Here is a 72,089-nt window from a genome sequence, read left to right as displayed (position 1 = left end):
TATAATTTCCATAGTAGGTGTAGGTTATTTTATTGCAGATTGACTGTACCCTCGCAGGCTCGCTTCACTCACCACGCTCCAGGCATGGTGGTTGGCTTCACTCGCCACACTATTATATTCCCCCTCCAGGCATATGTGGACCCAGTGCACGATGGGAAATGTCAAAAGACAGAAGTGGTTGTAGCCGTGAACTTTGGCTAATTGTGCCATCTGTAGCCCATCGGCTACAACAGGCTAATGGGCTAACAACATCTTCATGGCAGTAGCTACAGGGATCAAGCTTGGGAATGCTGTGGGTGTGGCAGCCCAGTCATAATGTGATCCCTTATTGATGCATTATGGATATTAAATTAAATATATATGGCTACACACAAATGGTAATTTTAAGGGAATAAGCGGCAAATATTACTGATATATGGGCCTCTGAATAACAGCTAGTCTGGCCCACCAGTGACCACCTATTTCCTGAGGTGACAAGGCACAGGCGAACAGATGCTAGTATATCCCTTACTTTTTTGCTATTTACCTCAAACGCTTTGACACTTAGCATATTTTATTTTAAACATGAAAAAAATGATTTGCCAATGAGAACTTGACTTCTTTCTGGCCCTTTCTTCTACAGGGGTCAGGTGTTAGTCAATGCAGCATCTATCTGTTTGCCACCTGACCCCACATCTATCTCCTCCTCCTCCTCCCATGGGCTGCTCCACCTGATAAGAACCTCTCTTCCCTGTATATGGAAAAAATAACAAAATCCAGCCCCATGTGAAATCCAGAGACTCCATCAGAGTTTGGCCTCCAATGTGAGCTATTTAGTATTTTGAGTTCATAATCACTTTAGCAACACGCCTACGACACTCCCATAAAATGCCCACAAGAAAGAGGTGGATGCAGTTGCCCCGGCAACATTGCTACTGCCCTATGGAGGTGAAAAATCGACATCAGAACACGGCTGCCGATATCAGTGCAGCTGTGTCTTTAGATTTAGTTACTGCCTAATTACCTCCCTGTTACCACCAGGAATTGCCCACTGAAATTGAATGTATGTGCATATAAGTTTGATCTTTGTCTTTGAGCGGTAACCATCAGGACAAATGTGCAGTGCACATTTTTAACTCTTTAGATTATTATTATCAGTTATTTCATTCCGCTGCGCTTTACAGAGAATATTTGAACATTCACATCTGTCCCTGCCCCAGTGGAGCTTACACTCTATATTCCCTACCACATGTACACACACACAAACACACATTCTAGGATTAATTTTGTTGGGAGCCAATTAGCCTACCAGTATATTTTTGGAATGTGGGAGGAAACCGGAGTACCCGTAAGAAACCCACGCAAGCACAGAGAAAAAATACAAACTCCACACAGTGGTGTAAATTGAACCTATGACCTCAGTGCTATGAGGCAGTAATACTAACCATTACACCATCTTGAGCACTTATACGTTTTGCAAACAATAAAATATGCATGCAATAGTTTCAGATTTGTTTAAAATAAAAAACAAAATAAATGTCATATTTAAAATAATATATACACTTTACCGAGACAACTTTTTACAGTGTCTCAGTGGGGAAGAGTTCAGCATGTGACTAATCAGTACAAGTTCTCTTGCTATTATATATCGTGGGTTGTGTCTGCCCTCTTGTGGCTAAAAAAGACTGGAAACTTAGCAGAACCCATACATTTCCTATTCAAAGTATTTCTTGTTTTGAATTAACCCTTTATCCACTAAAAATGCCAGGGCCATAGTCGAGGAATATGAATCACTTTAGTTATTGCCGGCAAATGATCTGAAGTCAATTATTGAAGTTTAAGTTCAATATTGCGCCCAAAGAAAACAGTTGCTGTGAGCGACGCTGGCATTTTAAGCAGATATTTTGCACATCTCTGATAGCAACGTTGGCACTCAAAGGGTCAATGTACACAAACTAGTAACTGCCTTATGCTAAGCATATAAATGTAAATAAGTAAGAAAAATAATGTCCCCATGAAAGAAAACATTTAACATGACAGCACCAAAATGTCGACATATAATTGTTTGGGTTGTATTTCGGCTTACCATACTATCCCTTTAAACCTGAACACTAAAGAATTAAACCGGTTCTGTGGCTGGCAGACTTCAAGCCTGAATTTCAGCTGGTTTTAATCAGCCACAGAACCTGTGTAATTAATTTGCATCCCGGTTTAAAGGCTAGTTGTATCAGTCTAACCTTAAACTTAACCCTAGCCTGTAACCCTAATCCTAGTGCCGCCCATACATGGTGCAACAGACAGGTGCGATGAGATGCGTGCTCCCCTGCACATCCCATCGCACAGCACATAAAGTATGTGCTGCTCTGACTTTTTTAACTAGATTGCATTGCATCTAGGTGCTTTATAGTTTTTCGCTCCGTGTATAGGCGACAATACCCTAGTGCTAGACATAACCCTAACATTAAATCTAACCCAGATACCAACCAAAAAACATATGTTGTAATTCTGCCATGTCGACATTCTGAATGTGTTGACATTTATTGTCTATGCAATGTACATGTCAATATTCTAAATGTTGACATACAAAACATGTGAACATTCAAATTGATCAGATAATGGGCCAGATTCTCTAAGCTTCAAAAGTGATAAAATGGGGACAGCCAGCCAATCAGCTCATGTCTGACATTTTTCAAACACAGTCTGTGACATGGCAGGTAGGAGCTGATTGGCTGGCTGTTTATCACTCTCCATTTTAGCACTTTTGAAGCTTAGAGAATCTGTCCCAGGATCAGGCCAAAAATGAAGGTACCGGCAAATGTTGGAGCAGGTGACACAGATTGAGAGTACTCTAAAGCATTTGTCCTGAATGGGCGCAGCTGACAAAGTAGTGTAGTGGCTGTGTGTCAACATGGAACACTTGCAATCACATGACATCCTCTTTATAGATTAATGCTAGTCCAGTCATTTAGCAAAATGTTGCTCAACTCTAAATATAACTTACCACAAATTACTATGAAGAACACAGAGCATCATCTGCACACAAATCCAGCTTTTGTTATAACCAGGTCCTCTTAATGTGATTTCATTGGAATTATGCAATTTTGGGACTTGGTATTTAGTCATCACAATTACATAAAGAAAACATGTATGACATTTAATTATAGGGTTTAAACAGCAAGTACAGACTGGAGTAAGAAGGTGCAGCTAGAACATGTGCTTGCACAAAACAGGTGTATTATGAACAGATAACATGTAGAACAAACATAAGGGGTGAAATGTAATAGGATGAGAGTTTCAGAAAGTGAGAGATTTGGTAAGAAATATCCAGGTTTTTTAAAGAGGCAATTATTTACACTGCAAAACCAGTTTGATTTTACAGTGTAAATGATTGCCGCTTTAAAAAAACCTGGAGATTTCTTACCTAATCTCTCACTTTCTGAATCTCTCATCCTATTACATTTCCCCCATGGTGTACATAGATTATGACTAGAGGTTAGTATAGTGTTAGACTTGGGCAATGAAGGGCCCACCGAAGGTTTCAAGTGGTTGGGGGCCATGTTTAGGGGTGTGGCCAGCTGCCATTGAGGTTTGGTTTGAGCCATAATGAACAGGAGCGCTCCATATTGCAAAACGGCAAATTTTTATTTTTTAAAAAGGTTTCCAAAGCAAGGACAAGTACAAGGTAATGTATCACAACAGACAGTTCTCACAACCGTGGTGTACAACAGTGTGATTCTCTGCGTCCCGCACAGTGTCGGTGTGGTTGCACTCTTTCGTTTGCAGACAGATGAAGCCAGGCCACGCCCCTACACATTTTGTCAATGCGGACTTCGTCAGAGGGTATATATATATATATGTATATATATATATATATATATATATATTTGTAGATTCGGGTTAATGAGCATCACTCAGACTTTTCAAATAGAATAACGTGGTGCATTTAAAGCATCACATCAGCAAAGACCTACGTTTCAAAGCCCCCCTGCTCCGTTTCAAGGTGTGATAACCACACCGTGAAAATGGAGCCGGGGGCTTCGAAACGTCGGTCTTTGCTGATGTGATGCTTTAAATGCAGCACGTTATTCTATTTGAAAAGTCTCTGAGTGCCGCTCATTAACCCGAATCTACAAGTGTCCTAATGCAGGAGAGGGCACCAGAGCCCTTGTCAACAGACACAGGACACAGGAGTGCCGGACCGATTCTAAGTATATATGAAATGTAATTTAAGTGCACAGTCTTGAACCTGATCCTTAGAGGAGGAGGTCGGTCCTTCCTCATTCAGTGGGGCCCACCTGGGGGCCCCCCTGTGGGCCAGTCCAACAATGGGTTAGTTCAATATTAGTAGATTAATGTATGGTATGTCTGCAATAATATCCGTCTACACAAAAGGAAGAGAAAAGCTGTACATACAGTCATGGGGTACGGGTAGTTGGCAGTTGTACATAGAAATAAACATTTTGCAGATATATTAGATTAGCAAATATGACAATACATACAGATTTACGCACAATGCATGTACACCAAATATATGTATGTATATGTTATATATAGAATTTTGGGGAAAATAGTCAAAATGTCAACAAAACCTCATTCATAATGCCATCAACATTTTTAAATTGTCAACAGGCAACTTGTCAACATTGAAATAATGCTGACAATAGCCTTATGAACTAGAGGATGGGTTAGAGATAGCAGAGAAATACCGGAATGATGAAGGACTGGTTTTGTGACCCAGATGAAGGTCACATGATTCCTGGAACCCAGAAGACACAGCTGGAGCCACTGAAATCATCACTGACTTCAAGATGAATGTTGGAAGGGTCACTGTATTATTTTTTATTATCCTCAATACACCTGCGAAGCTTTATGCTGCTTTCCCACTGCAGACCCGTTTTAAGTACTGGTATTTTTAAACGGTATTTAAAATGGTATTAGCATTCCCACTGCAGCAAATTACCGTTTTAAATACTGTTTAAGTGCTATTCCCATCGCAGTGAACCGTTTAAAAAAGAGTGCCTGTCTTTCATAACCCAAATATGCGCATATGTAATGAGTGGCTCATTTATATGCACGGCGCTCGATACACATGCGCATAGTGGGAACTACTAGTTACCATCAGCCCCAGGGACTGCCCGGATCCCAAATGGACCCCACCCCGCTGCCCTGCATCCATCACCAGCCACAGGGAGGAACCTGAAGTGCTATGCCCATGCCATGATGCCGGACCCCGCTGCCCGGATCCCCCACGCAGGTAAGTGCCAGGGGAGGGGGTGGGTGCGGTGCAGGTACCCTTCCAGGAAAGGTACCAGGGGAGGGGGAATTAGTGTGGGATTTTTAAATACCGTTTAAGAGGCATTCCCACTGCCTTAAAAACGGTATTTAAACGTGTAGGACTCTGCTTTTAAAACGGGTTGAAATACCGGTTAACTTTAACCGGTATTTCATCTCTGGCACTTTCCCACTGCAGCCTTAAAAGGTAAATTGTGGGGAAAAAACGGCAATATACCGTTTAAGAGCTGCAGTGGGAAAGGGGCATTATATAGTGCACACAAAGATACAGCACAAACATAACAAGAAGTGTAAAAACATAGCTTAAAATAATGCAGAATACAGGAGGATATAAACATTATAGTATCTATAGTCATCATACCCATAAAGGTAGTGCAGAAGCATCAGGGCTGCAGTTGGTAATGGTGAGATTACGGTATAAGTGCAAGTACAAGAGGGAAGGGTGGGGGGAAGTATATTAGGTATTATTGCAGGAATAATGTCTAAGCCCCCCGCAGTTCCACTGCCTAGGCACCCTGGGGTGCCTTGAGATGTTTGCAATGGTTGGGGACCACGACCAAAACAAATGACTTATGCTCAAAGTCAGTGGCGGTTTTTACCTATGGGATGTGGGGCTGCAGCCCCCCCAGGTAAAATCTGCCACTGTGTGAAGCCAGATGCAGTCTGTGAGACTGCAATTGCTTCACTGTGACTGGCAGTGACTTCCTATTGGAAGTCCCACCTGCCAGTCACTCAAGGCAGTCCTATTGGGAGGCAGCCCCTAAAAACGGGTTATGCGCATGCACAGTACCGCAGACGATACTGCGCATGCGCAGGACCATCAATAAAATTCTATGGGTCTGCTCCCGAAGCAGCCCCATAGAGGCTGGGGCCAGCACATGCGCGATACCAAAGAGGATACTGCGCATGTGCCGGTCCCGCAACAGTGATCGGGATAAGAAGATGGAGGCGGTGGGGACCAGCAGCAGCGGCACCGGAGGGGGCGGCATCTCAGCAGCCCTCTCCTCCGACAAAGTAAGAGCTGCTTACCAGTGCTGGGCCAATCATAAAAGTTATGGACAATTAGATCCACAGCTATGTTCCCCACCACATAAATGAACCTGAGGGTGAAAGTTAAGCACAATTTACAGTACTTATATGTTAGTTGGGCGCCCACTATAGTTAGTACGCTCATACCCCCACTATCCATGTCAGCAAGGAGTTGATTTTATATAGTGTGGCGAGCGCAGCGAGCCACCGAGCCAGAAGCGTGGCGAGTGGACGCGGAAAACTAAGCAAATAGCTTAGTGGGTGCTATTTTTTTTTATTTATCCATAAGAAACTTTTTTACTAGGAGTGCCTTGAACTAATGCTGATATTCTAGGGAGCCCTGGTCAAGAAAGTTTGGGAACCAATCGTCTAATGTCTAAAACTTGCTAACTTTGTAGAGATGATTTTAAACCTGGGACTCAAGCTGAATATGGGGAATATGGGGAAAGAGGAGGCACATGGATGAGTTGTTAAAAGGCTGTGAGGGACCATGAGGACCCACCAAAAAGTGGAGACCCTCTCCTGAGGAAACCCAGGTCTGGGCTTAAAGCCTGGGACTCTTCACCTCTAGTGCCAGTGGATGTTGAGTTAATGGTGTCAAAAAGAGAAAATAAAATAGGTCTTTACAATGGGACTATAGTTCCCAGCCAGCCTATCTTGGCATGCTGGCACTTATGGAACAATTGCCAGTGTGCCCAGACATTAAGGGCCCACTGGAACCTGTAGTCGGTCTATAAAGAATATATTAAATTATAATTAGTACTCATACCTGTAGGAGAAAATCCTTTATTAAAAAAAAAAAAAAAAAATCCATCCTCTGTACGTCTTCAGATAATAAGGTTTTCCTATTCATTCTTATAAGAGTGTCTGGCAGTAACCTACCATTATTTCCAAGTTAATGTGGCGTCTGTCAAGTTTACTAACACGATGCTAAGCAAATCCGTGATTTGTATTTACTGTCTAAATAAACATTTCAGTGTATGCTCCAAAAGTCTAATCTATTGCTATTTAAAGTCGGATTTTTCATGCGATTCACCATCAGTTTTGCCTTCATTAGAGCTCATACTGCATGTGAAAATCCAGAGGAAATCAGTGAAAAATTAAAAATCAACACACAGTAAATTTACCCCCAGGAGTATCATTGCAGAAATTTGAAATTGGTACAGGCAGCTAATAACACCCACTACCTCCTGCATAAGATACAGGCAGCTAATAACACCCACTACCTCCTGCATAAGATACAGGCAGCTAATAACACCCACTACCTCCTGCATAAGATACAGGCAGCTAATAACACCCACTACCTCCTGCATAAGATACAGGCAGCTAATAACACCCACTACCTCCTGCATAAGATACAGGCAGCTAATAACACCCACTACCTCCTGCATAAGATACAGGCAGCTAATAACACCCACTACCTCCTGCATAAGATACAGGCAGCTAATAACACCAACTACCTCCTGCATAAGATACAGGCAGCTAATAACACCCACTACCTCCTGCATAAGATACAGGCAGCTAATAACACCCACTACCTCCTGCATAAGATACAGGCAGCTAATAACACCCACTACCTCCTGCATAAGATACAGGCAGCTAATAATACCCACTACCTCCTGCATAAGATACAGGCAGCTAATAACACCCACTACCTCCTGCATAAGATACAGGCAGCTAATAATACCCACTACCTCCTGCATAAGATACAGGCAGCTAATAACACCCACTACCTCCTGCATAAGATACAGGCAGCTAATAATACCCACTACCTCCTGCATAAGATACAGGCAGCTAATAACACCCACTACCTCCTGCATAAAGACTTAAACATCTCTCTCTCTATCTCTCTCTCTCTCCCTCTAGCTCTCTCTATATATATACACACTATATGTATTTATGTTAAGAATAAGGCTTAATTTCCAATACATATGGGTAACCAGTGCTTGCGATGCCAGCATTCACAATACCAACGCTAGCATCCCGAAGGAGGGAATCCCAAAGTAATTATACTTACCCTGCCCGTGCCCTCAACCCTCCCTTCCCACAGCCTATCGAAACAACACCCTCCCCCTGTAGCCTGACCCTAACCCACCCCAGTAGTGCCTAATACAGCCGTAAACCTAACACTCATACCCACAGCCTAGCCCTAACCTCCCCTTCTGTTTGCCTAAACTTAAGCCCCCCACCCCCCATACAGTCTAAACCTGTCACCTCATAGTGCTTAAACCTATCACACACACACACACACACACACACACCCCTTCCTGGCCTAACCCTGACATAGCCTGGCATACTTATATTCAGAATCCCAGCAGTCGGGATTCCGGAACGAGGAGTCTCCTGGCCATGGTCAGGATGCCAACAACGTTATTGTGGATGCCTGCTTCCTGTTTAGGTACTAGCAGGGGCTTAGGGTTAGACTAGTGGGGAAGGTTAGGTTTAGGCTGTGGGAAGGGAGGTTAGGGTAGGCACTAACAGTATAATTCTATTAGTGAGTGGAACGTGGGTGCCTGTAAGCATATAAACTCAGATAAGAGGGTCATAAGGGGGAGATAGATAGATAGATAGATAGGAATTACAAAAAGGATATAGTTGGAGTATAGAATACAGAGAAAGCAAAGTTGGTATATTTAATATGATTACATATTGGGTATACATAGAGGGTGAGCTAGGATGACAGCTGGCAGGTTTTAATAAACAAATGGTATTGGGGGGCCTGTTTGAACCCTTGGGGAGAGGTGGAGAATCTTGTACGTAGAGGGAGAGAGTTCAGTGGTGAGGAGCAACACATGAAAAAATCTTGAGGTAATCAGTTGGGAAGATAGGTGGAAGTTATTGGCACTAATATGGTAATGCAGCTGGGGGCTACACACCTACTGCTGAGTTAATGATCCAAACTGTGTCCTACTGTAAGTCTCAGTATGGGATCATCTCTGACACCGCTAGCTGCTATATGATCCATGGGGTCATGTAAGCCGTCAGCAGCAGATGTCACCTAGAGACCAGGAAATCTCTGTCATCTGATGGAGAACCTGGCCACTCACCCTTCCCTGCAACGGTGGCAACACGCATGTTTGGTAAAACGGAGGCCATCATCACCCCTCCTACAGAGCAGCCGCAACAAGAGGACTAGACTCAGCAGCAGTCAGAGCTAGCATAGTGTTCGCCACTGCAGAAATCAGATGATTGGTCTATGTCCCGGGAGTGTGGGGATGAGTGGGTGGATTATGTTCCATTGCTGCAAATAAGGAGACAAATATTTTCAATGTATGCGGTCATCTGAAATCATGGCTACGTAAACTGTAAATAAGGAATTGGATTACCATTGTCTAATGGCATGTGCTATATAGAAAGTAGTACCCTGGCTATAGACGTCCACCATAGAGAAGCTAACTCATCTACCAAGATTTCAATTTGTGAATCTGCAGAGCTTCATAATAAAAATGAGAGACCATTATTCACATAGCAACAAGACTTTTGTTGCCAGGGGATCCACCTGTGCAACTATTCAGCTTCACATCCGAGAACTGTGTAGTGGCAGTTACCAGCCCAATGTACATTCCTCCCTGATAGTCTGTCTGCCATCGTAACATTCCATTTCACTTGTACAGTATCCAGTCTAACAGATATTTCGCAAAAGCTGGCAATACCCATATATGCCTATGGGCTTCTTACTGCATCCCATGACTTCTGCTGCCCCACACCTCTCCCCTAGAGCCTAGTGTTGTGCTGCTTGGACTAATGACCTCCTCCTTAGCCCCCTACTTCCCCTTTAGGATGCAGAAAGGAGGAGGAGAGCCCTGCAGCAGCAGCCGGAAACAGCGGGAGGGGGAGAGCTGCCAGGGACCCGTTTACCTCCCACCAGGCAGCTACCCTCTGAGATACTAATCGCTTATATGTTAGAGAATATGCAATAAGTATTGATGCGGTAACCGGCGAAGTCGGCAGATGATAGAGCATCCCGTCCTATGTCTCTAGTCTCTAGCCTCATACACGAGGTGAGATATTGGCTATTGGCCAATTTTGACTAAGCACAAGAGATTTTGGCCAGATGCACTGGAGATTTTGACTGAGCGATTTTGTCTAACTAATGATAGTCTATGATCAAGTCAAAATTGCCTTGTCTGCACAGTCTATCTATGCTAGGAGATACTGTTTCAGCATAGGTATCTAACTGGGGAAAGACTGGGAGATTTTGTCTTAACTTCTAGGAGATTTTGACTGAGATAGTTCCATATAATATTTCCCCAGTCAGATCTAGAACTCTATCTGTGGAATCCTTGGTATCTTAAATAAAAACTTGCACACAGGTATTCCGTTGTCATCAAAACATGCTAAGCCACATATCAGCCAAAGGTCTGCTGTAGTTCTGTCATTTTGCCTTATTTACCCCATTGCTAACATAAGACTGAAGGGGTGTACATACGGGGAGATTTTGTCTAATGGACAATTTTGACTAAGCAATTTTGACTAAGCAATTTTGAGGCAATCAGGGCTTTGGAGGCATTGGGGCTGATTGACATAAAGTAGGTGGAGCTGGCAGCGGCATAATGGGCCAGATTCAGACCTATTCGGATGGCTGTGAATTTGCAGCCAGTCTGATAATCAAAAGACCCCTGGGTCCCCCTGCGTAAGGACCATGCAAACTTAGGCCTCTTCTCCCTATTAATAAGGTGATTGACAGGCACCGGGTGTTTGGGGATGAAACACAGGTATTACCCGTCAGCCACAGCCTCCTTCGCAGCGCTGTGTAAGTCTAGACTTAGATGGTGAGTGATTTCCCCGCGTGCATGGCTGCAAACTCATTGCGTTTGCAAACAATGGCGTTAAAAATCGGGTCTGGGGGGTCATTTAACATGGGAATAAGCCCAAATCGGGCACGATCGCGTCGCATCGCATGCCATTATAATGGCATGCGATGCGACGCGATATTAAAATTGTATGCTTACGCCCGGGGAAAGGCTCAAATCGGGTCCCATCGCATGCCATCGCATACCTTAATTAGTGGCATGCGATGCGATGGGCGCCGTGATAATACACAAGTACTTAAAATATATATTTTTAAATTTGCTTGCTGTTTATATGGAGGGAGTCAGTGTGGGGTAGATTTATGAAGCTCGGTGAAGTGATAAAGTGTCTGGTCTTTATCACTGGCCAATCAGCTCATACCTGTCATTTTTCAAACCAAGCCTATAACTTCACAGTTAGGAGATGATTGGCTGGTGATAAAGGCCCTTATTCTGATCGGTGCGGATATTCCCGCATGCGGACGGACCGCCGATGTTGATCGTCTGCGCATGTGCAGAGGTCACTCTGCGCATGTGCAGGCGATTTCGCCGCACAGATTCTTTATATGCCGCACAGGGGGCGTAGAGGGGCGTGAGGGGCTACTTAGCCTCATTACCCTATGCATACGCCCCGCGTTTCATGGGCGTTCCCATGCAAACGCGGGGCGTATGCATGGTAATGAGGCCGTGACGCGTGGGTACGGGGCGGGCATCTGACATCGCCGGATGTCAGCTGCCCGCCCCCATACATGATTTCACACGGACAAGTGTCCGTGTGGTCTTGTGTTGCGGGACCTGGTGGAGCGTGCGGCCCTGCATTCGATGTTCGGCGACCATCGAATGCAGGGGCTGCTCCCAAGACGGAGGAGGCGTATCCCCGTCCAATTTCATGCGGATCGCCACATATCCGCGTACGGACGGCAGGTGGCGATCCGTATGGAAGGCGGGGATTCGCCTGCACGGTTGCGGCCGCATATTCTGATCGGGCCGCACCGATCAGAATAAGGCCCAAAGTATCAGCCACATTATCACTTCACTAAGCTTAATAAATCTGCCCCTCAAAGTTCTGTAATGAGTCATAATCGGGTCTATACTGATGACTGACTGAGAACAGGAAAATGGAAACTTCTAAGTAGCTGACATAAAAATTAATGAACCCATATCTTTAATGAATCATTGTAACTGCGGTACATAATTAAAATTAAACATAATTGTAAGATTTATTGTAAAAGACATTTAACAACTGCAGGTAAATTATAGCACACACACACACACACACACACACACACACACACACACACACACAGCAGAGGGCTGTGTCCAGTGGCGGAACTTGTGGGTTATGGGCCCAGATGCAAAAATATAATTTGGGCCAGACTTGCCTACTTTTAAAGACTCCTCTCTGGGAGATCTGTGCCATTAGCCCCTCAAAAAAACACGAATCATGGGATTTACATGCTGCAACGGGGAGATGTAGAAGGTTCTGGGGGGTAAAGTGGAATTTTTGTTATTCCACTATTTAAAGTTCAACAGCACTTACAGTACACAATAGATTTCTATATAATGAGACACAGAAGCTTATTTTTAATACTTATTCAAATCTATGGTAAACTTTTTAGTGCAGCCATGTATGATGTTGCAATGCAAAAATCATTTGTGCGATATAAGATGATAGAACCCAGCTACATGGTGGCCTGAGGCTCCGTTCTATGATTCACTTTGACAGCTCTGCAGTATGTCACATGAACATGATCTGCTCTCACCGAGACCTCGCCCTTGTGAAGCAGTTGTGTCAGAACTGGCTTGGCTGGCCTGATGGCAACAAATAGATTTGCAGTACAGCTGTAATAGTAGCTTGTGGGTGTAACTGTGCCTGAATGCAGTATTCACTATGCATCCAGTAGTTACACAAAGGGGCCGATTCAGACACGTTCATATGGGTCCAAATTCAGAGCCTTTTTCAATAGTGGAGGATTTGCGCATGCCAATATAGGTGCATGTACAGACCCCCTGTACACACACCTTCAGCGAGTATCACACTCACTGAGGCGTATTCATGGGCAGGGGAGGGAGGGGGGGGTGGGGGTGGGCAGGGGGCACCATCAAGAAAACGCCCAGTGTTCTATGAGCACGCAGACATGACGTTGCCTTTTCAGGGCGGCGGCTCACGTCACATCGTGGCAACCATCAAATTATTTTTCTCCCCTTCGGCCGCATGCAAGGGGATGTGGGCAGTGGGGGGAGGGGGTAGGGGGGATGGAAATCGGTGGGCAGCACTGACCTGTTCACTGGGCTGAAAGTATCTGAATCAGACTTAAAGTTAAAATGTTGGTCCAATTTATCAACACAACATTTCTCGTAAAGCTGTGAAGAATACGTTCAATAGATCTTGTGTACATGAGCATTATACTGAGAACAACCTTTTTAAACATAAATATCCTACTATGGTCAGATGTTACCATTGTCCGACTACATTTTCCAAAAGTCCAAATCATCTTAAATACCTTGTTCATATGTTGATGAGGGTCTTCTCGGGTGTAGTATGCAATCAGTAAGCAATCAGCTGCATTACTTTACCTTTGCTAAAGGCAGCAAAAATATACTTTTTGTACAGCCAACAGTCATCAGCAGCTGGTATTTTGGTGTATCCTCACATGCGGCAGTTGTCAGTGTTGATGGTATACTGCTGTTGTTTATGGGCCTAATTAAGGTTGAATTGTAGACGTGTTGCACCGATCTGCAGGCCAGGTCCCTCTCAGCAAAGCAATTGCAAGGTGTAGCAGTTGCATCCCTATTATGCTTGCATCTAAAGGGTAGCCAAGCTGCTAAGTCAGTTGCCGGTACCCCTGCCAGTGCCTTTACCACCCCTTGCTGATCCCCCCCGCAGCAGCGCAGAGTGGGAAAGCTAAGAGGCTGCCTCTTCTTCCCACCGAGCTTCTTCTCCCCCACTCCTCCACTTTGCTGTCCCCTCCTGCCAGCACCTGTGCTGAGCTGGCAAGATGCCTCTTCTACCTATCAACAAGCAACAAAAAACCCTGGTAATGGGCATAAAACCCCTAGCAACGAGCAGGTGATTTTTAACCATACAGTGTGGCATAATGTGTAATAGTGAGAACACACGGTGAGATATGCACTATATTTTGTTTATAGAGTTTCACATCAAATGCTTTCATTAGAATTGGATGCAGATTTGATAACAATGCGCGCTCCCGTGTAGTGAAAATCGAGTAGAAAAAAGTCTTGGCAGGCAAAACTATCTAGTGGAAATCTAATATAGTAGAAATAGTAGATAGTGAAAATCTAATGTGTTCACTGCTGCATTCGATTCGATTTCAATCTCCTGCCTGAAGGATCAGGAACACTGGGGCAGATGTATTATCCGTCGTTATGGGGGAGAAGGGTATCAGCGCACGTTATGTGCACTGATACCGCTTCTCCCCCATGTATGATAGAGCCGGGATGCGGTAATGGACAGGGGCGCTATGCTCCCTTGTCCATATCGCCGCTGCTATCAAAATGATAGCAGGCCGAATGTATGAACGGTCAGCATCGCTGACCGTTCCGCACGAAGCCTGCTTTGGCTTCGCCAGCATCAGGCTGGCAAAGCCCTATTTAAACAGCAGGGACAGCGCTGTCCCTGCTGTTAGGTCTGGGCTGCGCTGGGGATCTCGCGTGAACAGCGAGATCCCGCGCATGCCCAGTGCGGCCGGCCGGGGGACAGGAGATAGCGCATCAGTATTAACTGATGCGCTATCTCCAGAAAGGGACATCGCCGGAGGGGGGAGTTAACACTCCCCCGCTTCGGCAGATAAGATGTTAATACATCTTGTCGATGTCCCTTCCTGCTTCGCCTCGCTATTGAGGCGAAGCAGGAAGTATTATAGCGGCGCTTATCGCGCCGCTATGATACATCTGCCCCATAGTGAGATCAAATAGGAAAAACATAATTGAAAACGAAATTGAACCGGCTGTACAAATTATATAAGGGGCATTATGGTGTATGACATAATGTGTAAGGGGCATTATGGTTTGTGGCATATTGTGTAATGGACATTGCAGTGTGGCAGATTTTGTAAGGGGCATTACGGTGTGTGGCAAAATGTGTAATGGGTTTTATGGTGTGGCATATTTTGTAAAGGGCATTATGGTGTGTGTGGCATATTATGTAAGGGGCATTATGGTGTGCAGCATAATGTGTAAAGAGCATTACGGGGTGTGGCATAATGTGTAAGGGGCATTACAGTGTGTGACATTTTGTGTAATGGGCATTAAGGTGTATGGCATAATGTATTAGTGATATTTTTATAATGAAGAAAAATGACAAATAATGGGCATGAATCAGAACTGGGTGTAAAATAGTATTTTTCTGCAAGGGCACACCCCTTTTCACAAGGCCACACCTACTTCCTGAAATATGCAAAGGGAAGAACGCAATTTTAATGGTTTCCACCTAATAGTCTAAAATGACTCTGTGAAGCGGCTGCCGCAGCCCAACCTGTTATTGGTACAGATATATCAATGCACCCACAGCAATGTGGAGCCACTGCCCGTTAGACTGCTGCTGCATTTTTATGAATTGCAGCTGCAGTTTCAGTGCTCACGCATGCGCAGACTACTGCATAGATTACGGAAAATCAACATCTTTTACTGAATTAGGACCTATAGCTGCTACTCGTACAGTTAATACAAATCCATAGTTTGTGAAAAGGCAAATCCCAAATTTACATATAAGACCCTTTCTTTTTTAAAGAAGAATTTCTGGCTCAACTAATAATTTGTTCATTGAAATTGTCTAAAATAATACCAACTGTGCCAGAATCACATTATGGGGCTGATTCAGACCCATTAATAGCGGGTTAAATTCGTTCATGATGGTCGGGTTTGCACTTGAGCAATTATGCGCATGTGCACTGCAAACCATGGGAGCTGGGATGTTCGTTCCAGGAGGGGTGGGAAGGGAAATGAAGCAGGGGGATTCCCAGCTTTTTATGGGCGTACCCATAAAAACGCTGGGCGTACACCTGCAGATACAGGCGTGTCGATGCCTGCTTGCAACCATTTAGAGTTTTTTTTCCTTTGTGCAGCCGCATGAGAGTGAATGTGTAAGCGTATACATCCAACGCAGGTGTTGCCAGGCCTTTGGGAGGGAGGGGCGCTGACGTCAGCAGCATCCTCCTCCCCAAATCCATAGCTTCGCCAAGTAAGTCTAGACTTCCTCGGCGCTGTGATCAGGAGAAAAAACATTCGATGGTGAGTGATTGCGAATGGTTTTCCCTGTGTTAACAGCTGTAAACATATTTGCAGCCCTGCACAGGGGCAGGGGAACTCTGGTAGGGAGGTGTTTACCTGAATCTTCGCAGCCATATCCGAAAGGTCCGCATGCCATATATCGCATGCGCAGGGCTGTTTCTAGACAATTTGTCTCCCAGTGTGAAGAAATACAAATGTGCCGCCCCCCCCCCCCCCTATACGTAATTTGCTAGTGAATAAATTGTGCTGCAAAAAGGGTGTGGTTTAATATAATGGGCATGGCCTAGTTATAAGTCTAGCAGGAAAACAATTACCTTACACCTCACATTTGCAACCTGCATGACCAGAGATTGCTTAAGTTGGGTGGCTGAAGGCCACACAGTGACATATAAACATAAAGGCCCACACAATGACCTGGTATGACTCACAAATCAAGCCCAAACAATGACAGGCTGCTTAAATCAATATGCACTGCTTATCCGTAATGCCAATTATGCCATACACTGTGATGCCCATTACACATTATGGCACATACCATGAAGCCCATTAACATTCCGCAGCACACCATGATGCCCATTCCACAATACACCTCACATACTAATGCCCATTACACATTGCGCCCCACACTGTGATGCGCATTAGACTTACGCTGCACACTGTGATGTACATTACACATATGCCCCACCGCATAATGCCCATTACATATTATGCACCACAACATAATGTCAATTACACAATACGACACGCACGTGATGCCAATTACACATTATGGCCAACACTGTGATGACAATTACACACTATGTCTCACACCCAGATACCCATTACGTCCCACACTGCCATGTCCATTGCACATTACGCCACACACTGTGATGCCCATTACACATTATGCCCCACACCATAATGCCCATGACACATTATGCCCCACACCGTGATGCCCATTACATATTATACCCCATATCATAATGCCAATTACACATTATGCCCCACACTGTGATGCCCATTACACATTATGCCCCACAGCGTAATGCCCATTACACAATATGCCCCACACCATAATGGCAATTATACATTATGTCACATAAGTGACACTTACCTACATGGCAGTTGCCAGGAGTTGATTACATGCTAGTTGCCCTGGGGGATTTCCTGTGTTGTCATGGGGTGATTACATGCTCGTTACCTAGGGGGGATTTCATTGCCCAGGTGGTTACTGGCACACTGCACACCCGCAGATCAAATTTAAAAAAAGCTAGTCGAGGTTCGCAGCTATCAGAGTACCCAGAAACTAAAGGTGCCCACACACTAAAAAGATCTGCGATCTTAAGATGTGGCATAAATTAGCCTTAAAATCTTTTGTCTGTCCTGGACAAAAGATTTCTGGCAAGCGCACATCTTCACCAAAGATTTATCTTAAGATTTGATGTGTGTTCCTGTTGATCTTTTGCTAAATCTTCTGATCTTTCATGCAGCATGTAACATCAGAAGATATATAAAAAAAAACACTTTAGTGTGTGCCCCCATACACTTTAGTGTGTGCCCCCTCAAAGGCCCCCATACACTGGGACAATTTCAGCTGATTCCACCAATTTGGGCCGTCAGATCAGCCCAAATCAGATCAGTTTAAAGTCCCCTCAGGTCCGGTGCACGAGTCGGTGGTCAGACTTTCTGGCCGTTTGACCACCTGACCTGAGACCTCCCTCCCGGTGGCAGGCCGGGCAGGGGAGCAGGATCGAATGCAATCCAAATTGTGATGGATCACACGTGCGAAGGTCTTGGGCGGCTTGCAGGGTGTTGGCTGGCCGTACACTGCTGCGAGACATCGCAACATTTTATGGTCACCTTAACTCCATGCACAATAGAGGGATAAGCAGTGACTGAAAAAGAACTCAAAAGCCTTTTGGATTGACTTTACACATATAATAATAAAATACTAACAAAACATTTAATAAACCATTTGACCATGGGTAAATTACTGGACATAAAAGTTAATAGTATAAAAGCAGTTACAACAATAAAGAACACTATGATAAGAACAAAAGCGTTGTCCTCACTGTCCGTTACTGTTGGAACCTGGAAACATAAGCGCCATCTCAAGGATCTGTATAATTACCATCCGCCTGTTTCGATTGATCGATCAAAGTTCTTTGTAAGCAGATGAAAGCGCCTCTTAGTAAACAGGGGAGTGGTTCAGAGTCCCTTTGTACATCCAAATGGTAAAGGCTTGGAGAAAACCACTAATTGTGGGCTTGAGAACAGATTCAGGTCCATCCAGGCTGGTTTGGGCAGTGTTCAGAACTTGAGGGTCATGTTGAGCAGCTTTCCCCCTGCCCGGTGCAGTCAGCAGGGGGGGGGCTTTGTATAGCGCAGCGCTATGCAATGTTGTCCTCAAAGCCGCTCATCTGCTGGTAATACCAGCAGATGAGTGTCTTTCTGGCAATGATGCATGAGTGTGCATCACCGCTCTCCGTTCATTGCCGGGCCATACACACTGGGCTTGAGCTGAAAGCCGCTCAAACTTGCTGTTTTTAGCGGCTTTCAGCTCAAAGTCACCCAGTGTGTATGGGCCTTTAGACATACTCGGATTAATAAGACACACACAATGGATTTATTTTAGTTCAATTTAAAATATAATGCACATTATTTCTAGAGATGTGCAGGCTCTGATTTACTCTGATTTCAAACCAGGATCTTATTGGCTATCAACAACTGTCATGTGATTTGGGATAGCCAATAAGATCCTGCTTTGAAATCAGAGTAAATCAAAGTAAATCAGAACCTGCACATCTCTACTTATTTCACATTTATCACTCATGTGTGACACGCCAACGGCAGGGGTGTATGTTTTACCTTGAGTTGCTGGATACTCGTGGTTCCGCACCGATTCTTCTCCTCGTCGACTGCAGGGACCGCGCCGCCCTAAAAACTCAAGCAAGGCGTTCAGCAGGTACAACTGTTTGCGTTTTATTAAATGCAGATATAACATTCAAGTTTAGCGTATACTAAGTTGGCAACGGTTCGGTAACAACTTATTTAGTTAATAACACTTCACAGCCGCCTAGCGGGTTAATACTCTACTAGTGTTGATAGACTCTAGAAACCAGTACATACATTCACAGGGTGTTCACCGTTACAGGCAATAGACAAATTAGAACCTACCGCATAACATTCTACCAAACACATTTAATGTAATATAGAGGGAATATCAGAAAAGGGTTTCTGATGAGAAAGGGTAATCCAGCAATGAAAGTCAAAGGAAAGGCAAGTCACAGTAGTAATCCTTATTTACCACAAAGTGGAAGTATGTCCAAAGCTGACAGCGTAATGCAGGACTTGTGAAGTTTTCCTGCTTGTCAGCTGAATGTCCCAATTAAGTGCACTTGGTACCCGCTCCATGGAGCGGCAGGCAGGCCGACGGTGACGTGGCAAAGAGGGTCTTTCAGGGGGTCCCTAAGGCTTCAGCCACAAATCAGGTTGGGGACAGGGTTTTGAAAGTGGGCTCCTAGCACATAACACAGCGCGCCGTTGGTGGCAGGGAGTGAAGCGTGGGGAACCAGCCTGGGGCCCTTGTAAAGAAAAGTACCTGTATCCTGGACCAAGGTGCAGGCTCCTGCCCGTCTCGACTGGTCCTCCGGCCGTCTGTCAGGCTGGTTGCTGGTTTCCTCTCTTGTGCAGGGGCACTCTAGTGTGGGCGCTGCTATTGCAGCGTTGCCACACTCAGATGCGCCGCTCCTGCTCTGGTGCCGTCCTCAGCACGGCGGCGTCTCTCCCCGTCCTCCGCTGCATGCACGCGCTCCAGTCTTCTCCGCGCTGTCCTTGGTTCTTGCCGGTGTGTGCCGCGGGGTCGGCGGGGGTCACTCAGCTCATGCGTTGCGTCTCTGCGGCGAGTGTTCCCGGGTCGGCGGGGGTCGCACGCTTCATGCGTTGCGTCTCTGCTCCCGGCATGTCTCGGGGTCGGCGGGGGTCACGCGGTCATCACCGCGCCGCCGCTCAATCTCCGTCTCTCTTCTGCAGCTCCTTCCTCCACGCTGCTCTCTCTTCTCCGCCCGTCCTTCTCCAGGAACTTCCCTCCTACTTCCTGTCTGTCCCTATACGTCCCCCAGAGCTGTCAGTCAGCCTGGGGATGCTCCTTCGCGCTCTTACTGAACGGGGGTTTTAACCCCTAAGGTCCCGCTGCTGGGACTCTATGAAAAAGTCCGGGGTGCCACACATCCACCCACTTAAAGGATGCTCGTCCTCGGGCATCGAACTGGTTAAGATAAATGTTCCCCAAAAAGCAATATATACATATACAGTACACAACCGTTAAGCAAGCCATTATGAGCGGCAGACCTACTCTCTGTACCGCAGAGGCAACACGCCTCTCGTGCTCCTAACTGAACGCCTCGCTCCAGTCCCCGGGGGCGCGATCTCAACGAGCTTCGGAGCAGGTTCATTGGTCCTCAGATTGAAATGCGGAGGTACATCCGGAGTGAACGGCAGGGACCATCCCACACTCAGCATCAGTTCCATCGGGTCTTGGGGCCATCTTGCGACAGGATAATCGTTATTCAGGCTTCCTTTGCTGCTCGACTTGAAAAGGACGGGGGTTGACATTTATAGATAGGGTTTGGTGTCTACTGTATGTACCTTCAGTCTAGGCAGCTGTGTGATCATTTCAGTCCATAAATTGCTAAGCATGCATACAGGGTTTGAACATACCCAACTGATTCTACCTTTTTTGTTCTATTTCCCACATTTGTGGTCCAGTCCAGTGTGTGGACCGTCCTGTTCTGCCACAACACCTTTCAGCTGTCTCCATATATTGCTGCAAGTTGGAGCTCAAGTGGGCGGTTTCCTACTTCCTGGTGTTGCTTCGTCTGAGGTTAGAGTAACCTGCAGCCGAATGACAGGTTTCTTCTGTTGGGTATATACAGTATAATAGTGAAGAATTTTGGTCCCTTGACCAACAGGCTGCAAACTTAAATGTTTTGATCAAAATATAAACAAAATTTGCTTACCTTTTTTTGCCATATACACTGATTCGCAATATATTATTGTTAAGGCCCCCATCCACTAGGACGAGGTATAACATTTGGTACCTTGCATGCGGTACCCCGCCATCTCCCCCGCTGGCCAGGATCACATACAAACAATACATTGTATGCGATCCTTTTGCATACGATGTATCGTGTGCGAACCTAGCAGGGGCTATGGACTGTGACAAATATTCATGGCAGCCCATAGGATCTGCGACTGCGATGAGAGGCACACGGAAATGTGCCTCATTGCAATCGCAGGTAAATGACATGCTATGTGTCACTTTGTATGTGATCCATCGCAGCAATGCATCGGAATTGCATAAAAAGCGGCCATATTGCAGGAGTGGATGGCTGCCTTTAGTGCAAGATGCATATCGCGAAGGAAGTTCCCTGCTACAGGAGACAATTCCCATACTTTTCTAGTATTTCCTGAAATGTATTTGTATTGTAGCCACATACTGAATTGCCCAGTGTATAAAGCACACTAGTGTATTAGTTACAAAGTAATTGGTATTGTTAGGGACACGGAAGATCTCGCCAACCCTAACTCCGTTGTCTCCTATTGTAATTGGCGGATGCGTGCTAAGCTAACCTTCACCAATAATAGCCGCGTTCGTGGGAGCCCGTTAGTCAGGCTCCCACCCCGATGCCACCTGGTCTTACTAGTGACAACGCAGCCGCCAAGGCCAGAGGTAAACAAGGGGAAAGCTAACTAACAAACAAGAGGCGAGAACTACCCTGCCCTACGGAGGAGGGTGCCAGTGGATAACACTCTAAGGTGGAACCCCCTAGGCAAATGCTGTTGCCAACGGGTGTAACAATACACAATAGCTGATCCAACAACCAAAACTGACAGGTGTAACAATACACAAGATGGACCCAATAAGAAATGCTGACAGGTGTAACAATACACAGTAAACTGACACAATACTGAGAAACTGACAGGTGTAACAATACACAAGATGGATCCAATAAGTAATGCTGACAGGTGTAACAATACACAGTATGCTGACACAATAATGAAATAATAAGCAGGGAGACAGAGAGTGGGAATCTCCCAACTTATCTGAAAACGGAGGGATCTGCAACCAGGAGAAGACAAGGATCCTGGAGGCAGCTAGGACAAGGCCACTGGGAACAGGAACAAACGCTGTGCAGGAGCCTGGAACCGGGAACACTCGAGACACCAAATCAAGAACTATAGCCGGCGTCTGAGTGCACCGGTCATGCAGTTTAAATAGCGCGCCAGAGCGCTACCCTGACGCTACGTGCGGCGTCATGCACACCCCTTCCTCCCTGCGGCCGCCAGGCATCCCCCGTCGCCTTGGCAACCGCTGCGGCAGGGGAGGAAGGGGTTGTCTCCAAGTTGCCGGGCGCCCGTCTCCGTCCGCCGGAAGTATCCGGCTGATGACGCGACGGCGTCCCGGTAACCTGGCAACCGCCGGGACCTCAGTGGAGACTGCAGGGCGAGCGCAGGCGCTGCCCGTGCAGCTCCTAACAGGTATAAAGTCATAGCTTAAGCAAAGGACACATGGGCCCTTATTCTGGTTCACTAGCAAAGACAAATTCCTTCTCAAATGGACAAAGCCATGTGTACTGCAGGAGGGGGGGGCAGATGTAACTTGTGCAGAGAGATTTAGATTTAGGTGAGTTATTTTGTTTCTGTGCAGAAAGATACTGACTGATTTATTTTTACACTGCAATATAGATCTCACTTTGCAGTAAAACCCCACCCAAATCATCTGCTCCCCCCCTGCAGTGCACATGGTTTTGTCCATTTGAAAAGGAATTTGCCTTTGCGAGTGAACCATGGTGTGAAGCTTCCATATTGTATCACATCTCTGCTGTTTGCTTTCTACCCAGAATAGTGACTGAATTGCACACAAAACCTACTGTAGATGAAATGTCGGTGCCAGTAGTCACCAGAGCCGGCCCTAGCCTAAATGACGCCCTAGGCAAGATTTTGGCTGGTGCCCCCTAGCACCACCATTAGTTCCGCCTCTGACCCTGCTCCCCTTTCCCAGCACCATCAACCCTCATCATAGCAGTCATCATTTTGGTGCCCCTACCCGAAATATTTTAAATAGAAACAGTGGGTACTTCTTTACTTTCACGGCGCCACTAGATTAGGACAGATAGAAAATCGCGGTCATCGCGGGCATTGAATGCACTAAAAAATCGGGTGCGACGCGATGCCCGCGATGCCCGCGATTTCCCATAGGGACCAATGTTAAATTTCTCAATGGACACGATTTTCTGTTCAATGCCTCAATTGACACGATTTTTCCATAGGAAACAATGTTAAATGGCCCACAGAGGCCAAATAGGCACCCTCAAGTTGTTAACGCCACCCCACGATCAACGTCAACCCGAAGCGTGGCGAGCGCAGCGAGCCCGCGAGGGGCGGCGGTACGCGTCCTCCGACCTTTTCATGCCCTACTATCCACTAGGGCGTGGAGTGAGAATAGAATAGTGTGGCGAGCGCAGCGAGCCACCGAGCCCGAAGCGCGGCGAGCGCAGCGAGCCCCGCGAGGGGACGCGGATACCTGTGAAGCCCGCGAAGGGACGCGTTTACCTGTGAAGGTATCCGCGTCCCCTCGCCACGCTTCGGGCTCGGTGGCTCGCTGCGCTCGCCACACTATTCTATTCTCACTCCACGCCCTAGTGGATAGTAGGGCATGAAAAGGTCGGAGGACACGTACCGCCGCCCCTCGCGGGCTCGCTGCGCTCGCCACGCTTCGGGTTGACGTTGATCGTGGGGTGGCGTTAACAATTGTGGGGGCCATTTCACACTTGAGGGTGCCTATTTGGCCTCTGTGGGCCATTTAACATTGTTTCCTATGGAAAAATCGTGTCAATTGAGGCATTGAACAGAAAATCGTGTCCATTGAGAAATTTAACATTGGTCCCTATGGGAAATCGCGGGCATCGCGGGCATCGCGTCGCACCCGATTTTTTAGTGCATTCAATGCCCGCGATGACCGCGATTTCTAGTGGCGCCGTGAAAGTAAAGAAGTACCAAACAGTGCACCCATTCGGTGTGCAGCCCAAACAGGGGTGTGTTCTTGCTGGGAAGGGGCATGGCCACCCAATAGTACACCCAATTCAAATTATGCCACACAGTAGTGCAACTTTATTCACATTATATCATGCGATGATGTCCCTTTTTCATGTTACATCACACAGTAGTACCACTTTACCTTATATACATTATTCACATTATACCCTTAGAAAAAAGGGCTAACACTGTGACCTCTGCCTCTGACTGGATACAGATGTTTCCTCATACATCTTGCCTCAATAGGCCATGCAGCTCCTAGCCAGTTCTGCTAACATTGGGTGCCTTTTTTGCTGAAAATTCGTCTTATTTGCATTGTTATGACCAGCACACACAAGGAGCTTCCGATGATTAAAATGATATGCGGCATGCCTATATTCTGTGTGATTTTCATGAATACACTATTTCATATGCAGATACAGCCTCACTCACACACAGAATATAGACATGCTGCATATCATTTTAATCAGCAGAAGCTGCTGGTGCCCCTAGGCATTCCAAATGCCCTAGGCAATTGCCTAGTTTGCCTATGCCTAAGGCCGGCTCTGGTAGTCACATTACTTTTGTCGCATTAGGGATTTGAATAGGATGCATACTGTATTTTTTTTCTCTTGTTGGAGTCTTGGCATGGCAAGTCACAAATTCTGTGGTACACCAAACGGTACTTGTTTCCTTGCACGGCGGCCATCGCATACCATATTTAGTGGTATGTAATGCGATATTCATGTTAAATTAACAGGAGTGCTTGTACAATGAAATATCGCATAGCATTGAATGCCAGCAAATGGCATGCAATGCGATGCAATGCGATTTTTAAATGGACAAGCACCCTGATGGGTGCTTACAATGTTAAATGCACCCCCATTGTCAACGCCAACCCGAAGCGTGGCGAGCGCAGCAAGCCCGTGCGGCGGTACGCGTCCTCCGACCTTTTCATACCCCTACTATCCACGTCAGCTTGGAGTTGATCCTAGATAGTGTGGCGAGCGTGGCGAGCGCAGCGAGCCCCGTGAGGGGATGCGGAATGCGAGCCCGAAGCATAGCGAGGAGAAGCGGAATACATGTAAGGTAATCCGTGTCCGCTCGCCACGCTTCGGGCTCGGTGGCTCACTGCGCTCGCCACGCTATCTAAAATCAACTCCACGCCAACGTGGATAGTGGGGGAATGAAAAGGTCAGAGGACGCGTACCGCTGCGCTCGCCACGCTTCGGGTTGGCGTTGATAGTGGGGGTGGCGTTGCCAATGGGGGTGCATTTAACATTGAAAGCACCCATCAGGGTACTTGTACAATAAAAAATCGCATCGCATGCCGCTACATTGCATGCGATGCGATTGTATAAGATGTTCTACGATCAAAATCGGGGGCGCCGTGCTAGGAAACAAGTACCCACCAAACATATCTATTCTGCGCTCTTTGTACTTTGAAATATTTATTTCTAGGAAGATCACTTGCATCTGCTTGTTATGAGCGACTATGTATAGAGACCCCATGCTCATGGGAGTTTCCACTTTGTAAATTCCCCATACAATTACTGTCATAGCAGTAACCAGTAGGAGGGAGGTGGAACAGACCATAAATGAATCAGTGGAAGGTGGCTTATTATACCAAGGATGACAAGTCTGCTCTCATTGTTATGCATGTCTCATTACTATGCACCTTGGTCTACAACAGGAATGCTACAGGACTACAGGAGGAGCATGTGATACACATGATTTATATGTTAATCTATAATCTGTATCATATACACCTGTAGCAGATGTCACTAGAAGTGTTATATTGCCTTGTATAGTGCACAAAGATAACGCTTAGTCTAAACATGTACAGTAGTGGTTCTCGACTCCAGGAAAGGTCATGTTTTCGGGATTTGTGCAGGCAGAAGCAGATGAAATATTTACTGACCGAGAAAAAGATATCCAGAAAACATGACCTGCTGGTACTTAAGGACTGAATTTGAGAACCACAGATGTGTATTAGCTTGTGCATGATGCCTGCCTAAAGAAAATAGGGATAAACATCCCTCCCTATTACCTAACCATATACCCATTTGAACGTGCACACAGCACAATGCGGCCCTACAATAATCACAGCGTGTAGGTGAACTCTACTGACTGACGGAGCAAGTAGCAGTCAGGCGTGTGGGTGGGAACACCTCCACTCAACACACTGCTTCCTCCTGAGACAGGCAGCCAGCGCCCACCCACCTGCCCGGGACACAGAAGCAGCAGACAGGAGCTCGCCTATTGCCCAGTACACATCTATTATCATCACAGAGGAGTAAGCACACATGCTGCTTCTTGCTGCGCTTCCCCTGGACGCGGATTGCAGGATATGACCGGAGTGCTGCACCCCAACACCGGCTACTAGTACGGGCACTTAGCACGGAGCCCAGGCGCTGCAGCCTACACTGTACAGTAAGTTGTCTTTGTTTCTTGACCTACACTGTATGTATCGTGGTGGTGATACATACACACATACATGTGATCAGGCAATCTGCCCCACATGGAGAATACATTGGTTACTTGCAGGGAGTATCTATAGCACGAGGCTGAAGTTAGCTTCTTATTCAAGCTCCAGTTTATTCAAAACATTCAGTTTTGCAAGGGTTAATGAGTCTTGGGACACAAATTTGACACCTGAATCGACAGAGGCGAGTCACTTGCATTTGGCCCACTTGGAATTTGTTTGGCCCAACACTAATTTGGGTACAAAATACGCTTGCAATGTGGGCACATGCACCATATTTAAACATTTTGAATAAGTAGTTGTACTTTTTCAAGGGTTAATGAGCTTGGCTTGTCAAAGTAGGCACATAGGTTAAAACAACTCACAATATGTTGTATTCTTATAGTGTGTAAACACAGTAGGCGGGATGCACTAACATCCGCCGCCCCTTACTGCCGGCTACCACAATGCAATTAGTATCACAAATGGCAGCTCTTGCAATAAGAGCTGTCCTTTGCGAAGCAGCCAGTAGGGTGTGAGCAGGTCCCCAGTAGCTCTCTCTCCACACCCCCCCCCCCCTCCTGCTGCCCCCCGGCCGCTGCTGCGGCACTCCACCTCCTCCCTGCACCCGGAAGGTGTTAGGGAGGAGGAGGTCATTGGTATGGGCAACATAGCAGGAGGTTGCCTGGAAACAGGTGAGGGGGGAGCAGCAGGGGTCCATGCGGGGAGAAGGGGGTCTCGATAAGAAGCCCATAGGCCAGGGGTTCCCAATCTTTTTTGAATCACGGCACCCTAGAGTATCAGAATTTTTTTACGGCACCCCTAGACCAAAAAAATAAAATTTAGATTGGGTTTATATGCAATTCTTAGGGTCAGTTATGTGGTAAAGGGAAGGATTTGCTTCTGTTTGTACACATTTTATGATTGGCAGGCACCAGCACTGGTTTTGCTCATTAATAACTAACCATTAATAATTTGAGTTGGTCCTGGACCACCAACCAAGGGCACCCCTGCATGTGTCCCGAGGCACCCCAGGGAGCCACGGCACACAGTTTGGGAACCACTGCCATAGGCGATACATCCCCCCCATTTTGGTAACCCTGCGTGCAGGTTTTAGTTAATACCGAAATGCGGTAAAAACCTAGATAACAGGGTTTTTACTGCATTTTTGCTTTAGTGCATCCCAAGCAGTATCTGCTCTCTCGCATCGTCCATGTCGGGATCCCAATTTACAGGGCCTGTTTTTCCTTGTGGGGGTCCATGACCCCCATAGAAGGAAAATAGAATAGCTGGGGAGCCGCCGAGCCCGCAAGGGGCTTGAATGCGCTCACCCGCCTGTCAGGCTCCTGACAGTCAGGATTCTGATGTTGGAGAAATGACTGTAAGCGGGTTATACCATACCCTGAGCTTATAGTCCTCAGCAGGTCTGTATTGTTGGCCAGGGAATAGCAGCAGAAGAAGCTGCCAGCTTAACAGTGGGAATGCCACTGCCTGCTCAGACCATGGGGCAGATGTATCATAGCAGCGCTTATCGCGCCGCTATGATACTTCCTGCTTCGCCTCAATAGCGAGGCGAAGCAGGAAGGGACATCGACAAGATGTATTAACATCTTGTCTGCCGAAGCGGGGGAGCGTTAACTCCCCCCTTCAGCGATGTCCCTTTCTGGAGATAGCGCATCAGTTAATACTGATGCGCTATCTCCTGTCCCCCGGCCGGCCGCACTGGGCATGCGCGGGATCTCGCTGTTCACGCGAGATCCCCAGCGCAGCCCACAGCTGACAGCAGGGACAGCGCTGTCCCTGCTGTTTAGATAGGGCTTCGCCAGCCTGATGCTGGCGAAGCCAAAGCCGGCTTCGTGCGGAACGGTCAGCGATGCTGACCGTTCATACATTCGGCCTGCTATCATTTTGATAGCAGCGCCGATATGGACAGGGGCGCATAGCGCCCCTGTCCATTACCGCACGCTGGCTGCTTCATACATGGGGGAGAAGCGGTATCAGCGCACATAACGTGCGCTAATACCCCTTCTCCCCCATACCGACCGTTGATACATCTGTCCCCATGTGCTGTATCAGGTCACTTTTAGGCATACAGGAAAATATTATGTTTTTCATTGGTTGACTTGTAAGGTATTGCAGTGCAAGCCGGTGGGGAAACCAGACAAGCCAGATGTATCAAGCTTCAAAAAGTGATAAAATGGAGAGTGACAAACAGACAGCCAATCAGCTCCTACCTGTCATGTTACAAGCTGGGTTTGAAAAATGACAGGTAGGAGCTGATTGGCTGGCTGTTTATCACTCTCCATTTTATCACTTTTTGGAGCTTGATACATCTGGCCTATAAAGACATTCAAGGTATACAAGATAAGTGTTGGGTCCCTGGCAAATAACTACTACTGCATTCATTCTATTGTAATTGGGGCAGATGTACTAAAGAATATTGAGATAAAGTCAACTCCATGTTACAGGCTGTGTTTAAAAAGGACAGGAGCTGATTTATTTGGTAGTTTATCTCCACTTTATTACATGCCAAGACTTAGTACATCTGTCCCAAATAGTGTTGAACATATAATGTAATTGTTTTTAGTATTCCCTTTACTTGAACTTAGCATGGGATACTTTCTGGTGCTGGTGCTGGGTGACAGTCTGTAGTTAATGCCATCAGTGCTCTGACAATACAGCATGCAGTTGACCTGCATATATATCTAGAAACAGATCGGGCAGTGTGTCCTCCATACATGGTGCCTGATCCGCCTCAACTGAGTGGACACATGCAAATGAACTGCCAATTAATGGGGCAGATGTATTAAGCCTTAAGAAGAGATAAATGCAAGGGTGATAAAGAGAGATAAATATCCAGCCAATCACCTGCTAACTGCCATGTTACAGGCTGTGTTTGAAAAAAGTCAGTTAGCAGGTGATTGGCTGGGCGTTTAACTCTCCTTATCGCCCATGCATTTATCTCTTGTTAAGGCTTAATACATCTGCCCCAATGCCGGCTGTGGTGTGGGTGTATGCATGGTCGGCGTATGGCCCGTTCACGCAGAACAATACACCATTATATCTTTAGATATGTCGGCTATTGGCTTGCACAGCCGACACAATTTTTTCTGGCGCCCCTAGGGTATAGGTTTCTCGTTGATAAAATCAGAAAAAAAAATATTACTTTAAGAAAATTGTGTTTATATCTCCTTATCAGTTACGTAATAATGGACAGAATTCACTTTTGTTTGTCCGCAATTTAAATTGGTCATGGACCACCAATCCAGTGCTCCCCAGCAAGTCCCACTGGACTACACTGATCTTCCTCCACATTAAAAGTCATGCCAGGGCTGGGCTTAATGTTAGGCTGCATCAAACAGACACCCACCACTAGCAAATTCGGAACCCTTAACGTGGATGTTAAACTACAGAGGCTCAGTGAAAGGGGTATTAAGGTCGACGCCAGAAAAAAAAAACGACCATATACCCAGTGAAAGGCTTTTCTTTTTTTTTTTTTATTGCTGATGTGTATGTAGCAGCTGTCCATGTCCATCCTTGTTCTCCGTTAACGTAACGGTTCAGGGGCAGATTTATTAAGCTTGGAGAAGAGATAAACTGGAGAAAAGGTAAAAGGAGATAAAGCACCAGCCAATCAGCTGTGTTTGAAAAAGGCAGTTGGGAGTTGATTGGCTGGTGCTTTATCTCCTTTTACCTTTTCTCCGCTTTATCTCCAGTTTATCTCTTCTCCAAGCTTAATAAATCTGCCCCTGAGGCGTGTATGAGCAGCAATAGATCTACAGTGTCTACATAGACAATAGGTCTACCCCAAAATGTTAACAGGGTCAAAATGTCAAGATCAAAAAGGTAGACACATATCAAGGTCAACATGAGTTTTTCCTGTTTTTTTTTTCTTCTTAAACCGGCATGTTCATACTCCAACATCAGCAGAGCGGGAGAATATAATAGTGTAGCGAGGCGCAGAGGCCAAAGCATGGCGAGCAAAGCACGTCATGCGGGGATATGCGTTACACCAGTCGTGGTCCATGTTGACAATTGTCAACATTGACCCCAAAATATTTGTGAAAAACTCACGTCAACCTTTTCATGTTTCTACCTTTTTAATGGCGACCTTTTGACCATGTCTACCTTTTGGGGTAGACCTATTGTCTGTGTGTCTAGATCAGTGTTTTTCAACCACCGTGCCATGGCACACTAGTGTGCCTTGAGCTGTTCTCAAGTGTGCCCCCAGATCTAGAGATGCCCAAACCAGTTTACAGCCACCAGTTCCACTTTTATATACTGGTCACTTCTTTTCATGTAAAGGGCCAATGTGTTTTATTTTTGTTTCCTGTGGGAACCAGTGTGATTGTTTTTTTCCTGTGGGGGCCAATGTGTTTTGCCCTGTGGGGATCTCATGGTGTGCCTTGGCAATTTTAAAATCTTATTTAGTGTGCCGCAAGGTAAAAAGGTTGAAAATCACTGGTCTAGATACTGTCTATCTAATAATCAACACCCAGTGGAGACCTGTATAACTTCTTTAGTTTTGTAGTTAGGGAAAAATAATCTTTGTGTTTATAATCCCTTATAAACACTAATAAAAAGCATGCATTAGATTATCATAATTATCATAATTCATTATCTGCATTTTTTATGTATTCTGTAACATCCCTGGAAACAGAGGGGGAATTTTCCTAAATTATTATAATGGTGGCAGTCCCTTCTACCCTCAGCATTATTAATACTAAGCAGGGTCATGGTGTCTTGGGTATAAAAGCTGCACCGATGGTTCTCTTGTGAACATCACAACATACTTGCATTTAAATATGATTCAGCAAACGGTTTAATGAGCTAATTTCACTCTGTGGTACATGTGTGAGCTTGTCTCAAGGTGTTTCTGTGAAGAAACACACCTAAATAACATCTTCACAAACCTGCATTGTACTCTGTATATTTGATTGGATTTGAGAAATTCTTTGTACAGTATGTCAGGCTGGGTACACACCAGATTGAGATACTGCAGACTCACTGCCATCACACTGAAAGTGGCCGATCTAGGTAAGCAGATACACTTACCTAGTGTTCATTCTAGCACCCGCCATATTTGAAAACCCATGCAGTTCCTCCTCCCTGCCTGGGGTGTCGCTGTCTGCTGTAGTGTTTCTAGCACAGTGTGGTCTGTATATCAGCACTGATGTGCTAACCAGACCGGTGCTAGAAACACCAAAGCAGACAGCGACACCCCAGGAAGGGGGGGGAAGTGCATGGGTTTTCAAATATGGTGGGGGTACTTGTGTATTTTGACGGCGCCCACGAAATCGGCCGCAAATCGCATGGAAAAATCGGATGCGATTTTGCGGCCGATTTTCGGCCGATTTTTTACTTTTTCCGGCCAATTTGCATGCTGTTCCATTATTGCACACCTTGCACACCCCCGAATACCATTGTAGTGCATCGCATGCAATATAGTGGCATGTGATGCATGCTATGCGATGCATGTGAAGCGATTCGATTTGTAATTGTACAATCACCCTGATGGGTGCTTACAATGTTAAATGCACCGCCATTGTTAACGCCACCCCCACTATCAACGCCAACCCGAAGCGTGGCGAGCGGCGGCGGTACGCGTCCTCCGACTTTTTCATACCCCCACTATCCACGTCGGCGTGGAGTTGATTTTAGATAGTGTGGCGAGCGCAGCGAGCCACCGAGCCCGAGCCCGAAGCATGTAAAGTAATCTGCATGCGCTCGCCACGCTTCGGGCTCGGTGGCTCGCTGCGCTCGCCACACTATCTAAATTCAACTCCACGCCGTCGTGGATAGTGGGGGTATGAAAAGGTCGGAGGACGCGTACCGCCGCCCCTCGCGGGCTCGCTGCGCTCGCCACGCTTCGGGTTGCCGTTGATAGTGGGGGTGGCGTTAACAATGGGGGTGCATTTAACATTGCGAATCACATCGCATCGCATGCCACTTGCTGGCATGCGTTGCTATGCGATATTTAATTGTACAATCAGGGGCATTTTCCCGAAAATCACATCGCATACCATCGCATAGTACCTGGGGGTGTGCAAGGATGGAATAACATGCAAATCATCAGGAAATGGCCGAAAATCGGCAAAAAATCGGCCGAAAATCGGGCGCAAAATCGCATCGCAGATCAAATCGGCCAAAAATCGGATGCGATATCGGATGCGATTTGGATGAAATCGGGCGCCGTTATAATACACAAGTACCATGGTGGGTGCTAGAATGAACACTATTACCGTTTGGATGCTCAATGTGTTTAGGCCCCCATACACTAGGGCGACTTGTCCTTAGGACAAGTCGCCCCCGACTTCCCCCTGAGCTTCCCCGGCTGCTCCCCGGGGGAGCTTGATTAGATTGGCACTTGATGTGCCATTTTTTACATGTGATAAATCGTCTCGATTTATCACATGTAAAAAACCCGGGGAGCAGGGGGGGGGGGGCTAAGAGGTGAGAGCTGGTCCGAGCAGGGGGGCTGGGGACGCTGCGGGGGACACATCTGTGTCCCCCGCTGCTGGGGACGCTGCGGGGGACAGCGTCTTTGCGGCGAGAAGGTAGAGGGAGCAGGGGGGGCTGGAGACGCTGCGGGGGACACGTCTGTGTCCCCCGCTGCTGGGGACAGCGTCTGTGCGGCGAGAAGGTAGAGGGAGCAGGGGGGGCTGGAGACGCTGCGGGGGACACAGGCTGCATAGAGCCGGGCAGGGGGAGCCGGCCGGGAGCTGTCAGTAATGAATAAAAAAAAAAGCCCATACAATGAATGGGCAGCCTGTGATTGGCTGCTGAGCGCTCTCTCAGCCAATTGCTGACTGGCTGAGAGAGCGCTCAGCCAATCACAGGCCGCCCATTCATTGTATGGGCTTTTTTTTTTATTCATTACTGACAGCTCCCGGCCGGCTCCCCCTGCCCGGCTCTATGCAGCCTGTGTCCCCCGCAGCGTCTCCAGCCCCCCCTGCTCCCTCTACCTTCTCGCCGCACAGACGCTGTCCCCAGCAGCGGGGGACACAGACGTGTCCCCCGCAGCGTCCCCAGCCCCCCCTGCTCCCTCCACCGCCCCACTAGGTCCCAAGTCGGGTGGTCGGACGTGCAGCAGGTCCGACCACCCGACGCAGATCCGATGCGCACGGGACCGCGCATCGGATCTGAGGGGACATCAAAACTAGCCGATTTTGGTCCGATTTCGGCCAGATCCGACTGATCTGGCTGAAATCTGACCAAAATCGGCTAGTGTATGGGGGCCTTAAGTCCTGCCATACAATTGGGTGGGCATTTGAATTTGGGTGCTCGGCTGTGATGTCAGTCCCTGCAGCAAGTGGAGGGGCAGTTGGCAGTCCATCCATACACACAGCCAGATGCACCAAAATCGAGCCCTGTCCATGGTGCATATTGCTGTAGAGATATTGGCCGTCTGCTGTGCTGCACAGCCAACAGGTCTGTGGATGACATGTTTATATACACCTGCCGACATGCTAGTGATATATGGTTGTAGGTGAAAGCTTAGATTATTGTGTGCTCTATTGGCCTCAGTTCGAATGCTCCTGGCAAAGAATAAATCTGACACCTGTGAGAATAAATTAGCACTTGCGAGAGAGTGTGTAACGTAAGCATTAGAAATATGCATTAAACACAAATGGGGATTGAATTAGCTAAAAGTTCCATTAATACATTACAGGTTGAATGCACATTAAATTAGGTGAGGAAAAAAAATAGCTTTAAAAATGTGTTTTACTTTAGAAATGATGAAGTTGTCCATTAACCTTCTACCTATCATTTAATAGATAAATCGTTTAAATCGGTCCCAGCAGCAAACCTCCTTTCAAATGGCTTTAGCCATCTGTATGATCCCACCCCAGCAATAGCTGTTTGCATATTGTGCAGCCATCGGACCACACATAGGTAGTAGTGCAGCCACCTTCAAAGGGATCACCATGGAGTAGAAATAGCAATGTTTCTGTCACAAAGCCTTCACCAGTGACTTTCTGGTCATTGCTGATGGTTGAAAATTCACCTAAGCGCCACATTGTAACTGCAGCACCACCAGGAATTACATAATTCTGGCCCCACCCCCTGCCACTCAATGCTATGATTGTGCCATAACAGCGGCTGAGTCCTACAATCCTACGGTAGCATCATCAAACACCTATACTACCCACATGGCTATAGAAGTTGGTGGGATATGGGAGGCTGGTCTACAATTCAGGGAGTTCAGGACAACTGGAAATTAGGGAGTATCGAAGACATTCCAGAAGATTAGGGAAGTATGACATAAATACTGAGTTATGATATATGTACAAAACACCCTATGTTTCATGTTCAAATCATCAACATTCAAAGGTAATGTCTGGGATGTTTTGGTTAATGGGTTGTTTGTATTGTATTGCTTTGTTTCAATATGTCTCATATTCTGCTTAAATATTAGTACGCTATGGAATTTGTAGTTGACTTAATGACTACTTTAAAAAAGTGGGGAGGTGATAAATAACCATTGACCTATCTAAACTTCACTAAAATACCTCTGACACACACAAATAGAATATGTAAAATTGATTTAACATTCATTAATGATTCAAGTTGCTGTTGATATGCACCTAGGAATATTTATTTACTTGCAGCAGGGCCCTCCTACCTCCAAGTCTGTCTGTTGTTACCCAGTTTGTTTTATCACTGTCTACTATTGCAAAGAGCAACGGAATCTGCTGCGCTATATAAGAAACTGGAAATAATAAATATACAGTATACACCTATGTATTACATTTATCCCAGCGTTACAGTAAAGGCACTGTGAGTTGTCAATCTCTGCTGCAGCTATTACTCTAAAGGTGCCTATACACGTTACAATAATTGTATACAATATCGCATCTTGGTTTTGCGATGAGATACTCTATGTGCTGCACATACTTTTTGTACTCGATCTCATCGCAAACCTGAGATGCGATATTGTATACAATAATTGTAACAAGTATGGGCACCTTTACTTTAATGGTGTGTACACACGGGTACAATCAGCATGAGATTTTGAATATATAGTGAAAATCGCATCGGGATCGTATGCAGGTCGCACAGGTTTTTTACCTTGCGATCCGGATGCGCGCTCCCTTGACAGCACAAATCGAAACCCAGATAGACGGGGCTGCAATGACTATATTGTGCAAATCGAATGTAGATAGTATGAATTGTATGCAAATAGTACAGAGATAGCAAAGATTGTATAGCACTCGAATCTTAAGGAATAGCAAGGGAATCTCATCGTGTGTACACAGCATTAGAGGCCAGGGGCAGAAATTATGAGCTAGAAAATTGCAATTGCTGATCTTGGAGCATACCAAAAGCAACCTGTATAACTGTTCTGACACTTATTTTAGCGCAAATGAGAGCCATACATTTTTTTTTTTTTTTTAAAGCGTCTGTCGGAGCAATTCGGTTGCTGCTCCAATCAGGCACCCATTACTTCTGATACCCCCAAAAGTTCATTAAAATACTGCCTGCAATTCAAAAGGTCACTTGTGCTCCACCACTTCAGGAGGCTGTGAGCAGAAATGCTGGTGTCCGCTGAATTAACACAAAAGCAGTACAATAATTGAGTTTCTGTTGGTGGGCGCTCGAGTTTCTGTTGGTGGGCGCTCAGGTAACAGTTGAATCACACTCAGGGCGAGATGTACTAAGCCTTTAAAAGTGATAAAATGGAGAGTGAAAAACCTCCAACCAATCAGCGCCTACCTATTATTTTTCAAATCGAGCCTGTGACATGGCAGGTAGGATCTGATTGGCTGGTGGCTTATCACTCTTTATTTTATCACTTTTCAAGCTTAATACATCTGGCCTTCTGGGAGGAAATTTACTAAGATGTGAGTTTTATTTCACATTGGATGTTGCTATAGGCAACCAATCAGATAATATCTATTATCTTCTAGAAGTATATGAGAAGTAGTTTCTGATTGGTTGCCCATAGCAACATCCCATATGAAATACAACTGACATCTTATTAAATGGCTCCCATATACTACTAGGTTGCAGCCTACTCTGTTCCCTTCTCCACAATATAGCCATCAATAATGACCTTCAACCATGTATTAGGGCCCAGCAGAGCATCCCCCGGAGAAATGCAGGTTGTATTGATGGCATCTCTTCCCACATTTTAGACTTTATAGTTGTGAAGTCAGTGTGACTGCAAAACGTGCCACATGTGCTAAAAAACAACAACAAAAAAAGAACGTTAAGTTGTATAGATAGGTGTAATATTCAGTCAGTTTAATGAATTTTATCAACAGCAGTCAAATGACTAGAGTGTTACAGTACAATGTACATTTCATAGCAAAATGGTGAAAGGGGGGGGGGGGGGTCAGGGAGAGTAGTGAGCAGTAATGAGATCATGGTAAGCAGTGGTTCTCAAACTCTGTCCTCAGGACCCCACACAGTTCACATTTTCCAGGTCACCCGACAGGTGCACTCATTACTGATTGACACATTTTAAAAGATCCACAGGTGGAGCGAATAATTTCACTTGATTCTGTGAGACCTGCAAAACAAACACTGTGTGGGGTCATGAGGACCGACTTTGAGAACTTGTGGTGTTAAGGTAAGGGAGAGAGCAAGAGAGAGAGGGGGAGCAAGCAGTGAAGACACTACCTGACTACAAAACTACAGTACAGATGGAAAGGGGAGGCATTAATGGGTGATTGCATGGATGGACAGACAGAGACCAACAGCACCATATGGGGCATAGTTAGATTGACAGATGGGCAGTGGCATAGGTGAAAAGATTTATGTATAGGGTGCCATCTGGGGCATAGTATCTTGGGCGGGTATCGGCGGATGGACCAAGCACCATATGGGGTCACAGAATGATGGGAGCGGGGCATAGATGGACAGACGGTTTGGGGGTGGGCATAGATAGAAAAAGCATATGGGGGTCTAAGATAGATGGACAGATGAAGGGACAAAGACGTGCATTGCAGCATGTGGATGCATAGACTGACAGAGGACTGGGGGAGACCGGATGCAGACCATTAGCAATACTGTTTGACACTCTCCGAGCGTGATCAGTCAGTCCGCAGAACACCAACGCTACACTTCCAGGTCTTTCCCTGTAGTCTCTGACAAGCAGCTCCAGGCTGTGGCACTAGTAATTTCATTTAAAACAAGCGGTTGCATCCTTTGTAAGCTCTATAGTTTTTTTTTTTATACTAGGCAAACCTACTATAGGTAGTGTTTGCTGGTTTAATAGTTGTACAGTATCTGGGTAGCCACAACTTCCCTAGCTCTGTGTTAGATTATATTGGATAATAAAAACAAATCAATTTAAGCACACCTTTGTGAACTTTGCTCTAAGGCAATGAAGCAATTTGATTGCGAACTATACTGATTTATGTGTCTACACAGGCCTTCAGCTGTTTTAGCCACCAGACTTGTTTTGTAATTAGCAGTACTCCCTGTATCACTGGTCTGTAATTCGTTGGTCAAAGAGTATACCCCTCCCCTGGGGCCTACTTCCACCACAATGGTAATGGGTCTCTATCATTAATGCACTAGGGACTTTGTGGAAGTGGTGCATCACAGCATAATGATAGAGGGTGGGATGCTCAATGCAAAAAATGTGGTAAAAACCCCATTATCGTGTTTTTTTTTACCGCATTTTGAAACGCAGGATATATGGGTTTTTCGCTGCGGGCGGTAATGCCAAAAGAAGTTGGTGATACACCATAGAAGCCTAAGGGCTTCTTACCGCAACCCACCCCGCACTGATGCACAAAGCCGCCCGCTCCCCCCACTTACCTGAGTCCAGGCAACACACTGCTGTGCTGCCCGGACCTGTGACCTCCTCCTCCCTAGCCCCTACATCCCCTTTTGGATGCAGGGTGGAGGAGGCGGTTAGTGGAGCCCGCAGCAGCTGCAAGATCATAATCGGCTGGGCAAGTGGGAGCCGCCGGGGACCCGCTGCACATCGCAAATGACAGCTCTTAATGCAAGAGCTGTCCTTTGCAATAATTATCTCATTTGTTCGGGCATATGCGATAATTATCTATGCGGTAGCCGACGATGTGCGACAGAGAGGGGCTGCGGATGCCCGACCATTATGAGGGGTCTAAAGAGTGTACTGTAGGTTCCTACAGTTATAAAGTAAAGAGTGTGATGCTCCCCCCCACCCCACAAAAAATATATATATTATTCTATATTAGGCATGTGAAATTCCTGTTTTTCTCCTTCATCCTTGGGGACACTGAAGTCTACGCTAGGGAATAGAGTGGTGTATTGGAGGAGTCGGCACTTTAAGAACTTTGAAGTGTGGCTTGGCTCCTCCCCCTCTATTCCCCCCTCAGACCTCAGTCTTAGTTTAGTGCCCGGAGGAGTCGGATCCCTGGGCAAGGGGCTCCGTTTGGGGCTCTTTGTTTTGTCTTTAATAAAGAGAAAGAAAAAGCGTGTCCTTAACGGGTGCACCTGAAAGGTCCTTAACAATAAAATTTAACTTTTAATAATGTTTATTAAAACTCAAGCGAAATATGACAAACACACAAGTAACATAGACATGTGGATACAAGGGAAAGGATAGGTGTGTTTATTTAAAATCGGTGGCCTACTCGTGTCGCACTGTTCTATATAACAGGTTTTAATAACCACGTTTGTATCTGCACCTTAGAGGTTAATAAAGATAATGCCGCGTCAGTGTTTTATGTCGTGTCTTAAGTCGTAAAATCTTAGGTAGTGTCTATATCTATCCCCAAATCAAGTAATAATTCTCTTAACTGAGATGAGAGAGAAACACACACCTAGGGAGTCAGTGCCTTTATTAGTATAGGCAAAATCCCTTCTGTTGATTTTGTGTCGTCTCACAAACTGTATGTTAAATCTTTAGGCCCCTTTTAGATAGTGCCGTATTTTACATCATCAGGGTGCCAATACATACAGTCCGACAATTTTCTGCAACACCTTTATTTAATTCAGATGTCGAAAAAAATATGTGGTATGTCCACTACTACCTGTCGACACCAGGTTTTACGTGTGAATGCAGCAGAAGATGTTGTTATATTTCTAAGCCACAAAATCTGTGTGTAGGATAAAATCTCCTTCCTGCAGCCCAATTTTTAATCTGACAAATAAAGATTTTAAGTCAGATTTATATGGGGTGTGTCAATCGTCGTATGTCGACACAAAATATATGAATCAGTAAGGTGTGTGCTGTCTACATCACACGGTAGATATCTACACAGGCTTGCAGGAGGGGATAGTTATTTGTTCAAAAAAGACACTTTATTTAGACATGTTGCAACATTGTGTTATACGTAAGATCATGAACTCATGTAGTTTGATTGTGATAATTATTTAACACATAGTAGTTATATGTTGCATTTGACAACGGATAGTTACAATATCACTGCTGCCTGCACATTTAAATGGGGTAGGCTGCGATAGTGTCTCCCATTATGTATGCAGACAAAGGAGAGTGCAGGAATAATAATGAAAATTCCCTACAGCATATACTGTACACATGTACCGTGGAGGTAGAGGGTTTAGTTGGCATATCTCTCAGCTCTATGGCTGTGTGGCCAACCCCCTATCTCGCCAGTAATATGCGGGGTTACGTGATGTGAGCTATGTAAATGACACAATCTCATTAAAGTGCCAGGTATTAAAGCTAAAGTCAGGCTACCGCCGTTGCCCGTCTGATCGATTGCGGGAACAACAGCCGGTACTAGAAATTAGCCAAGCTCAAATATAACCTGTGGGTGAAAAATGCATAAATCAAAATACAGTGCTAAGTATAGGCGAACGAGTAGGCACCACCGCTAGCCGGCGCGCGCTTCGCCTCCAGCTTTTTCAAGGCCTTTAATGAGATTGTGTCATTTACATAGCTCACCACGTAACCCCGCATATTACTGGCGAGATAGGGGGTTGGCCACACAGCCATAGAGCTGAGAGATATGCCAACTAAACCCTCTACCTCCACCGTACATGTGTACAGTATATGCTGTAGGGAATTTTCATTATTATTCCTGCACTCTCCTCTGTCTGCATACATAATGGGAGACACTATCGCAGCCTACCCCATTTAAATGTGCAGGCAGCAGTGATATTGTAACTATCCGTTGTCAAATGCAACATATAACTACTATGTGTTAAATAATTATCACAATCAAACTACATGAGTTCATGATCTTACGTATAACACAATGTTGCAACATGTCTAAATAAAGTGTCTTTTTTGAACAAATAACTATCCCCTCCTGCAAGCCTGTGTAGATATCTACCGTGTGATGTAGACAGCACACACCTTACTGATTCATATATTTTGTGTCGACATACGACGATTGACACACCCCATATAAATCTGACTTAAAATCTTTATTTGTCAGATTAAAAATTGGGCTGCAGGAAGGAGATTTTATCCTACACACAGATTTTGTGGCTTAGAAATATAACAACATCTTCTGCTGCATTCACACGTAAAACCTGGTGTCGACAGGTAGTAGTGGACATACCACATATTTTTTTCGACATCTGAATTAAATAAAGGTGTTGCAGAAAATTGTCGGACTGTATGTATTGGCACCCTGATGATGTAAAATACGGCACTATCTAAAAGGGGCCTAAAGATTCAACATACAGTTTGTGAGACGACACAAAATCAACAGAAGGGATTTTGCCTATACTAATAAAGGCACTGACTCCCTAGGTGTGTGTTTCTCTCTCATCTCAGTTAAGAGAATTATTACTTGATTTGGGGATAGATATAGACACTACCTAAGATTTTACGACTTAAGACACGACATAAACACTGACGCGGCATTATCTTTATTAACCTCTAAGGTGCAGATACAAACGTGGTTATTAAAACCTGTTATATAGAACAGTGCGACCACCGATTTTAAATAAACACACCTATCCTTTCCCTTGTATCCACATGTCTATGTTACTTGTGTGTTTGTCATATTTCGCTTGAGTTTTAATAAACATTATTAAAAGTTAAATTTTATTGTTAAGGACCTTTCAGGTGCACCCGTTAAGGACACGCTTTTTCTTTCTCTTTATTAAAGTTGTTCCTTAAGTGTCCAGTGGTCGCACACCTCCCACAAATGAGATTCTGTTGACTACACGCTAGTTATTACAAAACCTTGGGGGGTCCATAATTTCCTCCTACCACAAGGAGGATCCTGTGCAGGTGACCACCCCCTCCTTTTCTTGCTCTTTGTTTTGTGTTTTTACTTTTAAATTTTTTTTTTTTATATGAGTGAACAGGCAGCCAGGGATAACCAGTGCTGGCTGCCTGCTACGTGGATAGCTCCCCGGGGGGTCAGAGCGGCACCACTTGCGGCGCACGCTGCTGATCCTGGCCACTGGTGCATCAGCACTGGGGTCCCGCCACAGCCGCCTGCGGCTTGTGTTACGGGACCATGGCTAGTCGCCCACCGGGGGGAGCAGGGCGTACGGGCGCAAGATGCCGGGCGACGGCTGTACCAGTATGACGCGCTGGTCCAGCCAGGGAAGCAGTCTGCCAATCAGCGCCGCTGTCTACAGCGCGCGCTGTGACGTTGGTCGGAAGGGGCAGGTCTGAGCTGTCTCTTCCTGGCTGCCTCGGCGTGGACGGACGCCGTTTTGCCCACGCTGCTTCCCAGACTTGCTGTGCCTCTACGGTCCGCCGGAACAGGACAGCGAGGATTGTATCTCCTTCACTTCAAGCTGCGCTCCTACAAGTCTGCGCTGGGTGAGTGAAAGGGGTTTCTCCTGCTGGGAGTCCCCTGTTGGAGAGCTTGTCAAGTGGGCCTGATTCGGGGAAGGCGCGCTCCTCTCCCCCTAATGTACCTTATATTCTGCCCTACACTTTCGGTTACTGTTAGTGTGTAAGGGTGGTGGGTGTGTGTGTGGGACTGTGTGTTCTACTACTATGGCAGCCAAGTCGCAGTCAAAGGCTTCTCAGAAGCTGTTTGCCTGCACTAAGTGTAATAAACAATTTACACAGCATGTTAAAGGGGTATCCCTGTGTAAAGAGTGTTTTCAGGGGGATTCTTGTCAGAGTCAGTCTGCCTCCCTCCTGAACATTGAGGGGGTTACCTCTGTCTTAGCCACTCTGGCGTCAGAGTTGGCTGCGTCCCGTAGGGATAGAGAAATCTTGCATTCACAGCTGGCCTCCGTGTCCTCAGCGGAGCCCTCCTGGGCTAGAGATTTGATTAAGTCTGTGGATGCTTTAGTCCAGGCTACTGTGGTGCCTGGGAGCTCTGTCGGTGCTCCTCCTCCTAGGAAACGGGGGGTCCCTTTGCTATTGCGGGTGGACTTTTTGGATGAGGAGCCGGAGGATCCTCAGGAAGAGGGTGAGGTTCAGGAGGACCCGCTTGCTCCAGCGGAGGAGGTGCCTCAGGAGGAGGGCCAGGGCATAGAGGCCCTGATTCAGGCAATTAAGTCTACGCTCAATGTGGGTGAGCAGGAGCCGCCGGCTCAGGTCTCTATTTTTGGACGTTCTACCAAGGCGGTGGTAACGTTTCCCGAGTCGGTAGAATTGGAGAAACCTCTCTTGGACATTTGGAGGTCTCCACTGAAAAAATTTCAGTTGTCCAGGCGCTTTAAGGCGTCCTATCCATTTGCTCCAGAGGCTAGGGCTAAATGGGAGAATCCGCCATTAGCAGACGCTTCAGTGTCCAAGCTTTCGAAGAAAGCAGCGCTTCCCATTCCGGGGGCAGTGGCTCTCAAGGAGGCGCCGGACAGACGTCTGGAGGCAGGGTTAAAGCAGATTTTTTCGACAGCAGGTTTATCCCTTCGTCCGATTTTTGTTATTTCCTGGGTCAGTAGAGCCATGGAGAAGTGGGCGGAGGATTTATCCAAGGGTCTGGATGATCAGGGTTCACCTGAGGAGTTTGTACAGTTGGCAGAGCAGATGCGTGAATCTGCTATGTACATAGGAGAGGCAGCAAGGGACTCTGCGGCCCTGGTAGCAAGGATTTCTGCGCAGTCTATTACGGCCAGAAGGTCCTTGTGGCTTAAGTCCTGGCAAGCGGAGGCTGACAATAAGAAAGCCGTAGAGGCCCTGCCCTTTACAGGGTATGTTCTCTTTGGGCCGGAATTAGATAAACTGATTGCTCAGGCCACGGGGGAGAAGTCTACTTTCCTTCCCTCCGCAGCTCCTCCTCCTAAAAGGCCTTATCAGGGGCCGGCTTTTCGTTCCTTTCGAGGTGCGCCCGTTCAGAGGAAAATCCAGAGGTTCCTTCAGCGCTTCTCGTGGTAGAGGCAGAGGATTTGGTGGCGCAACCACTTCCTCGACCCCAGGTTCCCGTCGTCCTGACTCCAAACAACCAGATAAACCCGCAGCATGACTCCATCCCTTCCTACCTGGGGGATCCCAGAGTAGGAGCTCGGCTGCTGGATTTCCGGCAAGCCTGGGAAGAGTCTTGCAAAGACAAATGGGTTTTCGCCGTCATTGCTCAGGGGTACAGACTGGAGTTTGCATGTTCTCCTCCTCTCCAGTTTTTTTCCTATGGGCTTGCCTCACGCTGAGAAGGACCGCCGGTTGCTTTTTCAAGCGATTCAGCGGTTGTTGTCCGCAGGGGTAATAATGCCTGTTCCTACCGAGCAACGCACGGAGGGCTTCTACTCTCCTCTTTTTCTGGTACCGAAGCCGGACGGTTCGACCAATCTTAAATTTGAAGGCTTTAAACGGGTACATCGCGTACCACAAATTCAAGATGGAGTCACTCCGTTCAGTGGTGGCGGGGCTGGAACCGGGGGAATACCTAGCACTGGACGTCAAGGATGCTTATTTGCATGTCCCCATTTACGAGCTTTATCAGCGGTTTCTTCGCTTTGCAATCAAAGACCAACATTTTCAGTTTCGGGCTCTGCCCTTTGGCCTCTCTTCAGCGCCACGTCTTTTTACCAAGATAATGGCAGTCATGATCGCTTTACTGCATTCTCTGGGGGTCAAGATTGTTCCGTACTTGGACGATTTACTGATCAAGGCCGGGTCCAAGGATCAGTTGAATCAGGCGATTCAGGTATCTTGCCAGACGCTAACTCACCATGGCTGGATCTTAAACTTCAAAAAATCACAGTTGACTCCGTCTCAGAGGATTGTGTTTCTGGGGTTGATCTTGGATACGAGGGTTCAAAGGATCTTCCTACCCCGGGAAAAGATTTTGTCTCTGCAGGATTTGGTTCGGCAGGTTCTCCGGCCGCGGAGAGTATCTGTTCACCTATGCATTCGGTTGCTGGGCAAAATGGTGGCCTCTTTCGAGGCCCTCCCCTTCGGTCGGTTTCATTCGAGGACCTTTCAATTAGATCTCCTCAAGCAGTGGTCGGGCTCCCATGTGCACATGCACAAGTTGGTGAGATTGTCTCCCTGCAGTCGGCTGTCTCTCCAGTGGTGGCTCCTGACAGCCAATCTGTTGGAAGGGCGCCGGTTTGGAATCTGGGATTGGACAATAGTCACGACCGATGCCAGTCTCCGAGGTTGGGGGGCTGTAGTGTTGGGACATCACTTTCAGGGACGTTGGTCTCTTCAGGAAGCGAAGCTTTCCATAAACATCTTGGAGCTTCGGGCAATTCGTCTGGCCTTGTCCAATGCGGACTGGCTCCTCCGGTGGAAGTCGGTTCGTATTCAGTCAGACAATGCCACGGCTGTGGCTTATGTAAACCGTCAGGGGGGAACACGCAGTCGTGGGGCCATGCAAGAGGTGCGACCAATTCTTCAATGGGCAGAGCGGCATGCTCTAGCCTTGTCAGCGGTCTTCATTCCCGGGGTGGACAACTGGGAGGCGGATTATCTGAGTCGCCAGGACATCCACCCCGGGGAGTGGGCGCTTCATCCGGAGGTATTTGCCCAGATTGTCCATCGTTGGGGAATGCCTCAGGTGGACATGATGGCCTCCAGGCACAATCGGAAGGTGCAGCTGTACTGTTCCAGGTCTCGGGATCCAGAAGCGGTGGTGACGGATGCGCTGACCATGGATTGGGACTATTCCCTCATATATCTGTTCCCTCCGTTGCCTTTGATTCAGTTGGTACTCAAACGGATCAAGCGGGAGAGTTCTACGGTCATTCTGGTGGCTCCAAATTGGCCTCGTCGTCCTTGGTATGCCGAGATTCAGGGGCTCCTGATAGATCATCCATGGCAGCTTCCTCTAAGGGACGATCTTCTACAGCAGGGGCCGTTCGCCTACCAAGGCTTACGGCAACTTCGTTTGACGGCGTGGCTGTTGAAGCCGCGCTGTTGAGCAGACGGGGAATCCCTAAGGCGGTGATTCCCACGATGATGAGAGCCAGGAAGGAGGTTACTTCCCTACATTATTACAGCATTTGGAAGGCCTATGTGGCGTGGTGCGAGTGCCATAACTTGCCCACGGCAGTTTTTTCTTCGTCTCGATTGCTGCGGTTTCTGCAGTCAGGGTTTAAGGCGGGTCTGCGCCTAGGGTCCCTGAAGGTGCAAGTATCCGCCTTATCCATATTTTTTCATAGGCGGCTTGCCGTTATTCCAGAGGTGCAGACCTTCCTGAGCGGGGTTCTCCGGCTTCAACCCCCAGTGCGGGCTCCGGAAGAACCTTGGGACCTTTCTTTAGTTCTGGATTATCTTAAGTCAAGTGTTTTTGAACCCTTAGACACGGTTGATTTGCGTTTATTAACGTGGAAAACTGTTTTACTGTTGGCTTTAGCGTCGGCACGCCGGGTGTCCGACCTTAGCGCTCTCTCCTGCCGGTCTCCCTACCTGGTTTTTCATCCGGACAGGGCTGAACTTCGGACCCGGTTGGATTATTTACCAAAGGTGGTGTCTTCCTATCATCTGAATCAGCCAATTGTGGTTCCAGCTCTTACGGGAGATTCCGCTTCGCTGAATGTGGTCCGAGCCTTGCAGGTGTATGTGAATAGGACCAAGGATCTCAGAAAATCGGATTCGCTTTTTGTTCTTTATTCCTCGGCGAAGCGTGGTTGGCCAGCGTCGAAACAGACGTTGGCTAGGTGGATTTGTCTCACCATTAAACAAGCTTACTTTCATGCTTCTCAGTCGCCGCCAGCGAGGATTTCGGCCCATTCCACCCGTTCGGTGGGGCCTTCCTGGGCCGCAGCCAGGGGGGTTTCCCTGGCACAGTTATGTAGGGCGGCCACCTGGTCGGGCCCTAATACCTTCGTTAAGTTTTATAGGTTTGACACCTTTGCGGCATCTGCCTCCAGTTTTGGCCGTGCGGTGCTTCAGGATGCCCAGTGCCTTCCCACCCGTGGGGATGGCTTTGGGACGTCCCCAGCGTAGACTTCAGTGTCCCCAAGGATGAAGGAGAAAATAGGAATTTGGTACTCACCGTTAATTCCCTTTCTCCGAATCCGTAGGGGACACTGAACGCCCTCCCGGCGCTGTTCATGCCTGAAGGGGGGGTTCTATTTTGGTTTTTTGTTTTTCGCATGCAGTTATGTTTGGTTGTGCATGCGTTTGTCTGTGGGTGATTTGCTGGTTGTCAGCTATGCTCCTTGGTTTTGGTATCTCTCTCTCTATCGGGGATTCCCTGGTCTCTTTTCTCCTCTCGGGCACAGTTAACTAAGACTGAGGTCTGAGGGGGGAATAGAGGGGGAGGAGCCAAGCCACACTTCATAGTTCTTAAAGATCCGACTCCTCCAATACACCACTCTATTCCCCAGCGTAGACTTCAGTGTCCCCTACGGATTCGGAGAAAGGGAATTAACGGTGAGTACCAAATTCCTATTTTTTTATTTTAAGTTATTCTATTCAAAAGCCATTAACCCCTTGAGTGGTGGGTTTTGCTGGGGCAGGACAAACCTCACCTCTGCTCCGGCGTTAGTACGCTGGAGCTTCCCTGCTGCCTTAGCCGCCTGTCACATTCAGCAGTGACATCAGTGGCAGGTTGGGGGATGTTTTGCGGCAGCTCAGGAGTCCATCCGTGCCTGACGCCGAAGTCACTGTAAAATGAGTGACGGCTGGCGGGCGGGTCAGGGGCGCACCGGAGCTGGGGGGACTGGAGGGATATGACGGTTGGGGGGGGGGGGGGGGCGGGGGGCTATAGAGGTGCTGCACCAGTGGTGCACACCTGGACACCACTGGAGCGCACCTATTCTATATTAGTGGTATGCCCGGAAATTTGCAGCAGCGCAGCTGAGCCCGGAAAATTTCCCGGCATGCCACTCAAGGGGTTCATTTCCCTGCATTTTGTATATTTGTGGCTACATCTATTTGAATGTTTACAGCAAGTATTTATAATAAGTCTAGTGTCCGTGTGTCTAGGAAACACTGCCATCTGTTGGCAGTAAGTGCAACTAAATCCACTAGCTTTGGAAGCATTTGCTTTGAGCGGGCTAACTAGTCGCTTCATATTTGGTCTATTTCTGGAATAACTGATCCTGGTGAAAATAAATAAAGCGATTTAACACAGAGTTGTTTTAAAAAGGACAGAGCTGTACTAACAGGGCGGCAAGGGGCGTTCGTTCAGGGGTCCCAACAAATAACTACATCACCAGTGTGTGGGGCACTGTGGCATCATGTGAACTAGGGCCACTACAGTGTATTTAATATATTTGTGGAGTATTTACTCATTATACTATAATAACCTCGTCAGTATGTCATATTGACAAATGTATTGGTAGGGGCCCCAGCAATCCTTAATTTGGCCATGTGAAAAAAATTTGTTTGGGGAAATTAACGCAATCTGTTAATATTGATAGCATAGTCCTAATTATTTTTTGTTCTGCAACATTGAATGGTCATAGGGCCCGATTCAGACCTGATTGCTGCTGTGAATTTGCAATTCAGGTAATTATCAAACAATTGTGCATGCATGAGCCCAAACAGAAAAAATCCGAAGTCCAGCATCTATTCTGATCACTGACCGTTTACAAGTTCATTGACAGGAGGCGGCCGCTTTGCGTGTCACCTGGCTGTTTTCTGGGGGTGTCAGGGAAAATGCAAGTGTTCCAAGTATTTTCTGGGAGGGTCTGTGACATCGTCTTCAGCCTCGATCAACCTGGTTCTATTGCCCAGTTAGAGTAGGTTCTGGGTTACGCACAGATTGGGAATTGATTTGATGGTGAGTGAGATGCATATGGATTTACAGCTAGCCGCCAATCGCTGTGATTTTCGCAAGCCATGTGCAGACTTCCACGGGGGTGGGATTTTCCTCTGCGCGGCAGCTATGTATCTGATCGCAGGGCTATGCTAAATTTTCTGACAGTGACCAGGTCTGATTCCATAGAAATCATACAAAATACAATCTCTAATACCCCTTTCACACTGCACTTGTTAAACGGTATATTGCCGTTTTTTTTCCCACTTCAAAACGGTTAAGGCTGCAGTGGAAAAGCGCCAGAGTTGATTTACCGGTTAAAGATAACCGGTATTTAAAAACGTTTAAAAAGCAGAGTCCTACACGTTTTAGAGCCGTTTTTATGCAGTGAGAATGGCTCTGAAACGGTATTTAGTAAAAACAACAGATTACAGACATGTGATAGGCTGTCCCCTGCATTCTGCCTTGAAACGTGTTCAGGGGATTACACGGGTTGACTGATGTGAATGGTACTTAAACGGTAATCTACTGCAATGCGAAGGCTCAGACCCATTTTAAATACAGTTTAAAAATGCCAGTTTTTAAAACGTTTTGGCAGTGTGAAAGCGGTATTACTTAGGTTCAGGTGTAAAAAATTTCAAAAAGTTATAAAGTGGAGACTGATAGACAATCAGCTTCTAACTGTCATGTTACAGTCTGGGTTTGAAAAATAACCCATAGGAGCTGATTGTTTCTCACTCTTTACTTTTTGATACATGTGGCCCTGAAAGAGAGCAAGGGGCAGATGTACTAAGCTTCAAAAGTGATAAAATGGAGAGTGATAAACAACTAACCAATCAGTACTAAGCTTCAAAAGTGATAAAATGGAGAGTGATAAACAACTAACCAATCAGCTCCTATCTGCCATGTCACAGGCTGTGTCTGAAAAAAATGTCAGGCAAGAGCTGATTGGTTGGTTGTTTATCACTCTCCATTTTATCATTTGAAGCTTAGTGCTTCAAATGATAAAATGGTGGTAAATTGGGTGGAGGATGATTGTGTAGATGGAAGAAAAAGTAGAGAAGACCCCCTGCTCAATCTAAAGTATAGTCAGCTACTGCGCCGAGCCAAGTAGTATTGCACATCTAGTCCTCTTCAGTAGAGCTCTATGGATGCATAAACTATGGAGGGTGGTTTCTGGGAGCACTCACTATAAACTATGGTGGATGGCTTCTGGGTACACTCGCACTATGGAGTAGGGTGGCTTTTGGCTGCAGATAAAGGCAGTGGTTCCCAAACTGTGCGACTAGGCTCCCTGGGGTGCCTTGGAGCACTTGCAGGGGTGCCTCAGGTTGGTGGTCCAGAACCAATTCAAGTTATTTATGGCCAATGAAATAGGGAATATCAGTGCTTGTGGCTTCCAATTAAGAATATTTGGGTAAACCGAAGTGAATCATGTTTCTCACCTCATAAGTGGACCTAAGGAAAACATTTAAATCACAACTAATTTAATATTTTTCCTGAAATTAGTAACCAACTTTTGACCTAGGGGTGCCGTGAAAAATATTCTGATACTTTAGGGTGCTGTGATTCAAAAAGTTTGGGAACCACTGGATAAAGGGAAGGAATGCTTTCTATATCCCAGATGAAAAGTTAAAGCATTATGGGCAAGTTTTATTAAAAAACAAACAAACCATAATGGTGTTTTTGTACCATTGCTTCACCCTTTACCAAGTTTCCCCTTTTCTAATATATTATGCAGCTGTACTTTTAGATCGCAAGTTTCGCTGTTGCTTTCTATGAATATCTTCTCAACAAAACATTGTTTTAAACAGGATATGAAAGTATTGGATGTGAAATGTTTTAGGTTCATGAGGTTTAAGGAAAGCGTATTACAAAAGTTGCCAAATGAGATCCTCCAGGCACCCTAATGGTCTAGGTAAGGCATGTCTAAACTATGGCCCTCCAGCTGTTGTGAAACTACACATCCCAGCATGCCTTGCCATCGTTTCTGCATTCCCTAATAGCAAAATTGTGGCAAGGCATGATGGGACTTGTAGTTTCACAACAGCTGGAGGGCCAAAGTTTGGACATGCCTGGTCTAGGTATTAAAGATATCCATAAGTTGGCACAGGTGCGTAAATCAAATTGTCTGAGGTACCACTTGTCACCTACTCGTGGATATACACAAAACCTGGACTGTTAACCTATAGAATCTGTGGTAAATTCCCTGAGCTATATGTTAACAGCTTTGCGGCACCTTCAGGCCCCCTTACATTTGTCCGACTTTTCATAAGGACAAGTCGGACCCGATTGTCCCAGCAGCTCCCCGGGAGGTATCACATGCGATGGCACTTCATGTGCCAAGTTTTGCATGTGATAAATCGCATCCCGGGGAGCTGCAGGGACAATGGGAGCGGGGGACAGCAGCGGCGATATGCCCATGACCAAAGAGCGGGCGGGGGTGCAGAGTACCAGGGAGCCGGGCAGGAGAAGACGATGCAGCAGCAGCAGCAGCGTGAGTGGCGCGAGCAGCAGAGCACTTCCAAAAAAAGAAAAAACCCATACAAACTCATAGGAAGCCATTGATTGGCTGAGACCTCTCAGCCAATGAGCGATTGGCTGAGACCTCTCAGCCAATGAGCGATTGGCTGAGACCTCTCAGCCAATGAGCGATTGGCTGAGACCTCTCAGCCAATGAGCGATTGGCTGAGACCTCTCAGCCAATGAGCGATTGGCTGAGACCTCTCAGCCAATGAGCGATTGGCTGAGAGAGGTCTCAGCCAATGAGCGATTGGCTGAGAGAGGTCTCAGCCAATGAATGGCTTCCTATGCGTTTGTATGGGCTTTTTTTTTTTTGGAAGTGCTCTGCTGCTGCTCTAGCCACTCGCGCTGCTGCTGCAGCGTCTTCTCCTGCCCGGCTCCCTGGTACTCTGCGCCCCCCCTTGCTCCCGCTGATGGCAGCGGCTTCCTCCTCTGCCCGGCTCCCTGCGCCTGATCCCTCCGCCCGGCTCTGGTAGGTCCCCCGTTGCGGGGGGAGCACGGCTCCGGGCAGCACATAAGATTTAGCAAACCTTATGTGCAGCCCGTCCGACCTCCCGACTCCGATCCGATGCGCACGGGGCCACGCATCGGGTCAGAGGGGATGTCTCCATATGCGATTTGGGACGATTTCACGGCCCGATTCATCCGAATCGGGCAAAATCGTGCCCAAATCGCATAATGTAAGGGGGCCTTAAGATCACCTGGGCTGCCACAGGCTTTAATTGAATAGCCACAGTAGGTCAATGGGCTGTGGTTTTCTAGTCCATATTTTCGTACGTTCTATCACATAATAGCTGAAAGAAATTTGGCACCTGAAGCTAGTGAGTAAATATGTTTGTAATGGTGAATGTAATAATCCTTTATACGTTTATTGTATAGCAGGTCCTATATGGTACATTCAAAAGCAAGGTGCAGTTATGTACAGTCCTGTCAGACAATCTCTCCTGGGATTAACTTTTACAATGAAATTTTCATTACAGAATTTTAGTATTGTTCCCCATAGTGGAGGTTCATTTTCATCTATGATGAAGAACATGTGCACCTGGCTTATTTCCATTTATAACATTCTCTGCATAATTTGTATTTCTTATTCTGGTGTCATTCATACGTGTGTATATTAGCTAAGCAGGTGAAGTAAGCTGCATCCCCTTGTGGCTTTATATTTCTCACCTGGTGCTGAGACTTCTTTCGGCACTTGTTTAGTTTCACGGCTGTAGATAAATCGCATGCGATTTGATGCAATTTTGTACCTGTTCATAACCCCACTATCCACTACGCATGGAGTTGATTTTATATAGTGTGGCGAGAGCAGCGGATTACTTTACATGTATTCCGAGTCCCCTTGCGGGGCTCGGCACGTATTCCGCCTCCCCTCGCGGTGCTTGCTACGATCGCCATGCTTCGGGCTCGCTGCGCTCGCCACACTATAGGATCAACTCCATGCTTAGTGGGGTTATGAACAGGTACAAAATCGCATCCGATCGCATGGCATGCGATATATCTGCCGCCGTGAAACTAAAAAAGTGCCCTTCTTTCTTTAGTAAGCAAAAATATTTCAGGTATTTGTAACTACTTTTTGTTTTTGGTGGGTGGATTCCTTTGCTATTCGACTAATAGAGGGTACACACGGTGAAATATGCACTATTTTTCTATACGTTTTTTTGCTTATAGAAGCAGATTCGATCCCAATGTGCGCTCCCTTATAGTGTAAATCGAATAGAAAAATAGTCTTGTCAGGCAAGTCTATATAGTACAGATCTGTACTATATTGTCAAATCTAATGCATTTTGTGTTCCATTCAATTCGTTCCCAATTGAATCAGGATCAAATTGCACTGTGTGTACCCACTATTAGATTGGATTGCTATGCAATCCAATCTAACTCATGTGCTAGTTACATACAATTCATACTATCTACATTAAATCTGCACTATATAGTCATTGCTGCACTGTCTATTTGGCTTTTTGATTTCACCTTAACGGGAGTACGCATCAGCATCGAATCGGGATAGAAAGGTTAAAAAACATGTTCTATCCCCACTCGATGTACTGTATATGCGATCCCGACTATATGATTTCTTTTGACTATAAGCCAAGCTTTTTACATCTGCCCATTAGACTTTATTCCTGCTCTATGCAGGGCATACATTATGGGATGCGGTTGGCAGGTCGACATAAATAAGGTTGACAGTAGGTCGACACTTGAAAAAGGTGGACATTCCTTAGTTCAACATGGTCAAAAGGTTGACACAAGCACTAGGTTGACATGGGCTTTCCACTTTTTCCGTCCAAGTCGACATAGAGTTAGATTCTAATAGTGTTCCAAACGTAGCACAGCACCATAAAAGAGTTAAAAACTGTGTATCAACCTTTTCCATGTTGACTTATTGCTTGTGTCTGCCTTTTGACCATGTCAACCTTTTTCAGGTGATGAACAATAGTGGTCGACCCTGTGACCCAAAGCCTACATTATGCATTTATCTGCCCAATCCCCTGATAATTGGCAGATTGAGCTGATAATCACCTGGCCTCTATCTGATCAGCAATGATTGTCCAGCATACAGGGCTGGAGTCATGGGGTGCACACCGGTAATGAGGTGCGACCCTGCGGAGACCTTTCAGTAGTACTGCATACAAAGACGAGGTTGCAGGTGCACAATTCAAACTCCCAAGGATATACCTAAAACCTGGACCGTTGGGGTGCCTTGAGGACCGCGTTTGGGAACCTCTGGCCTAGTGTATATGGGGCAGTGATGGGTGCTCCAGGGGGCGGATGGCTTTCCATAATGTCCTGCTATGGAAATTCGTCCACCCCCAGGAAAATCGCTTATGCTGCTTTCGCACCGCAAAACCTGCTTAGACCAGGTATTTAAAACGTTTTTTTAAACGGGTCAGAGCATGTTTAACCCCTTTCACACCGCATGTAAATACCTGGTCTAAAGCAGGTTTGCGGTGTGAAAGTCTGCAAACCTTTTAACCGGGAAGGGTGAGAACCACTGCTGCTCCTTCTGCTGGTCTGGTGCTGGTGAGGGGGACAGAACAGCGAACCCCGCAGAATATGCTCTGTGTCAGGCAGGAATCGGGCGGGCGCCGGTGCTGAGGAAAGGGGGCTGCGAGAGCCGGGAGCCGGAAAGCGTGTGGGCCGACACTCCGCCTCACACTCCTTGTCGTGATCTCCCCCCTCGGCCTAAACTTTGCCTTGTTTCCCCCTCCTATCCCGGCTCCTGCCAGCACCTGCTGTGCGGTCCATGAGCGGGATCGGGGCCACAGCCGGCTCCCTCCTCTCCTCAGAGCTGAGGAGCAGGAGGCCACCTCCCCCTCAGCTGGAGCCACCAGCCTCCTGCAGCATCAACTCCCACCAGTGCTCCCTGCAGACTGACCCCACCAGCCAGGTATCTGAGGACACCCGGGGCTGCTCTGTCACCTGCAGCCGCATTGTACGATGGTAAAAGCGGAGCCTGACCACCGGAGGAAGGGGCTGGCGTTCCTGGATGAGCTGCGGCAGTTCCATGGGAGCAGAAGGTGAGAGTGCTGCAGGGGGAGATGGACCTCGCCGTCCTATGTATGTGTGGAGGGAGATCCCGCACCTGCACGGGGCATAGCCGGGGTGGGGGTCCGTGCATATCTAATGACAGCAGTGCTCGTTAAATATTCACTGCACTGTGTCATTAGATATGCACAGAGCGGACCACTATTGGCTGGGTCCTAAATACCGTTTCAGACCCGTTCAGACATCAAAAAAAAAAAAACGGGTCTGAACCCTGCTTTTTTACCTTTTCCAAAAAAAAAAACGTTTTTTTTGGAAACTGTAAAATCAGCACATATTACCGTTTTAAAACGGTTAAAAATCAGCAAAATACCGTTTCATAAGTGCGGTCTGAAAGGGGCATTAGTGTGTTTGGACCTTTAGGCCCACAGTTTACAAAGTTACTCTGCATAATTTGTAGGTAGGGACAAGTGTTCCGCTTTTAGAAATCCGAACATCTCCGATCCGAGTTGGGTGCTGAGCACTGTTCAGATATTCCAGCCAGACTTCGGATCTCAGAATGAGGCAAAACACCATCCCTTCATCAGATTTTCGCGAGATCCGGACTCAATATTAGTCCCCGTTACCCACCCCCATTTTCACTCCAGCATTGGAGAAGGTAGTGGGAGGAAGGGTCTCCGTGTCTCTGGTGTCTGTTGTGCGCTTGGGGTGGTGACCTGTTAAGTAGTGGTGTCCAGTGCTTCCTTAAGTCGTGGTGCTGCTGTATAAGTCCTGTGCTGCGTAGTACTGGTGTCCTGTGCTGCCCTAAGTCCGTTGGTACTGCTGCATAAGTCAAGTCCTGTGTCATAAGTGTGGGTGGAAAGGCCCAAGGACAAATCCATCTTGCACCTCTTCTATTTTTGGTACTTGTTTAGTTTCACGGCAGCAGCGGCTGTGCGTCTGGGTCCCCTTGCGGGGCTCGCTTCACTCGCCCACGCTGCGGGCTCGGTGGCTCGCTGCGCTCGCCACGCTATCTAAAATTAACTCTATGCCAACGTGGATAGTAGGGGTATGAACTATCTTCATTGGCATAGAGTTAATTTACCTTATTTTTGATAGTTTAGTGAGCGCAGCAGCTGGAAGTTCACGGCGGCCATACTGCCGCCGTGAAACTAAACAAGTACCTTTCTTTTTTTCCCGTTGCATTATGTGCTCTTTGGGGCCTAGTTTTTCAAACTGCCATCCTGTCTGCCACTCCTAGATGGGCCATGTGTTTGTGCTTAGCATAGTTATCCAGCTACCTCAGTGCAACCTCTTGGCCTAAAAACAATATTGTGAGGTGTTCAAAATAGACTGGAATTGAGTGGGGTACTTGTTTCCTAGCACGGCCACAATCGCGGGCATCGGGTGTAATTTTTAGTGGTCTGCGACGCGACCGACGCGATGCCCCCGATTTTCCCATTGAAATGCATTGAAAAAAGTCAAAATCGCGTCGGTCACGTCGTATGCGGCTAAAAAAGGCTTAAATGGTCCAGACGCGATGCCCCCGATTTCCCATAGGAAACAATGTTAAATGCCTCAATTTACCCGCGATGCCCCCGATTTCCCATAGGAAACAATGTTAAATGCCTCAATTTCACCAAATCATCATAGGGAACAATGGTAAATGGGCCAGAAACCCCCCCAAAAAACACCCCTGAACAGTGAAATGTCCCCACAAAAGTAGTTTACGCCACCCCACGATCAACGCGAACCCGAAGCGTGGCGAGCGGCGGCGGTACGCGTCCTCCGACCTTTTCATACGCCCACTATCCACGTCGGCGTGGAGTTGAGAATAGAATAGTGTGGCGAGCGCAGTGAGCCACCGAGCCCGAAGCGTGGCGAGCGCAGCGGATACCTTCACAGGTAAACGCGTCCCTTCGCGGGCTTCACAGGTATCCGCGTCCCCTCGCGGGGCACGGTGGCTCGCTGCGCTCGCCACACTATTCTATTCTCAATTCCACGCCGACGTGGATAGTGGGGGTATGAAAAGGTCGGAGGACGCGTACCGCCGCCCCTCGCGGGCTCGCTGCGCTCACCACGCTTCGTGTTCGCGTTGATCGTGGGGTGGCGTAAACTACTTTTGGGGGGATATTTCACTGTTCAGGGGTGTTTTTGGGGGTTTCTGGCCCATTTACCATTGTTCCCTATGATGATTTGGGTAAATTGAGCCATTTAACATTGTTTCCTATGGGAAATCGGGGGCATCGCGGTTAATTGAGGCATTTAACATTGTTCCCTATGGGAAATCGCGGGCATCGCGTCGGTACCATCGCACCAGATTTTTTAGTGTATGCGATGGCCGCGATGCCCCCGATTTTTACTCACGATGCCCACGATCATGATCGTTGTGGCCGTGCTAGGAAACAAGTACCTTGAGTGGAAAGTAATGTTTTTGAGGTCAATAATAGCGTCTGAGCAAAAAAAAATTAAAAAATTCTGCAGTTTTTGTTTTCTAAAAACAAAACAAAAAATACAGGTCAAAAACACAAAACCCGAAAGGGTAGTTTTGGCAAAACAAATCCGGATCTAAAACACTAAAGGGGCATACACACGTAGAGATCTGTGCTAAGCTATTTTGCAAAGCAATTTTGCTGGTGTCAAGATCTCCCATGGGGAGCACATACACATGCAGAGATTTGTGCTAAGTGATTTTGCTAAGCGATTTTTCTAAGCAAAAAAAGTCAGGGTAATGGTTCAGAATGGGAGATTGTGATCAGTATCTCACATTCTGCACACACAGAGAGATTTGCAGTCATTTGCTAAGCAATTTGACTAGATTTTGACTGCATGCACGGACTTACTTAGCAAGAGATATTTAATCTCTCGGGGCATACACACGGAGAGATCTGTGCTTACTTTCTAAGCAATCTAGTCAGATTGCTTAGAAAATAGCAAAAATTTGCTCCGTGTGTACACCCCTTAAGAAAGATCCAGATCCAAAACACGAAAAATGGCCAGTGCGCATGCCTAATAATTTGTACATTTATGGAAAGATTTGTTTCTAAATGCAATTGACCATATTATGGGAGTAGTGTAGTTTCTAGCCTCCCCTGCAGGTTAAGTGTCCAGAGAAATTAGCCCATTGGCTCAACAGATGTTTTGCCTGAGATGGGCTTTTAGTATCTCTTAGTAAGGGTCACCCTGTTTGAATGGGAAGTTGTGTTTTGAGATATTTTTTAAGAAGTCTTTTAAAAAGAAAGCAGAAGTAAAGTCTATTTCTATTTTTCTTATCAAACATCCTCTTTTTCCTGTTGCTAAACAGGTTCATTATCAGACTGAGTGGTCACAGCACACTGCTCTCTCCACAAGCCAGCCCACAACTGTGTTGTCACCGCTTGCTGCCTCTTTAGAGAAGCAATGGTCTGTGCTTGCACCAATTTGTCACTGTGCTTCACCCATTGTACACTAAATAATCTCATTTGTTTGATGGTGGCAATATAAAGAGCTATTATGATGGAGGATACAAGGAGTGACCAGATAGAAAATACAGGTCAGTGTTACTTGTTTTTCTGTGCCTTTATACTGTACAGATTGCTTCCAATAGGAAATGGTGTTTTTGAATTACTGAAATATTTATTTTTTAATATATATTTATACTGAATATCTTCGACAGGCTCATACAGATAGTGGTAGATGCTCTTCGACAGGCTATTCAATTAGCCCTGAAGCAGACATTTTTGTCTGGGATTCTTTTCACTGTCTGAGATAGGCAAAAACCAACCCAGGTTTTGTGACTGCAGTTGTCAAAACACACAGGTCCAAGAACTATGTAATTCTATGGGCAGTATTCAATTGTTTTTTCACCAGCATTTCAGCTCGCTATCCATGAAATGTACAAAATGTACAAATTGAGGCGAAACCCGACCATAATGATCAATTGAATATTGCTGCATGAACTTGATCGGCCGAGATATAACAATTGAATACCTCCCCTATGGGCATTATTCTAGTTCACTCTTTCTGACAAAATCCTTCTTATATGGACAAAACCATGTGCACTGCAGAGGGGCAGATGTAACTTGTGCAGAGAGAATTAGATTTGGGTGGGGTTTTACTTCAAAGTGAGATCTATATTGCAGTGTAAAAATTAAACAGCCAGTATTTACCCTGCACAGAAACAAAATAACTCACCCAAATCTAATTCTCTCTGCACATTTTATATCTGCCCCCCTGCAATGCACATGGTTTTGTCCATCTAAGAAGGATTTTGTCAGTGAACTAGAATAAGGCCCTATATGTGTTCGCCTGAACATAGACAAGTGTTTTGGGAGAAAAAAAACAGGTTTTAATTAAATAGACAAAGCATAAATTGTTTCTCAGCTACATGAATTGCGTGTTGCTTAATCTTGTCTGCTTCAACACTCTTGGTACCCAGGTCAAATTCTGCCCACTGCAACACTGCTGGGTACACATTGGGCGATACATTGTTAACAATGTGGAAAATATCTTTAACCATAGTGCAAATTTTCTAGTGTGCACATTAATGTAGTCAACGATGCGCGCTTCCCATTGTCTGGACATGCAGCTCAAGTTTTCCAGGTCTTCACACAGAATCACAGATTAAATGATTAGCTCCGCCTGTGATCTTTTAAAATGTGTCATTGAATAATGAGTGCACCTGTGCACCTACCAGGAGACCTGGAAAACATGCACTGTTGGGGGTCCTTGAGGACCGAGGTTGAGAACCCCCTCATCTAGTCAATGATACATGTACAGAATGGGGTCCCAGTGACATCACTGAACAATTTCGTAATCTATATTAGCCAGTGTGTATAGTTAACAACAATATTTTTCTAGTCAACAATATTGGCGGTGCTGGGAATCGCCCAGTGTGCAACATGGTCGATGAGGTAGAAAAAAAGACATGACATTAGTCCATCAAGTTCAACCTATATTTATCTCTTGTAGTCTAAATGACCCGGATGAGGTTACTACCTATCTATAATAAACCAGAATCCCTGATAACCCAAAATAGTTGTCCAATTTATAATTAATTCTAACCAAGGATAATGTGACTTACTCTTAAAACTCTTTAAATGTATCAATTGAGTCTGCCATCATAACCTTCTTCGGCAGAGCATTTCATGTCCTAACTGCTCTTACTGTAAAGAAACCCTTCCTTCGCTAGGTAAGAATCTTTCTTTTCTATAACATTAGCAGCCTAATGTTCTTGGATATCTGGCAATCCATATATGCTCTCCTGAATGAGCTTTATCTTAACAGCATATGACCATTAATATCCTTCTACAATATGATTGTGTTTCCTTAAGTATCTGGAAATTACATAGGAATGTTCCAGTGATACATTTTGTATCTGCCGCAAACATGGCATCCTTTCTACTTCTCTATAACCCTCAGCATACTTAGAAAGGTGTAACCTAACGATGGGAATGAAAAACATTGATGAGGAGTATGGCCCTGATTCAGATCTGATTGCCTCACAAATTTGTTCTCACAATGGGAATGTGCACTGCAGGTGGGGCAGAGAGAATTAGATTTGGGTGGGGTGTGTTGAAACTGAAATCTATATGGCAGTGTAAAAATAATGCAGCCAGTATATACCCTGCACAGAAACAAAATAACTCGCACAAATCTGACTCTCTTTGCACATGTTACATCTTCCCCACCTGCAGTGCACAAGGTTTTGCCCATTTTGAGAACAAATTTGTACTGCGTTCAGATCTGAATAAGGGCCTATGTTGGGCTGCATTCAAGAGATGCGTGAGGAGTACTTTTGGTCTAAAGAAGTTTTGTTTGTATTGGTAGATCACATTTATGTTCAAATTAGCCCTCCGCCTACCATTGTGTATATTAACTGTGTCAACGACCATATTCTCTTCAAAAATAAATTGTGGGTATTTCCATCAACTTGTAATAATGAAAACTTCTATACAAATAGTTTATATTTGGGGAAGGACAAAAATTAGGTTGTTTTAATTGTGGATGGCTTGTAGGCGGAAGCACACAAAATAACTGGTCATGGGGAAATCATAAAATGTTATATTTTGAAAGGCTGAAACTAGTTTGGGACAAATTTGGAAGTGACATTCAACTGTGTCCTGCAATACTTGTCCTCTCATTTACTGACCAATCGCAAATTGTCACTTTCCACACAAGAAATGTATATATAATTCCAGGGTCTGTCAAAAATGAACATGCAGAATTCTAACTGAATTCATAACCTATGCTAATGTTATCCAATGAGAAAAAAAAACCTCCTGCAATCCATCTAATCACAGCTCATTCATGTACCATATAGTATACATTGTATATATTCAAATAAATACTTGGCTATAACTTGACATCCCATTGTTAAAAGGGCAACAAAGTGAAACAGAATTAATACAATATGCTCAGGGATAGTCGGGCATGTTAAGTTGGGTGTGGTATGCTGGGCTGACTGTCAGTATACAGACATTAGAATCCTGCTGTTATCATGTAGCCTTACAATAGACAATTATATGGCCCAGAATGGGTACTGTTATCATGCAGTGTAGGACTTCCGGTATCAGAGAAGCCTTGACGAGGCCCGGAAGCTTATCATATCTTTTGCAAAATATATGTAACTAAGATCTCTGAATGACCCTCTATTATGTTGGTTTTTCAAATCTTATTACTAATGCCCTTTGGTGTGCTGGGGGTTAAAGCCCCCTCCCTTGCAGCACCTGGAGAGTATTACTACTTTGATTGAGCAGCTCTCACCACTGTTTGTTTAGACATTAGAATCCTGACTGCTGGTACTCCGTCAAGGGAGTGAGCGCAACAAAGCCCCTTGCAGGCTCGGTGCTCTCCCCACGATGCAGGTTCGGTGGACAAGGGAGAATAGCTCATCAGTCAGGATCCAAACTGTTGGGCCTATTACAGTCGGTATACTGACCTGGGAAAAAAAGAAATGATCTTCTCTTTGTATAGCCGCATACATATTATCTTATAAAGTCCGCTAACGGAATAGTCATAGTGCATACACATTAAGGGCTCAATTCCCATTTGCAGCCCTGATGATTATCGAATGACAGCGCACACTTCATAGTGCGTATGCGCAAGGCCATCCTGCGATGAAAGCCACCGACTGCTTCTCATCGCTGGCCATACACATGATTATTGGCAGCCTGCCTGTGTTTGGGGTTGGCACCTGGCCGTTTTCTGGGAGTGTTTAAAAGGCAGAAGGACCCCGGCAATGCAAGGGAGGACCTCTGATGTCCGCTTCGGCCCCGGATCAAAACCTCTTCATTGCAGAGCAGGGTTTGGCTAGCGGCTGCTGCACACACGGGGGAAATCCATTAGCGGGTGAGTGAATGTGAATGGATTTCCCGCTATTTGCATCGCTGTGATCAAATTCCCAGCGATATGCTCGGGCAGGGCAGTGTTTATCTGATCGCCGGGCCCCTGAAAATTTGCAGCCCAGCAATCAGATCTGAATTAGGCCCTAAAGCCCCATACACGCTAGAATAATAGGGGCACCATCAATATAGTAAATATACACCATAGGGGGTGCCACTGGTCAAACAATATGGAGTGTACACACTGAATGATATCGGTAAATGATTGATATAGTTTGGTGATGTTACCGGTACCCACTGAACATGCAGCCAAAGTTGCGGTGTATGTTCAGCAGACGTGGGGGGTCCTTAACAATGCTCAGGAGCGTGCATCATTAAGTGTACACACTAACCTTTTTTTTTTTTCAAGTTACTGCTCAAAAGGGCTCTTCATTTCTCATCTAGTGTATATGAGGCTTGAACGGTTTAAGAATATAAAGATAAATGGTTTGCTTTATAGTGCATACACACAATTTCAAAAGATAAAGTGTTTGCTTTACCACAGAGCATCACGTTTTATGAAATCTTTATCGTATCTATAGTAATAAATTACAGGCAAAATTTGACTGCATGTATAGATAAGAAATGGGGTCTATAATGACTCCCAGGAGTGCGCATGGCTATCATTCTCGTTAATACAAAATGAACGATATGCACAATTATTGCTAATGATAGACATGCATATTGTCTGCCTTTATCGCATATTTGATTCTTTCTGAGCAGAGCGAAGCACATATTCATCTAAATACATGCTCTTTAGATGACAACAGACTTAGGGGGTTATTCAACACCACAGCAGTGGTCATTCGCTGCTTACTGAGCGGCTTAACGTTGCCTTACCGAATGCCTGCCCACCACCGAATCCCATCGGTACCATGTGAGGGAATGTGTTCTTCCTACTAGATTGTAAGCTCCTCCGAGCAGGGCCCTCTTCCATCCTGTTGTCAAAGCCCACTTCTCTTCACATGTCACTCACAGCTCTCCTACACTCAAACACTCAGTGACCATCTTTGTCTGCATACTCATCTCAATCATTGGCCTCAAGCCTATAGTTGTATGTTGATTGAGTCCTCACTACTTACATTTAAGCTGTAATGTGTATTGATCTGTGGCGCTCTTTATTTGTACTCTATTTTTGTTATTTATTCAATGTTATGCCAAGTTTTGTCTCCCTGTATTGTTCCTTTGTACGGCGCTGCAAAGCACTTGTGGCACCTTATAAATAAAAGTATAATAATAATAATGTATATAGTGTACTTTTAAAGGCCCAATCACCAGATCGTCATGTATGTGACGTGTATTTAATAAATATTGATAGAAAACGAAATCATGCTACCTGCTTTTGTCTTGTACATTCTCAAGTCATTACAATGTTATTATTACAATTACAAGTGGCTTGCTGCACCATACATAGGACACAATACAGGCTACACAGAACTAAACATAACAGTAGCTGAAAAACTAAAACAGATAACAGGTAACAATTCGCAGCACAATTCTTAGCACACAATGATACAGCTGAGATGTAGGGAAGCAAAGGAGTGGTCCGCATACTACCAGGGGCAGGTTGTCATAGAGATGAATGATCACAAGTGAGAAGAGATGTAGGTATAGATGGTAGCTGAATAGGAGAGCTGTAATTAAAGTGTGAGAGAAGAGGGCCCTGCTCCAAGGAGCTTAAATATCACAAGTCATTATGTTCTAGAGGACCGCATGGGATAAATTCAGTTAAACTATTTCGGCGATGGCACCCTGTATAGTCCCGACAATGTGCATTTTACTTTGCTGCTCCATAGCAGTACTTACTAAAATACAAACGGTATTTAATTGCACATCAATGAGTAGGAGCAGTGTGCTTCGGCTGTCGCACTTTTTGTACTTGTGCTGACACTCATACAAGATCTACAAATGTGGTTGTATCTTTTTATCGGATAACTTTATGCAGTGTAGGCCTTTCTGTAATTCCTCTATAGCCACAGTCATTTACTATTGAGTTTTTGGTTGACACATGCTAATGTGAAAGGTTCCAGGGTATTCTAGTGATCACACTTAGGTATTTCGGTCACTGCCATGGTTTCGTTTCTTTTCTCTGCTTTATCTGACCTTAAGTATATAAGGATGGTGGGGACCGTGCAATATTGAGATGGTTTGCCACGTTAACATCTGTACTGTTGCAACTTCCTTGAAGTTTGCGGTAGGAAGTAATGACCAGCTTTATCTAAAACAGAAGAGTGATGATCTTAGGTATTACATAATGCCATTAGAATGTGTGAGCTTCTAATGAGACTTTTTGTTTATTTCCCTAGAACTATTCCATACAAAACCCCTCATTACTACAACAGATGTTTAGCAGTTTATTTATCTGTTATATATTATAGATAGCTTAAAAATACAAATGTTTTTGGGATCTCAGGAGTCCTTATTAATATGACATGTGATTGCAAGTAACTGACGTTACACAAGTACACAACTGGCCACACCTTCAGGGCAATAGGCACTAGTGCTTTCATAGCACTGCACTCTAGAGCGTTATTTCCTGTGCGTTATGATCAGTTTCCAGCACATAATGAGACTGATCTGAAGGGGGATACGGTCATTGGGTGTACAACAAAGTTGGTCGACAATCATTAGGTCAACATGGTTCTAGGTCGACATGTCATTAGGTTGACACAAGCGTTAGGTCGACAGGGTCTATGTCAAAAAGTTCAACGTTTTCACTGTTTTTTGAGAGACATGAGCCGACAGGCGGCATTTCATGCCCTACCATCCACTAGGGTGTTGCGGGAGAATAAAATAGTGTGCCGAGCGCAGCGAGAGATGCGGTGCACTGGAAACTATGTCCATGTGGACTGTGTCGACATTCGGGTAAAAAAAACAGTGAAAAATTCCATGTCAACCGTTTGAATGTAGACCAACCCCCTGAAGGAGTGCCAGGAGTCAGAGCATGGCTGCTGCAAAGTTGTGTGTGTGACATTATTGCTAGTTTTGTATTCACAATGATGTAAGTTAACCAACAGCAGCACATACTTAAACACAATGGTAAACACTTTACAATACCTCCCAACTGTTCCGCTGTGGGGGCAATTGGGAGACCCCCTGTTATTCACTGCTATGCGCATCTGCTCAGCATCTAATCACAGGAGACCATGGGGCTGGGAGAAACTCAGAGCACTGGTCATGTCCCCACAGTGAAGGGTAAGGGTATGACTCAGGAATGTGGGGTAAGGTTTGGAGCCGCACTGACATAGAATGATTAGTTATGAGTTCATTTAGGTGACCAACATGAGGACTATATTATTCAAATTTTGATAGTCATTGATTGGTGGTGCGCCCACGATTTCAGTATAACAACTGAGTGTGGGTTTTTGTTTGCTCAAGGGAGGGCAAACGTAAGACAGAAAAAGAGCTTTGTGGGCGCACTCTTGTATTTGTAGATATGGAATTAATTTAAAACTTCACATTTATTTCGATCTTTTAATATAGAGTAACCAAGGTTAACAATAATAGGAAAGAGAGTATAAGGAGTTAGAAAAGGGTACCAATAGTATAAAAAATATGAAAAATATAATATAATATGTAAAATGTTGTTTGATGGCACTTTTTACTTTTCACACTTTACTCTCCATTCGGCGCATTACGTCCTTATCATCATTGACATGTGGACAATGTGATTGTGGGCGAAAGTGAATGGTTTTAATCGCCTACAGGTTCGGATCACCCGTAGGGATATAGATTACCCCAGCAACAGTATGTTGGTATTATCACAGCTTGTATTGCTCATGCAGTAGGCGTGTCCAGTGCAATTATCTTAGGGATACCTCTGTATTAATACCACACCAGATGTTCTTCAGGGGTCCCCCACAAGAATACTATTCTGGCCCGTCACTGCTTAGCTTCCAAGTTCGGGAAGTGTTTGGGCAGTTCCAGTGGAGGTATGGTGGTATTTTCTGAGGTTTTTCTTTCCCAAAATAGAAATTGCCTGGTTGACTGCGGATTAGAGCATTGATAGCTGACTGGATACCAAAATTGTGTGGCCACCAAGGGACTTGCAGCTAAATATGTATCTCTTCAAAATTGCTGCAAGAATGACATTACATAGGGAAAAAAGAGAAACATACGGAGGGGAGGGGATGGGGGGAGAGAGATGGGAAGGGAGAGGTGGAGAGGGTAAGTAGTAGCAATTTGTGATAGATAAGGCAGAATTGCCTAATTAGTATAGATGATATTTAAGTATAGCTGCTAATCAGGTATGCAGAGTTCTGGTAAACAAGGGGTTAAATACCTAGGTGCAGGGTATGACCTGCCTGCTTATTTCTGGTGGTCAATTCCTCTTAGCAAAAAAAGGGGGAGGTTTATCCAGTATCCACAGTTAGATATTAACACACTGCTGTCCCACAAAGTATCTCAGGTCAGACAAGGGGTTAAATACCTCAGTGCCAGATATAGCCTGCCTGCTTATTTCTGAAGGTCAATTGTAGTTTGCTGAATTGGGTTATCCTGTATCCACAGTCAAAATATTGCAACACAGCTGCCCCTCCAAGTAGCTCAGCTCCGATGCTGGCCACTGCAGGAACGTGCTAACAGTAATTTAGACACTGGTTACTAAGTATACATGTGCGATAGTAGCAGTTCCTTTAAGTAAACGAAGGTGTCACTCCTCTGCCAGACGCAGATGGAGGACACGGGTACCTGGAACGCCGCCGGGCGTCAGAACTTGAAGTCCGGGCAGGTCTGAGGTACGGCTGGTTGGGGGTCGCAGTGTGGAAGGTCTCCGTGTGGGTAACGCCGCTGCTGCTGTCACTGGGGTGTCAGTTTAGACACGTGTTTCGCCGGGATCGGCTTCGTCAGTATGCGCCAAGATGGCGCATACTGACTAAGCCGATCCCGGCGAAACACGTGTCTAAACTGACACCCCAGCGACAGCAGCAGCGGCGTTACCCACACGGAGACCTTCCACACTGCGACCCCCAACCAGCCGTACCTCAGACCTGCCCGGACTTCAAGTTCTGACGCCCGGCGGCGTTCCAGGTACCCGTGTCCTCCATCTGCGTCTGGCAGAGGAGTGACACCTTCGTTTACTTAAAGGAACTGCTACTATCGCACATGTATACTTAGTAACCAGTGTCTAAATTACTGTTAGCAAGTTCCTGCAGTGGCCAGCATCGGAGCTGAGCTACTTGGAGGGGCAGCTGTGTTGCAATATTTTGACTGTGGATACAGGATAACCCAATTCAGCAAACTACAATTGACCTTCAGAAATAAGCAGGCAGGCTATATCTGGCACTGAGGTATTTAACCCCTTGTCTGACCTGAGATACTTTGTGGGACAGCAGTGTGTTAATATCTAACTGTGGATACTGGATAAACCTCCCCCTTTTTTTGCTAAGAGGAATTGACCACCAGAAATAAGCAGGCAGGTCATACCCTGCACCTAGGTATTTAACCCCTTGTTTACCAGAACTCTGCATACCTGATTAGCAGCTATACTTAAATATCATCTATACTAATTAGGCAATTCTGCCTTATCTATCACAAATTGCTACTACTTACCCTCTCCGCCTCTCCCTTCCCATCTCTCTCCCCCCATCCCCTCCCCTCCGTATGTTTCTCTTTTTTCCCTATGTAATGTCATTCTTGCAGCAATTTTGAAGAGATACATATTTAGCTGCAAGTCCCTTGGTGGCCACACAATTTTGGTATCCAGTCAGCTATCAATGCTCTAATCCGCAGTCAACCAGGCAATTTCTATTTTGGGAAAGAAAAACCTCAGAAAATACCACCATACCTCCACTGGAACTGCCCAAACACTTCCCGAACTTGGAAGCTAAGCAGTGACGGGCCAGAATAGTATTCTTGTGGGGGACCCCTGAAGAACATCTGGTGTGGTATTAATACAGAGGTATCCCTAAGATAATTGCACTGGACACGCCTACTGCATGAGCAATACAAGCTGTGATAATACCAACATACTGTTGCTGGGGTAATCTATATCCCTACGGGTGATCCGAACCTGTAGGTGATTAAAACCATTCACTTTCGCCCACAATCACATTGTCCACATGTCAATGATGATAAGGACGTAATGCGCCGAATGGAGAGTAAAGTGTGAAAAATAAAAAGTGCCATCACACAACATTTTACATATTATATTATATTTTTCATATTTTTTATACTATTGGTACCCTTTTCTAACTCCTTATACTCTCTTTCCTATTATTGTTAACCTTGGTTACTCTATATTAAAAGATCGAAATAAATGTGAAGTTTTAAATTAATTCCATATCTACAAATACAAGAGTGCGCCCACAAAGCTCTTTTTCTGTCTTACGTTTGCCCTCCCTTGAGCAAACAAAAACCCACACTAAGGGTATGACTCGTAAGGGAGGTATTTTAGCTAGAACGTGTCCCCTTTCTGGCACCAGTGTGGCTTTGCCACGCAGGAGTCCAGATTCAGGAACACTGCATGTTGGGAGGTATCATTTACACTCACTGCTGCTGTAGAAGACTTGGTACCAGAGCTGGATAATGAAGACCTTGCTTCACAAGATGAGTAATTACTGTCTAATTAAACTAAATGAAAACTTAAACATGGGGGGCGTCCCCATGGAAAACACTGGTCGTTCCCATGGGTGGGTGGGCAACTGACGTCTTTGTCCCGGCGCTCCCTAATAAGGCAGTTGAGACTGACTTTTTTTATTTATCGGAAGCAGGAGAAATCAATTGATGGTCGGGGACCATTGAATGACTTCTGCTAGTGGCTCATGCGAGGGGATTCAGCGGTGGGGTGGGGGGTGGTGGTGTCTCAGGTACTCCATAAGCTATGATGTTCGCAGCTTACCAAGCAAACCTGAATCAGAGCCAAAATACCACCTTCTGCATAATGTAAGGATCTTAGAATGGCAACATAATTTTCTGCAATATATAATTCATAAAATGTGGCTTTGTTTTTGTTTTTTTAATGGTTCTCATCCTACTGTTAGGGAGTTTTAAAATAATTGAAATACTAAGTGCTTAGGTTGAAGAAAGAAATTTCTGGTATTGACCTAATATATTTACACTTTTTAATATTTTGTTTTCTAGTAATCATGAAGGACCGCCTCAGTGAGCTGCTTGAGTACGCAAAACTTCACAGTCAGTATGTTGAGAATAATGAAGATGACTTGTCACAAGGCCTTGCAATGTTTGAGACCGACCACTCCCTGGAAGTATTATACCGGGAAATACAATTCATTCGGACTGAAAACCACTTGTTGAAGGTTGATGTGAAGCGTTTGGGGAAGCAGACCACGCGCTTTCTTACTTCAATGCGTCGCCTCAGCAGCATCAAAAGAGATTCCAACAGTATAGCAAAAGACATTAAGCTGCGAGGTGAAGGCATCCACAGGAGGCTCCAGAGCCTGAAAAACCTTAGTGAAGATGCAGAGAGCAAACATGGGGAAAGTTCAGTTTTTGCACGTGTGTCCAAAGCTCAGTATATGACTCTTACACGTGCTTTCCAAAAAGCCATGGTTGAATACAATGAGGCTGAAATGGTTCAGCGGGAGAACTGCAAAATCCGTATCCAGCGTCAACTTGAGATAATGGGAAAAGATATATCCGGAAACCAGATAGAAGACATGATAGAAGGAGGGAAGTGGGATGTCTTCTCTGAAAATCTACTTGCTGACGTCAAGGTGGCCCGTTCAGCACTGAATGAAATCGAAACACGGCACAAAGAGCTACTTAAGCTGGAGACGCGAATAAAAGAGGTCCATGATCTCTTCTTACAGATGGCTTTGTTGGTTGAAGAGCAGGCTGAAACGCTGAATGTTGTTGAATTAAATATGGAAAAAGTTAAAGATTATGTTGGGTCAGCAAAAGCTCAAGTAAAACAAGCAGTAGAATATAAGCGGCAGAATCCGTGCCGCAAGATGTGCTGCTGTTGCTTTCCTTGCTGCAACTAATGCGCAAAGCTGCCTACATGCAGAATTCTTGCTGTACACAAGGAGCACATGAACAAAATACCGTATTAAACAGATGGGGGGTGCCTTATTGCCACTTAGTTTGTTCTTGTGTTTAGACGTTCTTGTTAATCACCTACACTTTTTTTTAAAGTGTTATTTTTGTGTGTATATTGGTAAATGAAAACTTGGCATAAAACCGCAAAGATACTCCCATTTCTGCGTACATGAGACAATCCATTTTAGATACGTTTTTTTTTTGTTTCTTTAGAGTTTTTAATGACCAGGTCTTAATAAAAAGGTATATACAGTACCATGAAAAATACATATTTTATTCTTCCATTGACCCTAAATGCACAGTCACCAGAATCTAAACAAGATACGTAGGATGGTTGAGATTTGCATGCATTGTTTGGTTTGTGTATTAGTACCTGAACTGTTTTCAGTGTATTTTCATGTAATGGGCACATAGTAGATGTACTTGATTTAGCAGTGTAGAGTATACATAGTTTTGAGAATGCGAAAAATAAACAGCAGGTTGGTCATTTATCAAGATTGTAATGTTAAAGAAACCAGAAACTCTTAAAACTGCACTTTATGGTCAATAGCTGTTTTTTTTAGAAGAGGAAAATATATTTATAGATGTAAGGTAATGTTGTGCTGATTTGTGTGTGTGAGATCTAATACACATTGGTTTTTTTGTGTGTGTGTGTGTGTTTTTTTTTAGTTTTTTTTTTTACTTATTTAGTTTAGCACTATTAAAGCCATGAAAACAATACTCCCCTATTTCTGCTTTCTGTAGAGAAAAGAAAAAGTGGATCTAGGATAATTGCAGACATTAGAGTTTATTCACATAGGCGGTTTTTATGCTAATGTGTGTTGCTTTTGTTCTGAGAATTAAGAGACAAAAGCTCATTGTGTAGGGTTGATGTATCAAGCAGTGAAAAGCATGGAGAAGTTGTCCATACCAACCAATCGGCTTCCAGGTAATATTAATCAACTACATTCTATAACATAATGGGTAGAAGCTGATTGTTTGCCATGGTCAACTTTACCAATTCTCCACTGTTCTCACTGTTTGATACATCAACCCCTTTAAAAAAGACCAAAACGGTCACCTGCTTACTTGCACACGAATCAATCTGAAATGTAACTTTTTCTCCCCAGGGAGTAATGTCCAGAGGTATTAGGGTGGCTGCTCCCGGGATTGGGATCGGCGGGGTCCCGGGATTTGGCCCCAAAATGTCCACGAGTTCCCATTTCCAGGATTTCAAGATTAGTCTAATGCCAGGCAGCGTCTGAGCACTTGCTTAGACTCTGCCTGGCTGTTCCCAACCCCGGTGTACGACGTGATTAGGTCATAGGTCACACTGCGCTGTAACTCCTCCACCGGAAATCTCTCGCTGCCCGCTACCGCCACCACTTCAGCAGCTCTGCCGCCCAGCACCACACCCAATGACTGCTTTACCGCTACCACCTGCTCTGATTCCCCACACCCCCAGCTAATTTAATATGGAGGGCGGGGGGGCATTTTTCTTTTAGGGATGCCAATCCCAGGATCCCTGAAATTCCGAGATTTGAGTATTTTTTAATCCTGATTCCCAGGATTGAAAAAAAATGCCCGGGATTGGCATCCCTACTTTGTATTGAATAACCGTGTATAACAATGGCTATGTGTAACACATCCTACATCACAGGTCTTCAACCTGTGGCCCTCCAGATGTTGTGGAACTACATGTCCCAGCATGCCCTGAGGTTTTTTGGCATGCTTTTATAGGAAAAAATGTGGCAATGCATGTTGGAACATGTAGTTTCACAACTTCTGGATGGGCCACAGGTTGAAGACCCATGTCCTACATAAATGTAAGATTGGTGATTTATAGAGGGAAAAAAATAAAATGAACCTAATCGGACTATACGGATTTTCCAATCCTTTTGTAGATCATAAATGGGGAAAACTC

The 72,089-nt window shown here is 45.6% G+C and overlaps 1 protein-coding gene and 2 pseudogenes across 2 annotated transcripts; 2 read left to right on the top strand and 1 right to left on the bottom strand.

Moving 5' to 3' along the window:
• Positions 1 to 26,486: 26,486 nt before the first annotated feature.
• Positions 26,487 to 70,449, top strand: STX11 (syntaxin 11). 2 transcript variants are annotated; one of them, XM_083176143.1, is made up of 2 exons: positions 26,487 to 26,828; positions 69,269 to 70,449. In XM_083176143.1, exon 2 carries the CDS (start codon positions 69,274 to 69,276, stop codon positions 70,129 to 70,131), a length of 858 nt encoding a protein of 285 aa, XP_083032269.1. In that variant the 5' UTR covers positions 26,487 to 26,828; positions 69,269 to 69,273; the 3' UTR covers positions 70,132 to 70,449. The 2 variants fall into 2 exon arrangements, with proteins under 2 accessions (XP_083032269.1, XP_083032268.1); XM_083176142.1 differs by lacking the exon at positions 26,487 to 26,828 and adding an exon at positions 58,216 to 58,359.
• On the bottom strand, positions 66,014 to 66,134 carry LOC146065738 (5S ribosomal RNA; annotated as a pseudogene).
• LOC146065727 (5S ribosomal RNA) lies at positions 67,960 to 68,080 on the top strand (annotated as a pseudogene).
• Positions 70,450 to 72,089: the final 1,640 nt, after the last annotated feature.

This window comes from Crinia signifera, chromosome 3 (assembly GCF_055691185.1).
Source record: "Crinia signifera chromosome 3, ASM5569118v1, whole genome shotgun sequence".
In the NCBI taxonomy this organism is placed as follows: domain Eukaryota; kingdom Metazoa; phylum Chordata; class Amphibia; order Anura; family Myobatrachidae; genus Crinia; species Crinia signifera.
Note: the sequence above shows the minus strand (reverse complement) of the source record. Positions and strands in the feature narration are given on the sequence as shown.

Excerpts from the sequence above, each read along its gene's own strand:
- STX11 (XM_083176142.1), top strand. The coding sequence starts at position 58,320 with ATGATGGAGGATACAAGGAGTGACCAGATAGAAAATACAG. Across the intron at positions 58,360-69,268 it reads TGACCAGATAGAAAATACAG|TAATCATGAAGGACCGCCTC; the intron begins GTCAGTGTTACT and ends TTTGTTTTCTAG.